Source organism: Cyprinus carpio, chromosome B7 (assembly GCF_018340385.1).
Source record: "Cyprinus carpio isolate SPL01 chromosome B7, ASM1834038v1, whole genome shotgun sequence".
NCBI lineage: Eukaryota > Metazoa > Chordata > Actinopteri > Cypriniformes > Cyprinidae > Cyprinus > Cyprinus carpio.
The window spans coordinates 45,184,668-45,256,562 of NC_056603.1; the positions used below are offsets into that span (position 1 = coordinate 45,184,668).

The window sequence follows — 71,895 nt, forward strand, 5'->3', positions numbered from 1 at the left end:
CATACGTTCAGCGGGAGCGGGCGGGTGCGGGTTTAAGAAAACAGTCCCGTGCAGGGCTCTAGTACAGATCCTTGCAACATGGGGCCGTGCATTATCATGCTGCAACATGAGGTGATGGTCGTGGATGAATGGCACAACAACTCAGGATCTCATCACGGTATCTCTGTGCATTCAAAATGCCATCAATAAAATGCACCTATGTTTGTTGTCCATAACATACATCTGCCCATACCATAACCCCACCGCCACCATGGGCCACTCGATCCACAACGGCGTTAAGTGCCAGGCGCCATCGAATGTGAGCATCTGCCCACTCAAGTCAGTTACGACGACGAACTGCAGTCAGGTCGAGGCCCCGATGAGGACGATTAACATGCAGATGAGCTTCCCTGAGACGGCTTCTGACAATTTGTGCAGAAATTCTTTGGTTATGCAAACCGATTGTTGCAGCAGCTGTCCGGGTGGCTGGTCTCAGACGGTCTTGGAGGTGAAGATGCTGGATGTAGAGGTCCTGGGCTGGTGTGGTTACATGTGGTCTGCGGTTGTGAGGCCAGTTGAATGTACTGCCAAATTCTCTGAAATTCCTTTAGAGACTGCTTATGGTAAATTCAATTCACAGGCAACAGCTCTGGTGGACATTCCTGCAGTCAGCATGCCAATTGCATGCTCCCTCAAAACTTGCGACATCTGTGGCATTGTGCTGTGTGATAAAACTGCACATTTTAGAGTGGCTCTTTTATTGTGGCCAGCCTAAGGCACACCTGTGCAATAATCATGCTGTCTAATCAGCATCTTGATATGCCACTCCTGTGAGGTGGATGGATTATCTCGGCAAAGGAGAAGTGCTAACTAACACAGATTTAGACAGATTTGTGAACGATATTTGAGAGAAATAGGCCTTTTGTGTACATAGAAAAAGTCTTAGATCTTTGAGTTCAGCTCATGAAAAATGGGGGTTTTGTGTAAAGTGTTGTGTTTATAATTTTGTTCAGTGTAGATAGATAGATAGATAGATAGATAGATAGATATTAACAACATGCATTAAACATTACATTATGTCAAGGTTTCCCAAACTGGGGCTCGTGAAGAAATAGCAGGGGTTTAATGAATGAATGGATGGATGAAAAAAATTTTGTTCTAAAAAGTAAAATCTTAATGAATGAATGGATGGATGAAAAAAATAAATCATGCTAAATTGACAGATCAAAATAAAATATTCACTAAAAAAATATCCAGATTACTGTAATCAGTTACTACCAGCTCTGGTTTTTAGCACAGCATTTTTAAAAATGTGGTATTACATGTAATATTTGAGTTTCATCCATGATCTTGGATAGAACTTTTCAGATGGAATCTTTTTACACAGTTCTCTAACACACAAAAATCTAACAGCAATTAATATTAAAGCAAAGGAGTTTGCGAATGTTTGCTTTTTAGATGTGTTTGTGATATTTTGAATGCAGTGCTTCATTTTAAAAGAGATGTGAGGCATTTTGCGTTTTGTGTGCAATTCTCGGATTTGTGTGGAAAGTTTAGAAAAAAGAGGCAACGTTTTTAATATGTAAGCAGTTGAAAAAAATAAAAATAAATAAATAAATAAATGTAATATTTGAGTTTCATCCACCATCTTGGATAGAAAATTCCATTCCAGGTGGAACATTTTATAACAATGCTTTTTTTTTTTTCATTTTAGGCAAAAGTAAGTTATCTTAGGATGTTATATAACCACTTAGCCAAGACTTATGTCAGGTGAAAGTCTATGATAGTCTAGGCCAGTGGTCTCCAACCCTGCTCCCTAGCCAAGACTTATGTCAGGTGAAAGTCTATGATAGTCTAGGCCAGTCCCCACATGAAAATTACTGGTCTAGGCCAGTGGTCACAACCTGACCGTGATGATAGTCTAGGCCAGTGGTCTCCAACCCTGCTCCCTACCGCAGCTAATCAAGGTGTTAATGATAATTACAGACAGGTGTGCTGCAGCAGAGTTGGAACTGAAGTCTGCAGGACGGTTGGAGATCCCTGGTCTACGCAGACAGAATGCTTGGAACAATGCTATTGTTTGCCTTTGTCTCACTGTATGTGATCTTTTATTTTATTTGTTCTTGTGTTTACTTTGGTTTTGTTTATTTTTGTGCATTGCTGAAAACTGTCATCTTGCATGTTCTATCTTTAGAACAACTAGGATTTTGTGAAGAAATTAGTAGATTGACGTGAATGTGAATTGACCATCACGCTGCATGACTATGCCAGTTTAACTTTGCCAAACAGCAGCATCGCAGCACCATTTAAAGACAATCTATTCTACAGCCAGCGACACCAGTGTGACTGTGAAACGCACTAATTTTATGGTGTTTTCAAACATTTGGCACCAGCCCTTGCCTGGAGGCACTCCGAATGATCGATGTCTCCTAAGTGTTTTTTCCAGCATATTAAACAGAGCAGATTATCAGAGTTATAGGTGAAGCTCTCGGCGAGGAGATTAAAGTCTCTCGTAATTAGTTTCCTCTTAAACTCGCACATATTTTCCGGCTTGCGCTGGTTTTGATGTATTGACTCTCCGGGCCGCTAGGCAGAGTGGGGAAAAGCATTCTTGTCTTAATGAAATGTTTAGCATTTTCCATCTTGCTGCTCTCCTAGTGTGCTGTAACGACCCGGAGTCTGATCTCAGCGGGACGCGCCGGTGTGCGACGCCTGATTATATGGCCCTGTTTTCTTCCACTTCCCGGAGAAAGGAAGGAAAGTTGTGTTGCATGCGGTAAAGAAACCTGCTGTTGGCAGACAACTTTGAAACACAGAGAAAAAAAAAAAAAAAAAAAAAAACAGAACTGACAGAATGAATGTTTGTATGAGCAGAACATACATCCTCACTGTCGATCTGTCCATCCATCCATTATTCCACTGTTCATTTGTTTGTCCATCCATCCACCTATCCATCAACTATCCATCCATCCATCCATCCATTCATCATCTATACATCCAACCATCTGCCTGTACATCCACCCCTCCATTTTACTTCTGTCCATTCATCCATTCATCATCCATCCCACCCCTCCATTTTACTTCTGTCCATTCATCCATTCATCATCCATCCATCATCCATCCATCAACATCAATCCATCCATCATCCTTCTATCAACATCCATCCATCCATCATCCTTCCATCAACCATCCATCCATTAACCATCCATCATCAACCATCCATCCACCATCTAACCATCCATAAATCAAACAGCCATCCACCCATCCATCCATTAACCATCCATCATCAACCATCCATCCACCCACCCACCCATCCATCCATCCATCCATCAACCATCTATCCATGCACCCATCATCAACCATCTATCTATCCAGCCATCCATCCATCCATACATCAACCATCAACCATCCATCCATCCATCCATCATCCATTCAACCCATCCATCATCGTCCATCTACCATCCATCAACCATCCATCCATCCATCCATCCATCTACCATCCAACCATCCATCACCAACCAGCCATCCATCCATCATCCTTCTATCAACCATCCATCCATCCATACACCCATCAACCATCCATCCATCCATCAACCATCCATCCGTCCATCCATCAACCATCCAACCATCCATCCATCAACATCCATCCATCCATCATCCATCCATCAACCATCATCCATCCATCCATCAACCATATCCATCCATCAGCCATCAACCATTCCATCCATACACCCATCCATCAACCATCTATCCATCCATCCATCCATCCATCAATCATCCATCCACTCATCCATCAACTATCATCAACCACATCCATCCATCCATCCATCCATCCATCTATCAACCATCAACCATCATCAACCATCCATCCACCCATCATCCAACCATCCATCCACCAACCATTTATCCATCATCCATCCATCCATCCATCCATCCATACATCATCCATCCATCCATCCATATCATTCATCATCCATCAACCATCCATCCACCCATCCATCAACCATCCATCCATTCATTCATCCAGCCATCCATCCATCTATCTTTTTTATTTATTATGTTAATTTTTATATTTTGATTTTTTATATTTTGTTTATTTACTTTTTGTTTATTTAATTTTTTAAATATTAATGGAGCGATTTAATCAGGTCTTTTGAAGAGACACAATCACTTTGACCAGGGTAATTTAGGCTTTTATTCACATATAAACATTGCTGAACACATAAAATATGGAAAACGGAAATTTAAATGCAATTGACATGAGAATAAACCTAAACAGCTGTTCAAGCTTTTTCTTTGTGTTCTTGTGAATCTCAAAATAAATCATAGCCATCCAACTTTAACTTTAAAATAAAATTTTCTTTACAAACTTATCCAAACCTGTATTAAATTATATCAATTTTGACTACAAGTGGTACAGCTTGATTTAGCAGATATGCTGACAGAGTATTTTTGTTTTAGTTGGAATATTTTATATAGTTATTTTTATTATTAATTCATATCAGCTCAGGTTCACTAAATAATGTTAGATAAAACTTAGATTTTTAAGAATTTATCATTGAATATTGGCATGTTGAACATTAACTAAGATTAATAAATGTGTAGGTACTGGCTATGCAGTGTTAGTTGATGTTAACTAATATGGTTAACTAAGGTCCATGAATAAAGTGTTAGAGTTGATTTATAAAGTAAACACAAGCTTGTTTGGAAAGAGGTTTTCTGTTAATGTTGTTCTAGTGTCTCTGGTTAATGAAGATTCCCGCCTCTGAAGAGCTCCTTCGGCCTGTTTCCAGCACAAACACTCGCTCTAATTATAAATGTGACGAATCTGAGCAATTAGCACCAATTACAGAGAATCGGCAGTCAGCAAGCAGAGAGACAGCATCGCGAGGCTCTCCGAACGCCGCCCCCGTATCTGTCTGTCTCTCTCTGTGATTTCTCTGTGATCGTCCGCTCTGATAGTCGGCCTCCAGAATCTGCATTCACTGCTGAGGAAAACCTCGCCGCTCAGACCAGACTCCAGATTGCCTGGCTTGCCGTGCCTGTTTACGCCGCTTTAAACGCTGAATTATGATGTTTTGAAGATGTTTAAATGCATTAAGGCAATGAGCCTGTGCTTGATGCCGTCATGATGGAGTGAGTTCATTCCGCTGTGTGTGTGTGTGTGTGTTAAATGCATTAAGGCAATGAGCCTGTGCGTGTGTGTGTGTGTGTGTGTGTGTGTGTGTGTGTTAAACTCTAAACATTTACCCAGAGGTTCTCAGCACATATTTCAAAGTAAAGAAGCAGGTTTGTTTTTGTGTGTGTGTTATAATATTAATATTTATAATGATGTTATTAGTAATTATTTTAATGTTAATAATAATAAATAAAATAAATAAATAAATAATTTGCACATGCATCTGGAAGAGTCTCTTACATGTAATGCATTTATTTGAGATGTTGAGTCATGATATTGGAAATTAAGACTGTGAGCCAATCATTCGGTTGTGTATGACTTGATGCAATGCCACTTTACTTTTTTTTTTTTTCTATTCCTTTTGATGTGTATAATTTTGTTTCCTTTGTAGATTATGAGCCTTGGTTTCAAATATTTTTGATATTTGACTTGCATCTTTGTGATTTGAGCAAAACTGACATCATCAGAACATTGCTCTGTCAGTTTGAGGAGGGACAGGGTTTCTCAAGGGTTTCTTGAGGGTCTAAATGGGTTAATATTGGGTTTGCTGTCTTTATCTGACTTACATTCTGTCTCTCTGATAGTTATGTGTTAAACAGCCACAGGCTCATTCTGCATTTCAGATAAAGTCGTAGATAGGAGTCTCACAGAGGTCAGGTTTGATCGATCTGTCTTGAGTTTAGTCGTCAAACGTCTGGTTTGTCCAACTCACCATGTGTTCTTTCTTGTATATTTATACAGCAGCTGGGCTAAAGTGACCCAGATAGGGTTGTATTCAGTGTTGGTTTGTTTCAATGAACACATTTTGGATGCAAATATTATGTTCTGGAGACATCATTTTGCATACAATGATGGAATATATAGCAATAATTGCCATTGATGGCATTGTCTGGTAGTCCAACAACAATAAACAGTAGAAACAAGAAGTAAGAATAACATCCCATTAGTGAATTAACATTTCTGCCATAAACATGGCTGAAATACTGTCTAACATATATTACTCTTTTCTCTCTTCACCGCAGCTCTCCTCCACTCCACTCATTTTCCTCATCCCTTCTTCTTCTGTGCTCTTTAACAGATGATGAGAGATGCCAGTCAGCTATTTCTTTGGGTGATTTAGGAGTGAGTCTGAGAGTAGATCCATCACTGCCCCCTACAGACACACAACACAACTCGTCCAGAAAGAGGGAAGGAAAACGACAGTAATGATGGACTTCTGAAAATGCATCTTCCTTGCATAGTCAGGCTTTGGACTGTCCACATAAATTCTGGTCACTGCTTATGGATGTTTAGTGTACTTTCTGCTAGACGTGCCTCAAAGAAAACTCACAACCGACCAACAAGCAACCACTGAAAGGATGAAAAGTGTGGCATGTACACATTTATGTCCTCCTTTCACTGCAATACACACCGTAGCTGCTCAGATTTGTACATTAATTTTGTGTCTTAAGACATTTGAAACACCGGAGTGACTGACGTGAATGATCGGATGAACTGTACTCATCATAACAGCAGTTATAAGAGATGAATTAATGTGTTGTATTTATATAGCATGGCATTCAGAAAAAAAAAACATGGGTAGACTTTTAAAAAGCCACTTTCTGTGATTAATCTTGGATTTAGAAAAATGCAATGCTCATCAATAGAATACTATGCGTACTGGCTACTATATTGTTAAATTCCTTTATGCAACAACAAATATTTTGAACACTGTAACAAGACATGGCACGTTTAGCTCAGCGAGTGGCGTACAGTTATAATCTTGGAAATAAATAATGATCATTTGGCTGTTTTAATCCAGTTTTCTGAATTATATAAAAATTCCTAGCTGTAAATCACTGTGCAGTGCATTGCATTTTGGGATTGCATCTCATGCCATGTGCACATGTTGGCAAATGCATGTCCATAACACGCACAGGTGCTGCCATCTAGAGAACAGATGCCAGTAAAACCTCAGCCGCAGTAAATACCAGACACAGACCTATAGTAATAATAATAATTACTGTAAGGTGCTGCCACTGATCACAGTTCACAGTGAAGCAGATCAAACCTCTGACTATAACATGAAGAAAGCTAGAGTCCCACATTTACAACCAGTGAGGAAGTTAGTTCCTTCAGTACGTGAATATATGAAACCATAGAGACTTTTAGTGAACAGAGAGGGGTTGAATTATTTTGGAAGATTTAATTTATTTTAATTTTATATTTAATTGATATAGTGTACACTTACTATATTGTACAAGCTCAAACTGGAAGACTTGCTGGATTTGTTTCATCTTTTGTCTTCTCCAGATGTGAACTGATGGACTGGAGTGCTGTGGATTACTTGTGGATTACCTGTGATGTTTTTATCAGCTGTTTGTACTCTCATTCTGACGGCACCCATTCACTGCAGAGCATCCATTGATGAGACACTGATGCAGTGCTACATTTCTACAAACCTGATGAAGAAACACACTCATCCTGATCTCAGATGAACTGAGGGTGAGCACATTTTCAGCAAATAATGTGATTTTGGATGCAGTGTATGAACTTTGTTTAATATGTGCATATAGTTGTTTACTTGTGAAAATAAACACACACACGAACACTGTAAGTATGATCATTGGGAAAGGCTATGACATTTCTAGAAAGATATTGGAGTTGTAATGAGGCTTTGCTGACGGCAGATGGCGACCTTCTTCAAACGACGAGAATTGAATAAACGTTTAAGATTAACTGTTTGTAAGTCTTGGAACAGAAAAAAAAAAAAAAAAAATAATAATAATAATAATAATATGAATAATCAATACTACATGTACAATAGGAGTGTAAAGCCATGAAAGAAAAGAAAAAAAGATATAACAAAATGTATTTTTTTTTCTCCATTTATATTAGTACTTTTATTTATTTATTTTTTTCGTGACTGCCTGCATTTGAGTTTGCATCGTTTTTAAATAAAATGCAGGTTTGTCAAAACATGTTATATCAATCTTCCACTATCTTGGACAACAGCTCTTTGTGTTGAAATATGGGTGGCTCTCAAAAGCCTTTGCCTCTTCCAGACATGTCTAATAAATGTTGTCTGTCAGCAAAAGATTACAACAAAGACATTAATATGTAAGAACAGTAGGAGGCCTTTTGCACTTGCTTAAAGGACCTAAAAGAAACCAAGGTGGTGCGTTTTTATTTATATATATATATATATATATATATATATATATATATATATATATATGCACACACAAAACTTGGATCCAAAGTATAGTGTAAATGTACATTTTTAATTTAAAGGGGTCATATGATGCTGCTAAAAAGAACATTATTTTGTGTATTTGGTGTAATGAAATGTTTTTATGTGGTTTAAGGTAAAAAAAAAAAAAAAAAAAAAACTTTTTTTCCACATACTGTACATTATCGTTTCTCCTCTATGCCCCGCCTTCTGAAACGTCGATTTTATACACAGCTCATCGGTCTGAAAAGCGAAAAAAAACTTTTTTTCCACATACTGTAATTTATTTCCCATATATGTAAATACATTTAGATATCAGACTATGTAAATATATTAATTTGCAATATAATGTCTATATATTATTTTCTAATATTTGTTAACATATTACATTTCAGTACATGTAAATATATTACATGTATATATATGTAAATATATTTTATATTGTAAATATTTACATATATTTATTTCCCATATATGTAAATACATTAAGATATCAGACTATGTAAATATATTAATTTGCAATATATATCTGTATTAATTTCTAATATTTGTTAACATATTACATTTCAGTATATGTAAAATATATATATATATATATATATATATATATATATATATATATATATTATATATATGAATTTAAACATTCAAATACTGAACAGAAATTGGAGGACTGAAAAATGTACAAATCCCCAGACAATGCAACTTAAAAACTGTGACAGTATAAATTCACTTGCAAAAATGAGCAGTATATTCAGATGACATAACACCTACTATAGAAAAATAAGAATTTTATTTACAAAAGAACAGAATGCACATAAACTGCACAATTAAAACATAAATCAAACCAGCAACTTTACTGGAATTGCTATTATGAATACTAAAGGATGATGCTAAAACCTGAAAAGTAATTCTTGAAGAGAAGTTTTTTTTTTTTAAATTAATTAAATAAAGTCTGTGTTAAAGAAAAAAAAAACAATTTTAGAGTTGTCTAATAGAGAGGGTGAAAGAAGAACATCCAAACCCTGCCCCTGATTTCTTCAAGATTTTTTTATGGATTTATATAATGGTGTTTTTTCGTAAAGTAAAGGCAGTGGCAAAATTAACATGACAATACTTTGATTTTTTTTTTTCTTGCAAATGCAAATTGTATCAAAATTGGTGTTTTTGGAGTGTGTGTGTGGTTTAATTTGTAGAACAAAACATCAAAGTAGTGTCATGTTAATTTTGCCACTGTCTTTACTTTATAAATCCATAAAAAATCTTGAAGGAAGCAGGGGCAGGGTTTGGATGTTCTTCCTTCACCCTCTCTATTAGACAACTCTAAACTCTAACAGGTCTCCTTTTTCTTCAGTTGAAACCTCAGTTCTGCCAACTTGGAATTGATGGCCTGTCCCAGGTGTCCAGCAGTTGCCTTTTCATAACAGCATCTGCAAAACAAAACAAAACAACAAAGAAGATAAAAAACATTTGGATTAGTTGTCACTTGACATGATTCTGGTCAAGTGTTTGTACCCTTAACCCTTAAGGTCACTGCACACTATAGTCAGATATTTCACACATTAAAAAATAAATACGACCTCACGTTGTGTCAATCACGTTTACGCAATGCCTCCGAAACTTGTGTCCGTCATAAAAAATATTGGATCTTAACCACTGAAAGAAGACTAGGACATAAGCTGCGTTTCCACCGCTGGAACTTTACCCAGGAACTAGGGACTTTGGGCTGGTACTCGGTGTGTTTCCACAGCAGGAACCAGGATCTAAATAAAGTTCCGGGTAGAAAAATGCCCCTCAGAAAGTCCCTGCTCACGAGGTAGTACTTTTTTCAAAGGTCCGGAACTTTCAGGGCCGGGACTTGAGCGCTAAACATGCTGATTGGTTGAGTTCACGCAGCATTGTGATTTCAACCACCATTTATTCGGATAATTTTCAAAATATTACTGTTATTGTATCATGAAATGTAGTTTTAAAAGTATTTCAGGTGAGAATGTAGTTGTTAAAAACTCAAATCTGTGGTTTATTTATAAAGACAGCGCCTATTTAAAAATCTATTTCGCTGATTTCGGAGACGGTCAGCTCCACGCTATCAGCAGGAGCGCAGAGCGTATGTATCTGCCTAGAGCACTTTCACCTCGGCTAGTCCTTCTGATATGTTCCGCTGGCTCGGATGTCTCTTTAGTGGTTAAACTTAAAATATAATTAGTTTTGTGTAAATCTAAAAGGTAATCTTTGGTCTTCATTCAATTGTGCGACTGACTGCTGTGACAGTTGACGTAGGACGCTGCTGACGTGTTTTCTTTGTTATTGGGCGCACCAGAAAACACGTCAGCAGCGTCGTACGTCAACAGTCACAGCAGTCAGTCGCACTCACAACAGACCCGGAAGAGAAGACAATCCTGAATAAAGTCATAATTTTTGTTATTTTTGGACCAAAATGTATTTTTGATGCTTCAACAAATTCTAACGGACCTTCTGATGTCACATGGACTACTTTGAAGATGTTTTTATTACCTTTCTGGACGTGGACAGTATACCGTACATACATTCTCAATGGAGGGTCAGAAAGCTCTCGGACTAAATCTAAAATATCTTAAACTGTGTTCCGAAGATGAACGGAGGTCTCATGGGTTTGGAACGACATGAGGGTGAGTCATTAATGACATAATTTTCTTTTTTTGCTGAACTAACCCTTTAAAATGAAAATAAAAAGGAAATTGATATAATATTTCATTTCATTGTATTGTAGGCTGTATATATACACATTTCCCTGAACGAAGTACATTTATGCGGCTATTATTATGTTTAAATGAAAACGAAAGGAGGCAGTGGTATTTGATATCATAGCCTATTTCGTCTTATTGTAAATTATACAGTGAGGAAAATTGCAGTAGGCAAGGCGAGCTGACTGATGTTAAGTACGCTGTTGTTTGCAGAATTACCAGACTTGCATCGTTTCGTCCACGGGAGATCACACTCCCGAGTCGAACTCGCAAGGTCTGAACTACCGAGGATGCAAGTCCAAAATTTGCGTACTCTGTATTGCGGTACTTTAGACCGCGGTGGAAACGCTGAAAGCAAGGTCTGTGGGGGAAAATAGTTCCTGGGCAAAAAAGTTCCTGGTACAATTGTTCCAGGTAATTTCGTTGGAAACGCGGCAATAGATATAACTTTATGGATATACAGCAAATGTGGGGGAAATTATGATTCACACTGGTGCACTTTTGAATAGATGTATTATAGCAAACCAAGTTTAATAAATCTTACACCTAACATACAGCATTATGGTCATTTCACACTGCCACCAATTTTGTTTTGTTTGGTCAGTGCGTTCACCCTGTTGGAGTATGGCAAGTGTGAAAAGTTCATTTGCAAAAACTGATTAATGCCATTTTTAAAAAAAATGTGCATTATTCTCCACGTATAGCGCGATCTGAACCCTAAATATGTTTGGTCAAAAAATCTGGTATTGTCCACTTTCAAGGCACAATATAATTCAATATAATTCAAATATTAACAATGGTGGTTATAAATGTAATGTGAAGCTTTTACATTCACAATGCTCATTTTGATCTTGGTGGTGAAGTGTGCAGAAAATTCTGCTGGACTGAAATTTAGTCTTTGGTGAACAGTTTTCAAGAGTGCAAATAAGATTTTCAGTTTTAAAGCACCTTTCAGGCTTGTGTGAGGTTTCCACAAGCAACAAAGTTTACTTGAACAAACACTTTACTACATTTAAAGTTTAGAAAATCGTACTTATAATTCCCACCTGCACCATCGATCTGGCACGGCAGATGACCTTTACAGACTGTTTCACTTTGAAGTGAGGCACAGTCACAGTACTCGGTTCTGTCTTACCAGTATTAATTTTCATTTCAAAGCCCTTTTTTATTATCATCTGTGTCTCATTTTGAATTATGTTGTACCTCTCTGGTTGTAGTGTCCGCAGTGCAGTGTTAAACAGGATGGCCTTGTAAGACATACAGGAACTCAAAAAAATATTTGATATTTATTTGATATATATTTTTAATATCTGATAAAACTTCTGAATGTTTGAGGTTTTTCTTACTAGTCAGATGGTTCATAGTGCCTGGGAGAAGTTCTTCAACAAGAGGTCCACACCAACTCTGCTGCACAGTCATCAGCATGGAAGAATATAGGAAAATAAACAATGTGTCAGAGAGAGCCACAATACGTAGTATACAAATGTTCAGATTTATTAGAAATAAACTACAGCAGAGGTGAAATGCAGAAAAGAAAAAAAGAGAAGAATAATGTACAGAACATACAAAAAAAAATCTTAAGAAAACAGAAATTACGTTTTTAGGTTTTAAAGATGCTTGATGATATAGGTGAAATATATTGTGTATATATATATATATATAATAAACGGGTATATATCGTTTAGATTTGTAATGTTTTTTAATGGAGTCTCTTATGCTCATCAAGGTTGTAATTTAGTTGATCAAAAATACACAAAAATAGTAAATATTGTGAAATATTATTGCAATTTCTAATATTGGTTTCCTTTCTTATTATACTTTTAAATATCATTTTTTTATTAATATACTTCTGTGATGCAGCACTGTATTTTTCAGCATCATTACTCAGAACATCATTCTAATATGCTGAGTTTATTATCAGTGTTGATAATATTATCAACTGTTGTGCTGCTTAATATTTTTGGAACCTGTGTTCCATAAATAAAATAAAAGTTTAAAAACAACAGAAGTTATTCAAAATAAAAATTTTGACAATATTCTAACAGTATCACTTTTTATCCATTTAACACCTTAATCCTTGCTGAATAAAAGTTTTCTAAAAGTTTCGTTTAAAAAAAAAAAAAAAGAAATGTCCTGACCAAACAGTAGTGTATATTTAACGCGCGCACACACACACACACACCACACACACACACACACACACACACAAAATATATTTTGAATAAATACTGTTATTTATACTTTTTATTTATCAAAGAATCCTTAAATATCACAGGTCCCGAAAAATATTAAGCAGCACAACTGTTTCCAACACTGATAATAAATCAGCATCATTTAATGATTTCTGAAGGATCATAATGATTGCTGAAAATTTAGCATGGCTTTACAGGAATCAATTATATTTTTTAAGGATATTAAATATAAAACTGTTATGTTTAATTGCAATGATAGGCTATTTCACAAAATTACAGTTTTTTTTCTTTATCAAATTTTTAATTATCTGTTCACATCTTATTTTTTATTATCTGTGTGTTGTTGTTGTCTCTGTGTTCTGGAAGCTTGTCACACTTAAATAACAAATTCCTTGTATGTGCAAACATACTTGACAATAAAGCTCTTTCTTTCTGACATTTGATTTGCGTGTTGTGTATAGTTATACAGTAGGCCTACTACAGTTACAAATGGAAATGCTTATGTTTTTCAATTAAGGATAACTTTAGACTTATGGACTGCTTTGGGTGCTTGACACTTCATTGGTCGGTTTGTTGTTTAAGAATGATATTCAAAGGTTAAGAGTACGCTGTAAGTTATTTAAATATAAATTGTTTCATCTAGGTATTTAACAACATTACCTACATTAAAGAAAGACGACTTTCCTTATTGATTCTGTCTTCCCTCAGGTAAAATGCACGTTTTCTTGCATGGCTGGATGTTGGAATCACGTTGTTTGCATTCTCCTCAAACTGATTAGCTGAAGTCGAAACGCGGACATTAAAAAACCTAACTCTGTTAGCGCAACGCGGATGTTAAAAAACCTACTCGGTTAGCGCGAGACGCGCTCGCTGTGAAGCGGGAGGGAGGAGGATTCAGATTGGTCTAAAAGCCTCCCTCGAATGGCTATGCTCACAAATCAAACACTTGTCAAAAAAATAAAAATAGATTCTCAGCTCAGAGTTTGGTATTCGTATGGTCTAGGTGGTCATACGGCATATGCCTTAAATACGGGACAAACTGCGTTCAATACAGCTTTCATAATGCTTATTTGTTGCCTTAAATACAGGACGATTCCATATTATACAGAACGGTTAAACTTAATTAGCTTTTTTTTAATTCATCCATTAACAAATGCCAGCAAAACATTTACAAAGCTATAAAAAAAAAAAACTCATCTACACATAATATGTGATTAAAATCCAAAACATTCATAAACAAGAGCTCAAATCTATAGCTAGCTTACCTCTATAGTTAGCCTGTTAGCTCCACGGTTGTGATGCTAACGGACTTATTCCCATGACACTGAACCATTTCTGTAAAGTAAATATTCAAACAGAAGCGTGTCAATTACATGTAAGATAGTGTCAGGAAAAGTTGTATGCATTATTTGTGTAATTTTAGGGGACTAAACTTACCTGAAAGCAGTAAAAACAACAGTGAGAGACGGAGAGATTTGCTACTTGTCAGCTGAGTTGCCGCCCCGTTTCCATGGTAACTCCCTCCACTCCAGTTTAAATGCGCCTCGTCAGCTGAGCTGCCGCGCCCATCAAACACATTACAAAGCGTTTACATAGTACATAAAATTTATAAACTTGTTGCTGACACTTGATAACATATTAAGTTGATAGTAGGCCTAAATAGAATTAGAATATAGGATCTATATAATATAATATAATATAATATAATATAATATAATATAATAATAGCTTTAAAAAAATGGTAAACATAGTGTAGAAACAAAATGCATTGCTGCACTGCAAAAACACATTGATTAAAAAGTTATTTGAGGCATGAATATAATGTAACACCACAACAACGCAACATATGTATGTTTAAAATATAATACATTACATTTTAAAATTTTTTTTAAATTTATTTAAATGTGTTTGAATTTTTTGTGTTTATGTTACCTTTCCGTATGCGTCTTCTTTCTTTGCGTGAACATCTGGTCGGCCTTATGCAAATCTTCCCACATAGTGATGTAGAGATGTGGGGGCGTGTTAGAATGAGCAGTTTCAGGGGGGCGTGGACGAGTGTTAACTTTTATAAAGACTATCTCTTTGGATTTGAGACTTTATTCTTCGCAACTTTACAGATCTGCTTTATTCACCAAGAGCTTGTAACACTCCAAAGAGAAAAGACAATTTTAAATCGCATCATATGACCCCTTTAATGCTTAAAGAAAAAACAACAAAAAAAAATGTTTAATACAAAAGAGCAAATTTATATAAGCAATATCAATGTTTCCACTAACTCTGAAATGGTTTATTCGGTTTTCTCTGTGGAAGCTTGTTACCAAAAACTTTAATTCTGAAACTTTACTGAAACAAAACAATGAATGCCGTTTAACAGCCCCAAAGCATAAACCCAACAAAGCAATTAGTAATTTCAAAATAATAATAATAATAATAATAATAATAATAATAAAACACATCAGCTCAAGATTTGAAGTAAAGACTCTTTCAAACGAGAAGATGGGTGGCCCTTAAAAGAGCCTTTGGGGTATTTCACAGCCTCCAGACTGTTCTACTTGGAGCTGGTGTACTTAGTGACGGCCTTGGTACCCTCAGACACGGCGTGTTTGGCCAGCTCCCCGGGCAGCAGCAGACGTACGGCGGTCTGGATCTCTCGGGAAGTGATGGTGGAGCGCTTGTTGTAGTGAGCGAGACGAGACGACTCACCGGCGATGCGCTCGAAGATATCGTTGACGAAAGAGTTCATGATGCCCATCGCCTTCGAAGAGATCCCGGTGTCAGGATGAACCTGCTTCAGCACTTTGTACACGTAGATGGCGTAACTCTCCTTCCTGGACTTTCTGCGCTTCTTTCCTCCTTTCGAGGCGGTCTTAGTGACGGCTTTCTTGGAGCCTTTCTTCGGTGCGGACTTCGCTGGTTCAGGCATTATGCTGCTGACGAGTCAATGATCAGAAAGAGCCGGACAGGGGCACTTATTCACTCGCCTATGCTAATGTACACAGAGACGTGGAACCTTCTGATTGCCTGCTTCCACAGAACACACCCATAAACTCGACTGTGATTGGACAAGGCGAAGAATCAGTAGCGGAACGAGGGCCAATCACAGACTGTAAAATGTTAGCCCCGCCCATCGTTCCAGGTTTGAACGACATCGACCCACATGACCACACTTCTTTTGTTATAATTCCCGCTTTTTTTTGAATGTCATATTCCATACACGAAAAATAATATATAATATATATATATATATATATATATATATATATATTTTTTGTTAGTCATATTCCATACACAAAAATAATATATATATATATCTCATCTGTCAACACATAGAGTATTTTTTTAAAACCTTATTGAACCATTCAGAGAATTTCCTCTGCTGTTCCACAAATTTCTATTCTGCTCTAATTTAAGTACCACTGCCATCTGACTACATTTTCTCTTTATTGAATTACTTCAATTCAAAGAAACGGCTAAATAAGCGAATCAAAGCATACATTGTCATTTTCTCTGTTTTTAGAAAACGCATAACGTTATACAAACTCCAACTTCTTCTCAAAAAACTCCAGGATTTTGAGAACTCCAACTTCGAGAATCACTATCAAAATCAGAACAACAGCTTTAATGCCAGTTATGTTTTCAGATATGAAGAATTTGTTCTGGTAACGTTAACATTATTTTAAGTATTTTTAAAAATAAGAACCCGTTTTCGGCTCAAAATTATGAAAAGATGTAGATTCTCGGTGCAAGGTACACACCAACATTAAACTGGTTTCACTTTTCAAAATAGACGAACAATATTAAGTGTCAGTTTTCACATAAAACAGTAAGATTATCTCTTTATGTGTGAGTGTGGGTGGCTCTTAAAAGAGCCGTTGGGTTTGTTCTCCTGATTTGAAGGCGTTTATCCTCCAAAGCCGTACAAGGTGCGTCCCTGTCGTTTGAGCGCGTACACAACGTCCATAGCGGTGACGGTCTTTCTCTTGGCGTGCTCGGTGTAGGTGACGGCGTCGCGGATCACGTTCTCCAGGAACACCTTCAGTACCCCGCGGGTCTCCTCGTAGATCAAGCCGGAGATGCGCTTGACTCCGCCGCGGCGAGCGAGACGACGAATGGCGGGTTTGGTGATTCCCTGGATGTTATCACGCAAAACTTTACGATGACGCTTAGCGCCTCCTTTCCCGAGTCCTTTACCGCCTTTACCTCTTCCAGACATGATCAAGATGAGCTCTGATTCAGTCGAGTGACGAAATCAAATATGAGAAAACTGTACCAGGGCATTTTATAGTTGCTTACAGGACCTAACTGAAACCAGCAACGCGTCACAACCCCTCCCCCAGTTCGAGCCCGAACCACAACCCCGATATAACTTTCTTCTTTTCTTTTTAATGGCGGTTAAAAACCCACTTAAAAGGCACGTTTCCGCCACCTACTGGACTGGAGTGTGGAGCATGAAGTACGTTGGTGACATATTTATATATACAGTATATATAGAAAAAAGGAGTATTACACAAGGATACAATTATTTATATACTTAATTATGAAATCTTCAAATTATGTTTATTAAACCTATTACTTTCAAATAATTAATAATTGCATTATAGACTTTATACTGTGCTGAGCATACTCTAGTATTGTCTTAACTGTTAAACATTCAATAAACAAACTTAATTCTTCCAATAATCACATTCTTTCTCTTTCATATGCTTCACAGTGTAATAGGATCTGTTCCACAGTCTCTGGAATACCACAATTATTACAATTACCTGATTCATGTTTACCAATAATAAATAATGATTGATTAAGAGCTGCGTGACCAATACAGAGTCTATATATTATTGAATGTTGTGTAGATGCTGACCCTTTACATGCCTGTCCACATCTTTGGCCATCTCCTAATCACTTCCCTCTGGTTATTCCTTTCATTTCTGCTTTACTAAGTGATATGTTTATATATATATCGGTTTGTTTTAATGCCTTCTTGGCCATTGGACCAGCTTTTTCATTTCGCTCTATCCCAACATGTGCCGGTACCCATAAAAATGAAATACTTGATCTATATTGCTGAACTTTGAACATGGTTTGTAGGATATGATTTAAAATGTCTTGTCTAGACATAGACTTGCCATTTAATAAACTTAAGACAGAGCAAGACTCTGAGCAAATAACTTCTTAATGGCTGTATATCCTCGACCCACTGAAGAGCTACCCTGATGTAACATGTCTGCCTTGTTTTTTTGTTCTTATTAAAACCCATGTTTTAAAAGATTAATTTGACAAAGATTTATACGATCATACAAACATATGTACATGCACACGCTTTGATTTTCACATCACGCGCACCAAAATAAAAGAGCAACAGATATCATGTTAAACATTAAATACGCGGTTCTCCCATAAACACCTATTATAACGAAATTATCTCTATTGACATATTAAACGTCACATTTAGCAGATTAAAAACATCATATCAAAATAATTAAATATGTATGTGCATTTCTTCCTATCTGTTTTACTCGAGGTTAGAGTGGAAACTGTCTCGTTCAGTGTAGTGTTGGTGGCTCTTAAAAGAGCCGTTGGGGTGTGATGCGTGTGCACAGTAGCAACGGGTTTAAGCACGCTCTCCGCTGATGCGGCGCGCCAGCTGGATGTCTTTGGGCATGATGGTGACTCTCTTGGCGTGGATGGCGCACAGGTTGGTGTCCTCGAACAGACCGACCAGATAAGCCTCGCTGGCCTCCTGCAGGGCCATGACGGCGGAGCTCTGGAAGAGCAGGGTCCGTCTTGAAGTCCTGAGCGATCTCTCGCACCAGACGCTGGAAAGGCAGTTTGCGGATCAGCAGCTCGGTGGACTTCTGATAGCGGCGGATCTCTCGGAGAGCCACGGTCCCGGGCCTGTAACGGTGGGGCTTCTTGACGCCGCCGGTGGCTGGGGCGCTCTTCCGGGCGGCTTTAGTAGCGAGCTGCTTCCTCGGGGCTTTACCACCGGTGGATTTACGAGCCGTCTGCTTGGTTCTTGCCATCACTGAGCTCAACTTCTTTTTCCGTTCAGTACGTAGAAATGCGTTTTCTTTCTTCTGTGTCTGCTTTTAAAGCATCAAATGGCCACGAGCTAATGATGTCATGAAGCAGCAGAGGCTTGTGATTGGCTGATGTGTGACGTCTGCCCATGACTGCTAGCCAATGACTGCGCAGCTTCTGTTTTCAAACTGGGCCGTTTGTGTTTCCCGCTCAAAGTGCTTTGTTCTGTTTATTCTGTTTATTAGTTTATGCATTATTCATTCATACAACTTTATTTTCACAATCAACGTCCATTAGCAAAACACACAATAATAAATAGTGCAGTAACATTAAAAAAGGCAGTCATACCAATGTTTTCTCATTGGTGACTGATAGCGCACCGCTGCAGGCCTAGGATCTAACAACAGCATTATAATAGCATGCTGTGAATCATCCAATCAGCAAATACATTTTTACATTAAATATCTCATTAAAGCCTGAAAGCCTCACAGAGATCACTTGCACTACATCTTGTGTTTTCAGCAGGATCCTCATACAGTCATTGTAAGCATCCTGAAGCTTACATACTCTCTCTCTCTTTAAACTCAATCCAAAGGGAGCAGTATAAAACCATGTACTATATGCTCTAATAAGGATTATCTTTACCTGATCCAAACACAAATATAATTTTCTCAGCAACATATTTGCTTGAGAACAAGGGTCACAGAAGCGGGGGTCCACCCAGGCACCTGTTACTTTTGAGGTCTGGTACAAATATGACATAATACATAGACTATAGACTTGTCTGTGTGCACGAGAAGATACAGACTGATGCTGTGGCAGTCACAATCAAAATGAGTAAGTGACCTTTGGGACGGTTGTTACGCTTCAAATACAGATCGTGTTAAATTATGCCGTTAAGAGACGAGCAGTGACTGTTAAAATGTACCTGATGTCCCAATCATTCACTGAAGAGGATCGTTCAAACACTTTGGATGAAAACAAGTCTTCGTCATTTTTCACACTATTTTACATTAATTCATTTAAATTAATGAATTTTGCAACTAATTGATAACATTGTAGACATTTTATAAACAGACCCATTTATAACATTAATAAAACATTTAGTCAGAAACAAGTAATTTAGTGTACATATAATTTCGTTTGGTTGACTGGTGTTTTGTTTTCAGAATTGAAGCCCAAAGCCCAGATGCATATACATTAAGAACAACAATCTTATCTGTACAGCAAAACACCAGACAACTTCAATCTCAATGAGAAATAAAGTCCAACTTTTACACCACATCAAACACACTCTGCACAGGTTTTACACTAACACTCTATTTAAGAACTTTATGTATTTTTTTAAGGATTTAAGTACTTGTGTAAAATTAACTTCAGCTGTGTATAATATTTGTAGTTACTCACATTATCAGTAAAATTATTTGGTTTATCTTTTTATTTTAAAGCTTGAATGGCTGGTCAATATTAAATAAACTGAATGAAAAGTGCTCTCCATCAGATCGAGTGGGTGGCTCTTAAAAGAGCCTTTGTGTTTGAGGAGCAGAGCGGACTCGGTTTACTTGGTTTTGGCGGGTTTCTCGCTCTTCTTGGGCAGCAGCACGGCCTGGATGTTGGGCAGCACGCCGCCCTGAGCGATGGTCACTCGGCCCAGGAGTTTGTTGAGCTCCTCGTCGTTGCGCACCGCCAGCTGCAGGTGACGGGGAATGATGCGGGTCTTCTTGTTGTCTCTTGCGGCGTTTCCAGCCAACTCCAGGATCTCAGCGGTCAGATACTCGAGTACAGCCGCCAGATAGACGGGAGCTCCGGCACCGACGCGCTCTGCGTAGTTCCCTTTGCGGAGAAGTCTGTGAACACGACCGACGGGGAACTGCAGCCCTGCTCTGGAGGAGCGAGTCTTGGCCTTCGCCCTCGCCTTGCCGCCGGTTTTACCTCGTCCACTCATCTTCGACTGTAAACTATGTCTTCGTTTACAAAGGGAAATAGTAACCTTCTGAACTCCGCTATGCTGCTTTTAAACGAGTGTGCCAGTCGCCCATTGGTTTAGAGCCTGGTAAGATTTTAAACCAATCACTGAACTTCCCTCCAACATCCACCGCCGAAGCCACGCCTCCACAGCTGGCGCGCGGATTGTGCTGCATTTTAATTAAACACATTACAGAAAAAATAATAATAATCAAGAAATTGTGATGGGGTGTTGACTAACTTTATATACAACATCAGTAAATATTGTTTGTAACCTAATTAAATAGATTGCTGATCCATTAACGCTGTTCAACAAAAAAGTTAATTTAGTACTTGCACTACTGTCTGTTCATCCAGAATACTGAATGATTCATTTGTACACTGGAATATTTTCTATGCACTTATTTACTGTCCATTGCACTCATAAATTATGTTCATATGCTCATAGTTCTGCTTATAGTGTACATACATAATCCATCTGTATAGTATGTTCAGAGTACACCTATCTGTATATCATGCTGATAGTATTTAAAAATCTGTAAATTATGTCATATTGTACTGTACATTGCAGTACATTTGTAACATATTGTAGACACTGTATATTCTGTATTTACTGAACTTCTGGTTAGATGCTAACTGCATTTTGCATCATATTAGTAAATGTGACTTCTTTTTTTTTTAGATGCGTTCAGCACGTCTCAGATACAGTCTTATAATAATAAACTTCCACTAAGAACCAAATTTAAGGACTTTCTTTTGCTCTTTCTTTAGAGTTTGTGGGTGGCTCTGAAAAGAGCCGTTGGGGAAGAAAACAGAAGATTTTTATTTTTTCTTGGGAGCTGCCTTCTTAGGCTTGGCAGCTTTAGGCTTTGCCGTCTTGGGTTTGGCAGTCTTGGCCTTTTTGGGGCTCTTGGCTGCTTTCTTGGGCGCTGCTGGCTTCTTCGCCTTCTTGGGGCTCTTGGTCGCTTTCTTGGGGCTCTTTGTCGCCTTCTTAGCGGCGGCGGCGGGTTTCTTGGCCTTCTTGGGTGATTTCTTAGCGGCGGGCTTCTTTGCCGCTGCGCTCTTGGGCTTCTTGGCAGCAGCGGGCTTCTTGGCTTTAGGAGCCGCCGTCTGGCCGGTTTCTTCTTGGGCTCGGCTTGCTTCTTGCTGATCTTGAAGGAGCCGGAGGCGCCTGTTCCTTTGACCTGCAGCAGGACTCCTTTAGTCACCAGGCTCTTGATGGCGAGCTTGACGCGGGAGTTGTTCTTCTCCACGTCGTAGCCGCCGGCGGCGATAGCTTTCTTCAGGGCGGCGAGGGACACGCCGCTCCTCTCCTTGGACGCGGACACGGCTTTGACGATCAGCTCACCGACGCCGGGACCTGTTTTCTTGGCTTTGGCGGCGGACTTCTTCTTGGGCGCTTTGGCCGGCGGAGCGGCAACAGCTGGAGCGGTTTCTGCCATTTCTCTGAGCGGAGTTACAGTCTTTCAAACACTGAGTTCAATGAGTGTCGCTCGAGCAGCGCTGCGCTCTTAAACCACACATGAGAACCTTATAGACTCAACCCGCCCGCTCGGTGTCTGCGCGCCTCCGCGAGCCGCTCGCGCTTGTGTTTTCTTCTCCTACATTTAAGAGCAAAACTCGAGTGTTAAAACAGTTTTGACGCAGTAGAAACAAAGTGAACAGCAAGCAGAGGTTCTTGTCTTTCTGTGGAGACTAAAAAACACGCGGCGAGGAAATGTTTGTTGTTTTGCTCCGCGCAGATCAAACTCGAGGCGAGCATCAGACACGGAACAAAGCCGCGTGTAAATCTAAAGCCTTGTTTAAGTGTAAAAGTTTATAACAGATTAAAATCATCCTCTGTGTGTTTCAGAAACAGTTTGAGAGTGGATTTAATGAAATGAGCATCAGTGAAGCGCGTGTGCAGTGTTGTGTACAGCTGTAGTTTTGGGCGGCTTGAAGCACAAACACCCGGAGGCTTCTGAGCATCGCTCACATCCAACCCTAACATATAAAGAACCAGTTACTTTATTATTATTACTATTATTTTAGCATTCTTATTAAAGAAATAATCAAATAATTCAAAATCAGAACAAACTAATTTAACAGGAGATGAATTAAGATTTTATTTTGTACATATGTGAAATGTTGCTAATAAAATAAATAAATTCTAGATCTTTATTGCTTTTGTTTCCATAATAGAACATAACTTTGTTTTATTTTTTTTTTATTTTTTTTAAGTAAATCAATAATCAATATTCATTAAATTAACTATAAACTCTGCCAAATCCATCCAAAACCTGTTAACGGACTTTAAAGTCAAAAAATAAGTGAGTCGGGATCTTTCTCACTTTTACAAAAACAGCATACATCATCAATATCAGTGAATATTGATATTAAAGATTAAGAAGGGTAAATGGGATGTAGAATTTTGAAGTGCATTTATTTTATTTTATTATGAATACAGTATTTAAAAGGAATTAACCAAGTGCTTCTACAGTCAATATTCAAAAATTAATTAATAAAAAAAAAATCCCTCAATGAGATACTTATTTTGGTTTTTGGAAAATAACACGTATGTTTGTTATTGGATTTTTTCTCATATAGCTCAACACCTTCTAAAATTAATTTAATTGCCTAAACTGTACAGGGAAACTGTACATAGACAAGAATTGTTCATAAGTGACGTGACGACGACGACGAGTGACGACGTGACATACAGCCAAGTATGGTAACCCATACTCAGAATTCGTGCTCTGCATTTAACCCATCCAAAGTGCACATCACACAGCAGTGAACACACACACACACCGTGAGCACACACCTGGAGCAGTGTGTATCATTTATGCTGCAGCGTCCGGGGAGCAGTTGGGGTTCGGTGCCTTGCTCAAGGACACCTCAGTCGTGGTATTGCCGGCCCGAGAATCAAACCCACAACCTTAGTGTTAGGAGTCAAACTCTCTAACCATTAGGCCACAACTTCTAACCCCCATAAGTTAGAAGATTTCCCAAAAATAAGAGGGATTAATGTCTCTTTTTAAACCAATTTGTTTTGACGTATAAGCCAAGGATGGTGACCCATACTCAGAATTCGTGCTCTGCATTTTTACACACACCAGCGTGAACACAAACACACACACACCATGAACACGTATGATGCTTTTGTGGGCTTTCCCATCAATGCCAAACAAGTCTATGACAAGTGGAACTAATCCAGCCAATCACAGTGCAGATAAACACTCATATCATTCATCTTTATGAGCAGAAACGAAAGGCAAAACATTTATCAACTCAACTAACACAGTAATTCCATACTGTGATTTGGCAGTATGCTCCTGTAGAATTACTGATTTAGCTGTTAATGCCATCAGATTACTGTAATCTAGCTGTATTTTGCTGTAGAATTACAGTGTGTGAACTGAAATATTAATGCAAATCAATAGCCAGTAAATCCTTTTAATTAACTATACAATTTATTGTTAATTAAAAACTTTTAATTTAAAATTAATTTTTAATTTAGTATAAAATACTGCAATTTTGATATGTGTCACAGCAAAGGGTCTGAATACTTAGGACAATGTGATATTTCAGTTTTTCTTTTTTAATAAATGTGCAAAGATGTCAACAATTCTGTGTTTTTCTGTCAATATGGGGTGCTGTGTGTACATTAATGAGGAACAAAAAAAAAAGAACTTAAATGATTTTAGCAAATGGCTGCAATATAACAAAGAGTGAAACATTTAAGGGGGTCTGAATACTTTCCGTACCCACTGTAAATACAAAACAATTAATTTTAAACATTTATTTTGCAGTTTAATAAATCCTGTCTAAACTTTCCAGCAAAGAGTTTAAGATGATCATGCTTCTCTCTATTGAATCAGGACACACTATAGAACATATTCAGGGGATCATACTACATGACCACATCTAGCTTACTTATCACAAAGCCAGAGTTTGGTTTGTCCATTCTGGTGTTGGAACATTGCTTACACACTAGATTGACATCCATTCAAAGTCAATGAGTTTCCTGATCAGTGTACAGACTTGCAGGTTGATATGTCCTCTCTGCCTCTCTGAGTTTGTGCCTGTCTCTGGATTGATGCCCATGAAGTACCTATAAAACAAAAGGCAGAGAGGAAATCTGTTGAAAAATGAAAAAGGTTTCAGTTCCCTGTTGCTGTTGCAGTAGAGACCAAAAAGGGTGACAGAACAAGGTGATATTAACCCTAACCATTTAAATAACAGCAGCTAAAAAAAAAACATTTCATCACAAAATCACAGTCAAGACCAGTCCTGCGACAAAGTAGAGGTGTGTGATTTATCCAGGCAGAGCATTTGCACACAGCAGTGTTCATCATTTTATATGTACTGTTTGTAGAGGAAGGAGGATGCTTCCTCTCTGGTCTCCAGCACAGACACAAATGTTGAGTCTGAAACACACCACTTGTTTGAGGGGAAGAAGCGGGGTCTTCATCGCTAGGCCGCTGTGGTCCTGCGCAGCTCGCAAAATCACAACATATCCAAACATTCCTTGTTTAACCCACCAATTAAAAAACAAGCCCTCAAGTACAATATTATGTAGAAATTACCTTTGATAAATTCCAGAGTGCAAGAATCATCTTCAGCATACTTCAAGAATGGAAGTCAGACCAGTGATGAAATCAGCTTGTCCCTGTCACGGTTGAGGAATTCATTGACGATCCCTTGCACTGTGTGTGTGTGTGTGTGTGTGTGTGTGTGTGTGTGTGTGTGTGTGTGTGTGTGTGGGCGTGGTCGCTGATGATCCTCTGGGAAATCAGCGACAGGTGTTGTGCATTACCACTGTCTATTTATACTCACCTCATGCGGCTTGTGTTTGTCGGATCGTTGTTGTATGGAGGTACCTGTTGTGTTCCTGTCTCTTCGGCCGCTCGTGTCCTGGTTTGTCTCCAGCTGGAGGCGCCGTTGCAGTGTTGTCTTCACTATTCACCAACACTGGATTCACCACTTCACGTCTGACCATTGGATTGAGTTGTCCATGCAAGCCTGCGCTGCCTAGTCATCATCATCATCGGAGATACCATCACATTCGGAAGTACCGGTGTACTGCATGTCTGAGAACTGTGTCTGCTTCCCTTTTGTCACCCTGAGACTGGTGCTATTCATCCCTAATAAAAGGATCTGTTTGACTTGCTATTGTCTCCTCTATCCTTACGTCACAGTCCCTCCAATATCAGCATCCACCCTCGACTTCATTGTGTCACCGGAAACAAAAACAGATATACTGTTACCTACTGTTCACAAGATTTATTTACTTATTTAAGAAATTAGAGTGAAATTAGGCATACTCTAACTGCTGAGTTTTAGATGACTACTTTTAAAAGAAAATAATTGCAATCCACCTTATTTTTCTGCGCAGACATAAACAGTTTTCTGTGAATGTGCGAGACTTCCGGTTCATTGTCCGCTGTAGGGAAATAACGAGAAGAATAACAAGTAAATGTAAAAACTTTTTGCACTACAAACCAGTGTGTTAAGGAAGATAATACGTTAAAATATGGTAAAACAACACCAATTTGCAAGTTTAAGCAGCAAAACATGCTGCTAACAGCTAAAAATAGCTCACACTATATAAAGCAGTGCTTGTACGTCATCCATTCAGAATCTTGACTGAAGCACATTGGCATTCTAAGATCCCTTTTGATTCGGTCACTCTACATTGCTATGGGGAACGTATAAAATCCCGCCGTGTCACAGCGATGGAACCTGGCTCGACTAAGTATGTCAAGTTTCACATACGGAACCGTAATGAGAGCGGCAATGATATTGACACTCAAGTGAAACACAGCTCAGGTGTACACATAGACAGTAAAAGAAATGGACACAGCGACCCCATTGGAACTCAATTGAGACAAGTGAAGCCCATTTTTAGCGATTTTTAGCACTTCCGTTTCTGACGCGCAGACTCAAACTAAGCTTGATGACGTCAGCAACCTGTCTGACAGATGTAAACCTTCTAGTAGCTGTGCGTGCAAACTGCCATCGTTAATCTTGCAGAGACGGCGAGCTTGAGCGGGGAGTTCTTTGGCGTGAGTGAGCAGGAGTAAGTATTCTGATTAATTATTTTGTATAGTATTTTAAAATGTACGCCAGTACGCCATATCTCTCTTGACGTCTCCCCGATTGCCTGCGAGCTTCTCCTACTGTCTGTACGGTAATTTCTCTACTGTGCGACAGAGAGTCGAGTGGTTATGACGCAATCGTTAGCCTATTTTTACAAAAACTGTTTCTACGGGGCCATCTTGACCTGACTGCGCTTTGGCCAAGGCTGTCTTGGTCTCACCGCAGGCTTATGTTGGCGCAGAACAGCAGCGGAAGATGCGGTTTTCCCGCATGCTGCACTGAGGATGAACGGGAACGAGCAGGAAGGTTTGCACTGGCGTGTTTTGGGGGGAAGTGGGTAATGTTTTTTGTTTGTTTGTGAGGTTAGATGAAGCGCTCCGTGAAGGTCTCTACCACTGCTCCGAAGAGACCTGAAGGATTCACGGGAGCGTCCGTTTTTTTTTTTTTTTTTTTTTTATTTATTAATTTTTTTCCTCAAGTCCTTTGAACACTTCAGGGTCCGGCCCATCCTCATCCAGAGACTTGAGCAGCTTGGCCTGATACACCTGAAGTATCGCCATCACGTGCAGTGCTTCAAGCTGCTTGGCCCGCCGTGGAGAAAGCCTTGCCGGCGAAGTTTTGCAGTGGCGTGGCAAGGTTTAGAGGGGAGAGGCACATTGTTCATTCTCCAGTTTGCCGTGGCTGAAGGACAGAGATGGGCGGCAACGGCTTCTTCCACAGGTGGGAGTTTTAACATAGCCCACTTGGTCAGTGCTGGGTTTTGTGCACTCGACTGGTGAGCAGCATGTCCTTTCGGCCGCGATCCGACTGGAGGTACCACTCATCCAGACGGCCTCTGGCCGGCTCCAAACCGAGCTCATCAACTGCCTTGGACAGGACGCTAAGTAGCTCAACATCACTATAACGGAGGTCCCCCGCGACGCTGCCGTGGGGCTCAGTGTAATCCAGCGGGCTGTTAGACCACTCAAAATGCCACCGAAATGGCAACATCCTCCTCTTCAGCGCCCTGCATGGACACCACATACTGAGTACTAATGGGGGAGAGGCGGGAGAACAGCAGTCTATTGAGCTCCCTGGAAGGGGACCTGCAGCAGGGGGATGAGGAGCGCGTGGGCACTGAGCCGGCGCAGGCTCGTCACCTGACCCTGACAGATGCCCGCATCAGAAGCTCGCGGCACTTTCCTCCTTGGCTCGGAGAGGCTGCAGAGGAAGAGCGCGGCAGGGCTTGTTGGGCGAGTTCATCGCCTTGGATGATGGGCACACGGAGCTTGAGAGTCCGGAGGCTCATATCTCTGCAGTGGGGGCAGTCCGACCCCCCAAGCGCCACTTTTGCAATGGCGCGACCCATCAGAGAGTCATCCTTGTTTACGATGCTCACCTGAACACAGCAGGGGAAGAGAAGGTGTGTCCGCTGCAGCATGTAGATCACGGTGAGTAGTCTCGTTGATAGGTTTTCTTACTTCTCGTAGAAGGTTGGCTGAAGAAAAGAGGAGTTCTGAATGGATGACGTACAAGCACTGCTTTATGTAGATTAGGGGGTCCCTCATATTTCGCGAGCTTGAACGCCATTGGCCAGTTTCACTGGCGTGATTCAATAAGGCTTCAGTAGTATTTGGAGAAAGGGTAAATCAATAGCAATGTAGAGTGACCAAATTGAAAGGGAACTGCCATTTGTGACTAGGCGTAATTGCAATGTAGATATCTGGATTTAACAATTTGACTAGTCAAAATAAGTTTATAGATATCTACAGTGCGCTAGGGATGGGCGTTTTCCGCAAATATCACATTCGAATATTTGAGCTCACAAAAAACTACTATTCGAATATTCGTTTATTTAAATTAAGTTTAATGAGACAGACGTTATTTTTCAGTAACATTTATTGTTTCCGTCATTTTTGAACAAGCTTATACACAATAAGCTTAAACATCTTACGCTACATCGTGTTTTGTAGCTGAAAACCTTTAAACAATGTGTGCAAACAAACAAAAAAGTACAGAGCAAAAGCAAAAAAAAATAAAAAAATAAAGCCGCCTGCAGCAATTAGGCTATTGTACAGAACGTAGCCTAGGCTACATTTAACTTTGAAACTTTTAAACTGTCAGCAAATCTTTTTTGGTTTCTTTCTTGTTAAGGAACACAAGCATGTCAACATGATCGGGGGAAAAGTCGGCTCCTTAGTCTGTTTAACAATAGGTTTAGGGGCCGTGTAAGTAATTTTCCAAATTCATACGGAATGTGCAACTCGTAAACTCCGCCGAGAATTTGGGCAACAGAAGCTGCGGAGAAAACGCGCTCTGACGGCACAGAAGTTGCCGGGACACACAAGTAACGGTGTGCTAAGCGACTAAGTTTTGTGAAGCGCTTCGTGTTTTCGTTCCACCACTGAATGGGATCCTCATCTGGTGGAATACATGGCTCCAGCAAGAACTGTTCCCACTCGTCTCAACTGGATTCTCTGTAATCATCGCCGAAGAACTGGCTCAGCCTTTTCCGACGAGCGGGCATTGCCGCATCCTCTTCATCCGCGCCACTCGCATCAAGGAAAATGCTCTGATAATGTTCAAAAAGGGTTTTTCTTACTTCTTCTCTCATGTTTTCATCGAGGAACCTGAGATCTTTGTGCCGAGGGTCTAGGGCGGACGCGAGAAGAGGAGTTTTCCCTGCATTCTCCAAGCTAGCGGGGTTTATTCGTTGCTTGAGAGATGAAGCAACATTGTTCTTGAATTCGGTCACTTTCTGTGATTCTCCATGGCATAATTTGAAGATGTAGACAAAAATTAATGAATGAATTAATAAGAACTGCGGTCTTCTTCAGTATATAATTTACTTTGTAAGTGATCTTTTAAATAAATCAGTCACTTATCAAATTAATGTAGCTACATGTTATTCGTTTTAATTTATTTGCTTATATAAAAAAAGAGAGAGAAAAAAAGAGAAAATAATTTAGGAAAAAGAAAAAAAAAACAGTTATCAAAATCAAAGGAATCTGAACAAATTATTAACTTATATTCATTCATTCGTTAGAACTAGACGAACCTGCATAGAAGGCTTTGCACAAGTGGATACACCATGGAGATAGACACGTAGTTTTCGCCACCCAGTGCTTCACTTGCCGTTTTGAGAGACTGGAGAACAGGTAACATCTCCTCAATTGTCTGCCAGTGATCATCGATTAACTCCATGGTGTTAGGAGCCGCCAGTTTTAGTTACATTCCTGTCAGAGAGCACGGGCGGTGATGGCCCAGCGCTGTTCATGTAAACATGCGAGCATATCAGCAGCCGAATTCCAGCGTGTTTTGCAGTATTGCACAAGTTTGTGCAAAGGCAGTTCTAACTGTCTTTGTTTTTGCTTGAGTGCATTTGAGGGCGATCGTGCTGTGATGGAAATGTCCTACAAAGTCTGCTACATGCACCAATTAGTCTATTCATGTTTGCAGCTTTAAATCCATCATTGATGGCCAATTGAAGTGTGTGCGCGAAACAAGGTACAGACTCCCAGTTCACGTCTCTGTTTGCGGCTATCATATTACTTGCGTTTATCGTGCTAGCACGCGACCACTTTGCCGTCCAGGCCCCATTGCTCTACAGATCTTCAAATAGTCTGCCAGGTTGGCAGCCGAGTGTCGCTCTTCCATTGCTCGGGTTTGCAGGACGTAACTGTTCACCTTAGTGTCAGCAATAAAATGGCACGTTATAGTGACATAGGACTCTGTGGTTAATGCTGTCCAACTGTCAGATGTAATGGCCATGAAGTCTACTGTCGCCAAAGTAGATTTGAGTTTGGAAACCGAACTCTCATGTTGAAGCTCTATTCTCGCTGTTAGGGTTCTCCGTGAAGGAATGTCATAATCTGGTTCAAGAAACTGCAAGACTTCCTTAAAACCTTCCCCCTCGACAAAAACTTAAAGGAAGCTATATCTCTTGAGATCATTTTTGCTATGAGCTGAGTAGTCTTCTCGGCTCGCTCGGGGGTACATCTCCGCCTACTTGAAGTCGCGAACGTGGTGATGGGCAGCTGTGTCTTCATTGATTTTAAACTGTTAATACAGAATTAATTTTAAAGTATGGAAATAAAAATGTAGCTGAAGCATGTGTAAAAGTGGTAGTCTATACAGAGAGGACTTAAATAGGCTTTTATCCTGTTTTATATCATAATGTTGAGACGTGTGTGCTGTGGATTAAAGGCTTTATTTACAAACGAACACTTATAAGCTTCATGTCAGCTGTTGCAACATTTGATATAATGTTAAAAGAATCAGTGTCTATTTACACTAAGTGCAAATAGCCCACCTTATTTATGCTATCCGCCCACCAACGTGTGATTAGCACAGTCAAGAGTGAAAAGTGACGCTAAATCAGCCTAAGTTTAAGTGTAGTAGCAGTTAAAGTGTGTGCTTTTTGATGCGACCGACTCGAGTTCACATCCGCCTTTTGACGAACATTTTTTCTCCCTTTTCAAATCTTATATCGTATCAGAAAGGCATTTAATGTCAATAAAAATGAAGGAAATAATTAAAACATTGAAAATAAATATTGTTTAGGGTTAGGGTAGGTGTAGGGAGGGCTTTATTGTCCTGATAAGGTGGCATCCATTTAAAAAGTTCAATATTCAATATGTTGTTATTGTGTACTGTTTTATAATGAACTACAATACTGAGGTGCAGATAATTACCACTGTTTGAAATAAGCAGTATAAATACCAGAAAATCTTGCTATTTTAACATAAGCTATTTGTTATAAGTGTAAATAGCGTATTGTTAAAAATACTATTTTTCACTTAGTGTAAATAGGATCCATTGCTATTTGCACTTAATGTTAATATCATATATTGCTAAGAAAACATGCTATTTACACTTAGTGCAAATATCCGCTGCCTTAAATAATACATTTGGCGCTCATCACTGAACACAGCAGAATATCATCATCATGGATCTCTTGCTATGGAAGCTTGTTTTCCGCCACTAAATAAAGAAATAATTAACTGATAAATAAATAAACAGCAACTTTTATCTCAATCATATCTCATCTCAATTTATAACTCGCATTGTTTATATCGCAATTCTGAGAGAAAAGTCAGAATGGATGGTAAGATAAAAAGCTGCAAATTACCTTTATTTTTCATTCCATGGTGGAAACAAAGCTGTCATAATGACACAAGTGAACCTGAATTCAATTCATGTAACGTAAACTACTTATAAATGTCATCAAGGTCAGTTAAACTTTCATTAAAATGTAATCTTTTTAAAATCAGCCTTCAACCTGATAAGGCATTGTTCTTGTCCGTCATGCACTTGTTTGTACTATTGTTGCTGTTTTTGTTTGTTTGTTTGTTTGTTTGTTTGTTTGTTTTTTGTATAATTCCATTGTTTTACATTACTCTGCATTTGGTCTGTTTTGCAACATGATTCAGTTAAAACACAGCGCTATACACAGATGCACGCTGGAGACCTTTACCACACAAGGCTGATCCAGATTTATTTAATAATTAATGAAGCATTCATCCAGTAGCTTTTCTCTCCGTAACAACAAAAGCAGACTTTTATTATGTTGTTAGCAGTTAGAGGAGTAGGCGGGGAGGAGCTGAGTAAATTTATTCTCATTCGACTAGGAGCAACTGCAATTCAGATATCTTAAACTCTAATTGTGACAAGTCAAAAATGAATTGGAGATATCTCTAATTACATTTGTGGATGTATGATGCATCAATTGAAGATATTTATAAAGTAATTACAGATATCTTAAATGGAGTTTTGACTAGTCATAAAGTGTTTAGAGATATCTCTAATCCGATTTCTTACTAGTGCAATTATAACTGCAGATATCTCTAATTGTCTAATAATTGTCATTGTGACTAGTCAAAATAATAATTATGACTATCCGAATTACAATTGTGACTATCCTAATTATATTTATGGATAGTCAAACCAATTTTAAAATGCTAAAACAGCTTGCTGCTCTCGAAATGCTATTGTGGATGTATTTGATACTTTGATGTCACCTAACACAGTCAGAGATATATTAATAAATATCCTGACACATCCGAGCTAATGGCAGTGAACGGGACCAAGGAGTATGAAGCTGAAGAAAGTATCTCCATCCACATTCATCCATCATGAACCTACTCCACACGGCTCCGCGGGGTTAATAAAGGCCTTCTTATTCGAAATGATGCGTTTGTGTAAAAAAAATCCATATTTAACAATCTATGAAGTAAAATATCTAGCTTCTGCATTCAACTTACAAAATAAGTGTAAAACTCTCGCAGTTCAAAAAGCTTACGCTACGTCCTACACCTTCCTTATTTAACTCATGGAAGAAGCCTAACTAACGTGATGCCAGTTCCGTTTTTTTTTTTTTTTCATAACTTGAATACGTAAGGCTGTCTGGCAGAAGCTACATATTTTACTTCATAACTTGTTTAAATATGGATTTTTTTTTTTTTACACAAATGCATCGCTTTGCTTCAGAAGGCCTTTATTAACCCCACAGGAGCCGTGTGGAGTACGTTTATGATGGATGGATGTGGATAGAAGCAGTTTCATCAGCTTCATACTCGTTGGTATCATTATAAAATTTGGATTCATGAGGATATTAATTAATATATCTCCAACTGTGTTTATTTTCATTTGAAAGTGAATTAATACTTTAAAGGTTATTCACATTGTGATGTGTCTGGTTGCCAAAACAGAAAGCAATGTCAAGCAATTTTAAACTTACCTAAGGAAAGACATTTAGTGAATATATAACTGATATGATATGAAACATTTTTATCAAGATCATTTTTGTCCACTTCAATCAGCCCTATGAAACACAAATGAGTGTAAACTCCATGAATGAAATGAGCACAGCACAACTGCAAATAAAATAACTGCACTGCTGTTTCAGTGTGCCTTTCATTAATCAGGTACTGTTTTACTTGTTTAAAGAAATGTTGTTATAATAATAATAATAATAATAATACAAATTCTTTGAGTTATTCAAAGCATATTTGTTAAATGAAAACTGTGAAAGGAACAGAATTACATTTTAAAACAGACTTCTCATTTTTTCACAAACATTTTTTTTATTTCTGGCCTTTTCCACCATTTTAAGATTTTTCTAAATACAGATTCAGACACAAATAATTCTGAGATTACTTCAGATAATGGCTCCATTGCACACCCTATTATTACTCTTACCTTAACGATTCTGCCAGTCATATTGTGCAAACTCCCGAATGAAAGATGAAACCTGTGGGTTTAAGGCTGGGGTTTCCCGCTCTTTCTGCTCACCTGGAACTCAGAACTGCATTTAGAATTTTCAGGATTTATCCTGACAAGAGACCTGTAAATACAAAAAATAAAAAGATTTGTGAGCACAATATGTCAAGCTCTAAACATTCATTTATACAAAAACCCATTGGTGTTACTAATGGAAATTAATTTGTAAAAAAAAAGTGTATGCATGAAGTGAAATTTGTTGGAGCCTAAACATCTGATTTTATTTTTTATTTTTTCAAGATGGAGTCTCATGAACCTCATACACATCCCTCCCGACTGGTGTTAAAGGGTTAGTTCACCCAAAAAAAAAATAAAATAATGTAGTTTATTACTCACCGTCATTTCGTTCTAGACCCGTAAAGACCTTCGTTCATCTTCAGAAACACAAATTAAGATATTTTCGATGAAATCCGATGGCTCAGTGAGGCCTCTATAGACAGCAACGTCACTGAACACTGAACTTGAATCTTTTGTTTCGAATCAGTGATTCGGAGCGCCACAGTCACGTGATTTCAGCGATTCAAATCACTGATTCAGAACAAAAGATTTGAAGGAGTTTTTTGAAATCACCCATCACTAAATATTGTTGAGAAGTCAATATTGTATTTTTTAGGCGCACAAAGTTTTCTCGTCGCTCTATAATATTGAGATTGAACCACTGAACTCACAAGAACTGTTTTAAATATGTTTTTAATACCTTTATGGATCTTGAGAAGTTCAATGACATTGCTGTCTATAGAGCCCTCACTGAGCCATCAGATTTAATCAAAAATATCTTAATATGTGTTCCGAAGATGATATTATAGAACGGGGTGGCGAGCAGAGTTCAGCTCCAAATGAAAGCTCGGCTGTCTGTAGCTCTCTAGTGACTCTTCAGAACTTGAGCTTGTTCAGGTGTGTTTGATTAGGGCTGAAGCTAAACTCTACAGGACCGACGTTCACTACCCTGTTATAGAACATCAACGCCGCGGGCAGTTCTTCTAAACATTAACGCTATTACTGACATTTTGGTTTGAATAAAAAATAAAGATTTTTCACTTACAAGATATTTATGGCAAAGTTTACAGACAGCGTCGCGAGGCGAAGGCGTTCAGAGAACTGAAAGAGTTCTTCACAAAATGGCAATTTGTGGTGGTTTTTCGCGGTCATTTCTTATTACTGTATTTAAATTTAAAGTAACATGTCGCAGACTACATTGAAAGAGTACTGTACACAGCTTATGCACTAGTAAAATGTTGAGTATAAACCTTGAATATCGAAATCGCGGTCAGTTATTCTAAACTAACATTAAATCTATAGAATTAGCTAGAATGTCTGTATGCACGAACATATTAATATTTATTACTCACCAGATGAAGCACGTTTCCAGGTCGCAGAGAAGACACGATGTTTCCGACATTACGGGAAAAACTCTTTCAAATGCGTTCTCTTGTACCCCCCACTGACAGAAATTACGAGTGTTAATGCATGGCACCCAGTCCTGAATTGTTTTTATGTAGGAATAGCAGTTTTAACTGTGAAATTCTGTGTGGTTTTTTTCACTGTCAGTTTGCACTGCTGTATTTTGATTTACAGACTGATAATTTCCCAGAATGCATTGAAAATCTACAGTAACATACTGTCAACCGTGTACACAGTACTCAACTGTTGAGAATACAATATAATACTGTGAAAACAACCAAATCTACAGTAAACACACTGTACACAGCTTATACAGCAAGAAAACTGTTGAGATCAACAGTATAATACCGTGTAAACAACATAAATAATTTACAGTGTAGTATATGTGCTATTTTCCAAAAACAAAAAAAAGGATCTCTGACTGTAGAAGCACTTGGTTAATTCCTTTTAAATACTGTATGAATAATAAAATAAAATGAATGTACTTCAAAATTCTACATCCCATTTACCCTTCTTAATCTTTAATATCAATATTCACTGATGTTAATGATGTATGCTGTTTTTGTAAAAGTGAGAAAGATCCCGACTCATTTATTTTTTGACTTTAAAGTCCGTTAACAGGTTTTGGATGGATTTGGCAGAGTTTATAGTTAATTTAATGAATATTGATTATTGATTTACTTTAAAAAAAAAAATAAAAAAAATAAAAAAAAGTTATGTTCTATTATGGAAACAAAAGCAATAAAGATCTAGAATTTATTTATTGTATTAGCAAAATTTCATATATGTACAAAATAAAATCTTAATTCATCTCCTGTTAAATTAGTTTGTTCTGATTTTGAATTATTTGATTATTTCTTAAATAAGAATGCTAAAATAATAGTAATAATAATAAAGTAACTGGTTCTTTATATGTTAGGGTTGGATGTGAGCGATGCTCAGAAGCCTCCGGGTGTTTGTGCTTCAAGCCGCCCAAAACTACAGCTGTATACAACACTGCACACGCGCTTCACTGATGCTCATTTCATTAAATCCACTCTCAAACTGTTTCTGAAACACACAGAGGATGATTTTAATCTGTTATAGACTTTTACACTTAATTAAGGCTTTAGATTTACACGCGGCTTTGTTCCGTGTCTGATGCTCGCCTCGAGTTTGATCTGCGCGGAGCAAAACAAACATTTCCTCGCCGCGTGTTTTAGTCTCCACAGAAAGACAAGAACCTCTGCTTGCTGTTCACTTTGTTTCTACTGCGTCAAACTGTTTTAACTCTCTAGTTTTGCTCTTAAATGTAGGAGAAGAAAACACAAGCGCGAGCGGCTCGCTGAGGCGCGCAGACACCGAGCTGGGCGGGTTGAGTCTATAAAGGTTCTCATGTGTGGTTTAAGAGCGCAGCGCTGCTCGAGCGACACTCATTGAACTCAGTGTTTGAAAGACTGTAACTCGGCTCAGAGAAATGGCAGAAACCGCTCCAGCTGTTGCCGCTCCGGATTATGGAGGGAACAGGAAGAGGTCCGGCTGCTGAGTCAAGAAAGCAGGTCCCGGCGTCGGTGAGCTGATCGTCAAAGCCGTGTCCGCGTCCAAGGAGAGGAGCGGCGTGTCCCTCGCCGCCCTGAAGAAAGCTCTCGCCGCCGGCGGCTACGACGTGGAGAAGAACAACTCCCGCGTCAAGCTCGCCATCAAGAGCCTGGTGACTAAAGGAGTCCTGCTGCAGGTCAAAGGAACAGGCGCCTCCGGCTCCTTCAAGATCAGCAAGAAGCAAGCCGAGACCAAGAAGAAACCGGCCAAGAAGGCGGCTCCTAAAGCCAAGAAGCCCGCTGCTGCCAAGAAGCCCAAGAGCGCAGCGGCAAAGAAGCCCGCCGCCAAGAAATCACCCAAGAAGGCCAAGAAACCCGCCGCCGCCGCCAAGAAGGCAACCAAGAGCCCCAAGAAGGTGGCGAAGAGCCCTAAGAAGGTGGCGAAGAGCCCTAAGAAGGCGAAGGGAAGAAGCCAAGCAGCGCCCAAGAAAGCAGCCAAGAGCCCCAAAAAGGCCAAGACTGCCAAACCCAAGACTGCAAAGCCTAAAGCTGCCAAGCCTAAGAAGGCAGCTCCCAAGAAGAAATAAACATCTTCTGTTTTCTTCCCCAACGGCTCTTTTCAGAGCCACCCACAAACTCTAAAGAAAGAGCAAAAGAAATTCCTTAAATTTGGTTCTTAGTGGAAGTTTATTATTATAAGACTGTATCTGAGTTATGTTTTACATGCTGAACGCATCTAGAAAAAAAAAGAAGTCACATTTACTAATATGATGCAAAATGCAGTTAGCATCTAACCAGAAGTGCAGTAAGTACAGAATATACAGTGTCTACAATATGTTACAAATGTACTGTAATGTAAAATACAATATGACATAATTTACAGATTTTTAAATACTATCAGCATGATATACAGATAGGTGTACTATGAACATACTATACAGATGGATTATGTATGTACAGTATAAGCAGAACTATGATCATATGAACATAATTTATGAGTGCAATGGACAGTAAATAAGTTCATAGAAAATATTCCAGTGTACAAATGAATCATTCAGTATTCTGGATGAACAGACAGTAGTGCAAGTACTAAATTAACTTTTTTGTTGAACAGCGTTAATGGAGCAGCAATCTATTTAATTAGGTTACAAACAATATTTACTGATGTTGTATATCAACTTATTCAACACCCCATCACAATATCTTTATTATTATTATTATTATTTTTTTTTCTGTAATGTGTTTAATTAAAATGCAGCACAATCCGCGCGCCAGCTGTGGAGGCGTGTCTTCGGCGGTGGCTGTTGGAGGGAAGTTCAGTGATTGGTTTAAAATCTTACCAGGCTCTAAACCAATGGGCGACTGGCACACTCGTTTAAAACCAGCATAGCGGAGTTCAGAAAGTTACTATTTCTCTTTCGTAAACGAAGACATAGTTTACAGTCGAAGATGAGTGGAAGAGGCAAAACCGGCGGCAAGGCGAGAGCGAAGGCCAAGACTCGCTCCTCCAGAGCAGGGCTGCAGTTCCCCGTCGGTCGTGTTCACAGACTTCTCCGCAAAGGGAACTACGCAGAGCGCGTCGGTGCCGGAGCTCCCGTCTATCTGGCGGCTGTGCTCGAGTATCTGACGGCTGAGATCCTGGAGTTGGCTGGAAAACGCCGCAAGAGACAACAAGAAGACCCGCATCATTCCCCGTCACCTGCAGCTGGCGGTGCGCAACGACGAGGAGCTCAACAAACTTCTGGGCCGAGTGACCATCGCTCAGGGCGGCGTGCCTGCCCAACATCCAGGCCGTGGCTGTGCTGCCCAAGAAGAGCGAGAAACCCGCCAAAGCCAAGTAAACCGAGTACCGCTCTGCTCCTCAAACACAAAGGCTCTTTTAAGAGCCACCTACTTGATCTGATGGAGAGCACTTTTCATTCAGTTTCTTTAATATTGACCAGTCATTCAAGCTTTAAAATAAAAAAAGATAAACCAAATAATTTTACTGACAATGTAACTACAAATACTATACACAGCTGAAGCTAATTTTACACAAATACTTAAATCCTTAAAAAAATAATAATAATAAAGCTCTTAAATGAAGTGTTAGTGTGACACCTGTGCAGAGTGTGTTTGATGTGGTGTAAAAGTTGGACTTCATCTCTCATTGAGATTGAAGTTGTCTGGTGTTTTGCTGTACAGATAAGTTTGTTGTTCTTAATGTATATGCATCTGCTTTGGGCTTCAATTCTGAAAACAAAACACCAGTCAACCAAACAAAATTATATGTACGCTAAATTACTTGTTTCTGACTAAATGTTTTATTAGTTATAAATGGGTCTCTTTATAAAATGTCTACAATGTTATCAATTAGTTGTAAAATTCATTAATTTAAATTCATTAAATAGTGTGAAAAATGATGAAGACTTGTTTTCATCCAAAGGGTTTGAACGATCCTCTTTAATGTGAATGATTCGGACATCAGGTACATTTTAACAGTCACTGCTCGTCTCTTAACGGCATAATTTAACACAATCTGTATTTGAAGCATAACATCCGTCCCAAAGGTCACTTACTCATTTTGATTGTGACTGCCACAGCATCAGTCTGTATCTTCTCGTGCACACATACAAGTCTATACTCTATGTATTGTGTCATATTTGTACCAGCCCTTCAAAAGTAACCAGGTGCCTGGGTGGACCCCCGCTTCTGTGAACCTTGTTCATCAAGCAAATATGTTGCTGAGAAAATTATAATTTGTGTTTGAATCAGGTAAAGATAAGCCTTATTATAGCATAATAGTACATGGTTTATACTGCTCCCTTTGGATTGAGTTTAAAGAGATCTCTTTAAACTCAATCCAAAAGGGCAGCAGTATTAAAACCATGTAATATATGCTATAATAAGGATTATCTTTACCTGATCCAAACACAAATATAATTTTCTCAGCAACATATTTGCTTTGAGAACAAGGGTCACAGCAAGCGGGGGTCCACCCAGGCACATGTTACTTTTGAGGTCTGGTACAAATATGAACAATACCTGAGTATAGACTTGTATGTGTGCACGAGAAGATACCAGACTGATGCTGTGGCAGTCACAATCAAAATGAGGGTAAAGTGACCTTTGGGACGGATGTTATGCTTCAAATACAGATTGTGTTAAATTATGCCGTTAAGAGACGAGCAGTGACTGTTAAAATGTACCTGATGTCCGAATCATTCACTGAAGAGGATCGTTCAAACACTTTGGATGAAAACAAGTCTTCATCATTTTTCACACTATTTAATGAATTTAAATTAATGAATTTTACAACTAATTGATAACATTGTAGACATTTTATAAAGAGACCCATTTATAAACTAATCAAAACATTTAGTCAGAAACAAGTCAATTTAGCGTTACATATAATTTTGTTTGGTTGACTGGTGTTTGTTTTCAGAATTGAAGCCCCAAAGCAGATGCATATACATTAAGAAACAACAAACTTATCTGTACAGCAAAACACCAGACAACTTCAATCTCAAGGGAGAGGATGAAGTCCAAATTTTACACCACATCACAAACCACACTCTGCACAGGTGTCACACTAACACTTCATTTAAGAAGCTTTTTATTAATTTTTTTTAAGGATTTAAGTATTTGTGTAAAATTAGCTTCAGCTGTGTATAGTATTTGTAGTTATTACATTGTCAGTAAAAATTATTTGTTTATGCTTTTTTTATTTTAAAGCTTGAATGACTGGTCAATATTAAAGAAACTGAATGAAAAGTGCTCTCCATCAGATCAAGTAGGTGGCTCTTAAAAGAGCCTTTGTGTTTGAGGAGCAGAGCGGACTCGGTTTACTTGGCTTTGGCGGGTTTCTCGCTCTTCTTGGGCAGCAGCACGGCCTGGATGTTGGGCAGCACGCCGCCCTGAGCGATGGTCACTCGGCCCAGAAATTTGTTGGAGTCCTCGTCGTTGGCGCACCGCCAGCTGCAGGTGACGGGGGGGAATGATGCGGGTCTTCTTGTTGTCTCTTGCGGCGTTTACAGCCAACTCCAGGATCTCAGCAGTCAGATTACTCGAGCACAGCCGCCAGATAGACGGGGAGCTCCGGCACCGACGCGCTCTGCGTAGTTCCCTTTGCGGAGAAGTCTGTGAACACGACCGACGGGGAAACGCAGCCCTGCTCTGGAGGAGCGAGTCTTGGCCTTCGCTCTCGCCTTGCCGCCGGTTTTGCCTCTTCCACTCATCTTCGACTGTAAACTATGTCTTCGTTTCCGAAAGTAGAAATAGTAACTTTCTGAACTCCGCTATGCTGGTTTTAAAACGAGTGTGCGCCAGTCGCCCATGGTTTAGAGCCTGGTAAGATTTTAAACCAATCACTGAACTTCCCTCCAAACAGCCACCGCCGAAAGACCAGCCGGCCTCCACAGCTGGCGCGCGGATTGTGCTGCATTTTAATTAAAACACATTACAGAAAAAAAAAATACTAATAATACATAATAAAGATATTGTGATGGGGTGTTGAATAAGTTGATATACAAACATCAGTAAATATTGTTTGTAACCTAAATTAAATAGATTGCTGCTCCATTAACGCTGTTCAACAAAAAAAGTTAATTTAGTACTTGCACTACTGTCTGTTCATCCAGAATACTGAATGATTCATTTGTTACACTGGAATATTTTCTATGCACTTATTTACTGTCCATTGCACTCATAAAATATGTTCATATGCTCATAGTTCTGCTTATAGTGTACATACATACATCCATCTGTATAGTATGTTCAGAGTACACCTATCTGTGATATCATGCTGATAGTATTTAAAAAAATCTGTAAAATTATGTCATATTGTATATTTACATTACAGTACATTTGTAACATATTGTAGACACTGTATATTCTGTACTTACTGCACATTCTGGTTAGATGCTAACTGCATTTTGCATCAATATTAGTAAATGTGACTTCTTTTTTCAGTTTCTAGATGCGTTTCAGCATGTAAAACATATAAACTCAGTACAGTCATTATAATAATAAACTTCCCACTAGAACCAAATTTAAGGAATTTCTTTTGCTCTTTCTTTAGAGTTTGTGGGTGGCTCTGAAAAGAGCCGTTGGGGAAGAAAAACAGAAGATGTTTATTCTCTTGGGAGCTGCCTTCTTAGGCTTGGCAGCTTTAGGCTTTGCAGTCTTGGGTTTGGCAGTCTTGGCCTTTTTGGGGCTCTTGGCTGCTTTCTTGGGCGCTGCTGGCTTCTTCGCCTTCTTAGGGCTCTTCGCCACCTTCTTAGGGCTCTTCGCCACCTTCTTGGGGCTCTTGGTTGCCTTCTTGGCGGCGGCGGCGGGTTTCTTGGCCTTCTGGGGTGATTTTCTTGGCGGCGGGCTTCTTTGCCGCTGCGCTCTTGGGCTTCTTGGCAGCAGCGGGATTCTTGGCTTTAGGAGCCGCTTCTTGGCCGGTTTCTTCTTGGTCTCGGCTTGCTTCTTGCTGATCTGAAGGAGCCGGAGGCGCTGTTCCTTGACCTGCAGCAGGACCTCTTTAGTCACCAGGCTCTTGATGGCGATCTTGACGCGGGAGTTGTTCTTCTCCACGTCGTAGCCGCTGGCAGCGATCGCTTTCTTCAGCGCGGCGAGGGACACGCCGCTCCTCTCCTTGGACGCGGACACCGCTTTGACGATCAGCTCGCCGACGCCTGGACCTGCTTTCTTGGCTTGGCGGCGGACTTCTTCTTGGGCGCTTTGGCCGGCGGAGCGGCAACAGCTGGAGCGGTTTCTGCCATTTCTCTGAGCCGAGTTACAGTCTTTCAAACACTGAGTTCAATGAGTGTCGCTCGAGCAGCGCTGCGCTCTTAAACCACACATGAGAACCTTATAGACTCAACCCGCCAGCTCGGTGTCTGCGCGCCTCAGCGAGCCGCTCGAGCTTGTGTTTTCTCTCCTACATTTAAGAGCAAAACTAGAGAGTTAAAACAGTTTGACGCAGTAGAAACAAAGTGAACAGCAAGCAGAGGTTCTTGTCTTTCTGTGGAGACTAAAACACGCGGCGAGGAAAATGTTTGTTTTGCTCCGCGCAGATCAAACTCGAGGCGAGCATCAGACACGGAACAAAGCCGCGTGTAAATCTAAAGCCTTAATTAAGTGTAAAAAGTCTATAAACAGATTAAAAATCATCCTCTGTGTGTTTCAGAAACAGTTTGAGAGTGGATTTAATGAAATGAGCATCAGTGAAGCGCGTGTGCAGTGTTGTGTACAGCTGTTGTTTTGGGCGGCTTGAAGCACAAACACCCCGGAGGCTTTTGAGCATCGCTCACATCCAACCCTAACATATAAAGAACCAGTTACTTTATTATTATTACTATTATTTTTAGCATTCTTATTTAAGAAATAATCAAATAATTCAAAATCAGAACAAACTAAATTTAACAGGAGATGAATTAAGATTTTATTTTGTAACATATATGAAATTTTGCTAATACAATAAATAAAAAATTCTAGATCTTTATTGCTTTTGTTTCCATAATAGAACATAACTTTTTTTTATTTTTTTTTTTTTTTTTTTTTTAAAGTAAATCAATAATCAATATTCATTAAATTAACTATAAACTCTGCCAAATCCATCCAAAACCCTGTTAACGGGACTTTAAAGTCAAAAAATAAATGAGTCGGGATCTTTCTCACTTTTACAAAAACAGCATACATCATCAACATCAGTGAATATTGATATTAAAGATTAAGAAGGGTAAATGGGATGTAGAATTTTGAAGTGCATTCATTTTATTTTATTATGAATACAGTATTTAAAAGGAATTAACCAAGTGCTTCTCCAGTCAGAGATCCTTTTTTTTTGTTTTTGGAAAATAGCACATATACTACACTGTAAATTATTTATGTTGTTTACACGGTATTATACTGTTGATCTCAACAGTTTCTTGCTGTATAAGCTGTGTACAGTGTGTTACTGTAGATTTGGTTGTTTTCACAGTATTATATTGTATTCTCAACAGCTCAGTACTGTGTACACGGTTGACAGTGTGTTACTGTAGATTTTCAATGCATCTGGGAAATTATCAGTCTGTAAATCAAAAAATACAGCAGTGCAAACTGACAGTGAAAAAAACCACACAGAATTTCACAGTTAAAACTGCTATTCCTACATAAAAACAATTCAGGACCTGGGTGCCATGCATTAACACTCTTAATTTCTGTCAGTGGGGGGTGCAAGAGAACGCATTTGAAAGAGTTTTTCCCGTAATGTCGGAAACATCGTGTCTTCTCTGCGACCTGGAAACGTGCTTCATCTGGTGAGTAATAAATATTAATATGTTCGTGCATACAGACATTCTAGCTTAATTCTATAGATTAGTGTTAGTTTAGAATAACTGACCGCGATTTCGATATTCAAGGTTTATACTCAACATTTTACTAGTGCATAAGCTGTGTACAGTACTCTTTTCAATGTAGTCTGCGACATGTTACTTTAAATTTAAATACAGTAATAAGAAATGACCGCGAAAAAACCACCACAAATTGCCATTTTGTGAAGAACTCTTTCAGTTCTCTGAACGCCTTCGCCTCGCGACGCTGTCTGTAAACTTTGCCATAAATATCTTGTAAGTGAAAAATCTTTATTTTTTATTCAAACCAAAATGTCAGTAATAGCGTTAATGTTTAGAAGAACTGCCCGCGGCGTTGATGTTCTATAACAGGGTAGTGAACGTCGGTCCTGTAGAGTTTAGCTTCAGCCCTAATCAAACACACCTGAACAAGCTCAAGTTCTGAAGGGTCACTAGAGAGCTACAGACAGACGAGCTTTCATTAGGAGCTGAACTCTGCTCGCCACCCCGTTCTATAATATCATCTTCGGAACACATATTAAGATATTTTTGATTAAATTGATGGCTCAGTGAGGGCTCTATAGACAGCAATGCCATTGAACTTCTCAAGATCCATTAAAGGTATTAAAAACATATTTAAAACAGTTCATGTGAGTTCAGTGGTTCAATCTCAATATTATAGAGCGACGAGAAAACTTTGTGCGCCTAAAAAATACAATATTGACTTCTCAACAATATTTAGTGATGGGTGATTTCAAAAAACTCCTTCAAATCTTTTTGTTCTGAATCAGTGATTTGAATCGCTGAAATCACGTTGACTGTGGCGCTCCGAATCACTGATTCGAAACAAAAGATTCAAGTTCAGTGTTCAGTGACGTTGCTGTCTATAGAGGCCTCACTGAGCCATCGGATTTCATCGAAAATATCTTAATTTGTGTTCTGAAGATGAACGAAGGTCTTACGGGTCTAGAACGAAATGACGGTGAGTAATAAACTACATTATTTTATTTTTTGGGTGAACTAACCCTTTAACACCAGTCGGGAGGGATGTTATGAGGTTCATGAGACTCCATCTTGAAAAAAATAAAAAATAAAATCAGATGTTTAGGCTCCAACAAATTTCACTTCATGCATACACTTTTTTTTTACAAATTAATTTCCATTAGTAACACCAATGGGCTTTTGTATAAATGAATGTTTAGAGCTTGACATATTGTGATCACAAATCTTTTTATTTTTTGTATTTACAGGTTTCTTGTCAGGATGAGTTCCAGGTGAGCAGAAAGAGCGGGAAACCACAGCCTTAAACCCACAGGTTTCATCTTTCTTTCGGGAGTTTGCACAATATGACTGGCAGAATCGTTAAGGTAAGAGTAATAATAGGGTGTGCAATGGAGCCATTATCTGTAGTAATCTCAGAATTATTGTGTCTGAATCTGTATTTAGAAAAATCTTAAAATGGTGGAAAAGGCCAGAAATAAAAAAAATGTTTGTGAAAAAATGAGAAGTCTGTTTTAAAATGTAATTCTGTTCCCTTCACAGTTTTCATTTAACAAATATGCTTTGAATAACTCACAGAATTTGTATTATTATTATTATTATTATTATAACAACATTTCTTTAAACAAGTAAAACAGTACCTGATTAATGAAAGGCACACTGAAACAGCAGTGCAGTTATTCTATTTGCAGTTGTGCTGTGCTCATTTCATTCATGGAGTTTACACTCATTTGTGTTTCATAGGGCTGATTGAAGTGGACAAAAATGATCTTGATAAAATGTTTCATATCATATCAGTTTATATATTCACTAAATGTCTTTCCTGAGGTAAGTTTAAAATTGCTTGACATTATTGCTTTCTGTTTTGGCAACCAGACACATCACAATGTGAATAACCTTTAAAGTATTAATTCACTTTCAAATGAAAATAAACACAGTTGGAGATGTATTAATTAATATCCTCATGAATCCAAATTTTATAATGATACTTATGAGTATGAAGCTGATGAAACTGCTTCTATCCACATCCATCCATCATAAACGTACTCCACACGGCTCCTGTGGGGTTAATAAAGGCCTTCTGAAGCAAAGTGATGCATTTGTGTAAAAAAAAATCCATATTTAAACAAGTTATGAAGTAAAATATGTTGCTTCTGCCAGACAGCCTTACGTATTCAAGTTATGAAAAAAAAAAAAACGGAACTGGCATCACGTTAGTTAGGCTTCTTCCATGAGTTAAATAAGGAAGGTGTAGGACGTAGCGTAAGCTTTTTGAACTGCGAGAGTTTTACACTTATTTTGTAAGTTGAATGCAGAAGCTAGATATTTTACTTCATAGATTGTTAAATATGGATTTTTTTTACACAAACGCATCATTTCGAATAAGAAGGCCTTTATTAACCCCGCGGAGCCGTGTGGAGTAGGTTCATGATGGATGAATGTGGATGGAGATACTTTCTTCAGCTTCATACTCCTTGGTCCCGTTCACATTATAAAGCTCGGATGCGTCAGGATATTTATTAATATATCTCTGACTGTGTTAGGTGACATCAAAGTATCAAAGACATCCACAATAGCGTTTCGAGAGCAGCAAGCTGTTTTAGCATTTTAAAATTGGTTTGACTATCCATAAATATAATTAGGATAGTCACAATTGTAATTCGGATAGTCATAATTATAATTTGACTAGTCACAATGACAATTATTAGACAATTAGAGATATCTGCAGTTATAATTGCACTAGTAAGAAATCGGATTAGAGATATCTCTAAACACTTTATGACTAGTCAATACTCCATTTAAGATATCTGTAATTACTTTATAAATATCTTCAATTGATGCATCATACATCCACAAATGTAATTAGAGATATCTCCAATTCATTTTTGACTTGTCACAATTATAGTTTAAGATATCTGAATTGCAGTTGCTCCTAGTCGAAATGAGAATAAATTTACTCAGCTCCTCCGCGCCTACTCCTCTAACTGCTAACAACATAATAAAAGTCTGCTTTTGTTGTTACGGAGAGAAAAGCTACTGGATGAAGTGCTTCATTAATTATTAAATAAATCTGGATGCAGCCTTGTGTGGTAAAAGGTCTCCAGCGTGCATCTGTGTATAGCGCTGTGTTTTAACTGAATCATGTTGCAAAACAGACCAAATGCAGAGTAATGTAAAACAATGGAATTATACAAAAACAAACAAACAAACAAACAAAAAAAAAAAAAAAAAAAACAGCAACAATAGTACAAACAAGTGCATGACGGACAAGAACAATGGCTGATTTTAAAAAGATTACATTTTAATGAAAGTTTAACTGACCTTGATGACATTTATAAGTAGTTTACGTTACATGAATTGAATTCAGGTTCACTTGTGTCATTATGACAGCTTGTTTCCACCATGGAATGAAAAATAAAGGTAATTTGCAGCTTTTTATCTTACCATCCATTCTGACTTTTCTCTCAGAATTGCGAGATATAAACAATGCGAGTTATAAATTGAGATGAGATATGATTGAGATAAAAGTTGCTGTTTATTTATTTATCAGTTAATTATTTCTTTATTTAGTGGCGGAAACAAGCTTCCATAGCAAGAGATCCATGATGATGATATTCTGCTGTGTTCAGTGATGAGCGCCAAATGTATTATTTAAGGCAGCGGATATTTGCACTAAGTGTAAATAGCATGTTTTCTTAGCAATATATTATATTAACATTAAGTGCAAATAGCAATGGATCCTATTTACACTAAGTGAAAATAGTATTTTTAACAATACGCTATTTACACTTATAACAAATAGCTTATGTTAAAATAGCAAGATTTTCTGGTATTTATACTGCTTATTTCAAACAGTGGTAATTATCTGCACCTCAGTATTGTAGTTCATTATAAAACAGTACGCAATAACAACGTATTGAATATTGAACTTTTTAAATGGATGCCACCTTATTAGGACAATAAAGCCCTCCCTACACCTACCCTAACCCTAAACAATATTTATTTTCAATGTTTTAATTATTTCCTTCATTTTTATTGACATTAAATGCCTTTCTGATACAATATAAGATTTGAAAAGGGAGAAAAAAATGTTCGTCAAAAGGCAGATGTGAACTCGAGTCGGTCGCATCAAAAAGCACACACTTTAACTGCTACTACACTTAAACTTAGGCTGATTTAGCGTCATGTTTCAGTCTTGACTGTCCTAATCACACGTTGGTGGGCAGATAGCATAAACAAGACGGGCTATTTGCACTTAGTGTAAATAGACACTGATTCTTTTAACATTATATCAAATGTTGCAACGGCTGACATGAGGCTTATACGTGTTCGTTTGTAAATAAAGCCTTTAATCCACAGCACACACGTCTCAACATTATGATATAAAACAGGATAAAAGCCTATTTAAGTCCTCTCTGTATAGACTACCACTTTTACACATGCTCCAGCTACATTTTTATTTCCATACTTTAAAAATTAATTCTGTATTAAACAGTTTAAAATCAATGAAGACACAGCTGCCCATCACCACGTTCGCGACTTCAAGTAGGCGGAGATGTACCCCCGAGCGAGCCGAGAAGACTACTCAGCTCATAGCAAAAATGATCTCAAGAGATATGCTTCCTTTAAGTTTTGTCGAGGGGGAAGGTTTTAAGGAAGTCTTGCAGTTTCTTGAACCAGATTATGACATTCCTTCATGGAGAACCATAACGGCGAGAATAGAGCTTCAACATGAGAGTTTGGTTTCCAAACTCAAATCTACTTTGGCGACAGTAGACTTCATGGCCATTACATCTGACAGTTGGACAGCATTAACCACAGAGTCCTATGTCACTATAACGTGCCATTTTATTGCTGACACTAAGGTGAACAGTTACGTCCTGCAACCCGAGCAATGGAAGAGCGACACTCGGCTGCCAACCTGGCAGACTATTTGAAGATCTGTAGAGCAATGGGGCCTGGACGGCAAAGTGGTCGCGTGCTAGCACGATAACGCAAGTAATATGATAGCCGCAAACAGAGACGTGAACTGGGAGTCTGTACCTTGTTTCGCGCACACACTTCAATTGGCCATCAATGATGGATTTAAAGCTGCAAGCATGAATAGACTAATTGGTGCATGTAGCAGACTTGTAGGACATTTCCATCACAGCACGATCGCCTCAAATGCACTCAAGCAAAAACAAAGACAGTTAGAACTGCCTTTGCACAAACTTGTGCAATACTGCAAAACACGCTGGAATTCGGCTGCTGATATGCTCGCATGTTTACATGAACAGCGCTGGGCCATCACCGCCGTGCTCTCTGACAGGAATGTAACTAAACTGGCGGCTCCTAACACCATGGAGTTAATCGATGATCACTGGCAGACAATTGAGGAGATGTTACCTGTTCTCCAGTCTCTCAAAACGGCAAGTGAAGCACTGGGTGGCGAAAACTACGTGTCTGTCTCCATGGTGTATCCACTTGTGAAAAGCCTTCTATGCAGGTTCGTCTAGTTCTTACGAATGAATGAATATAAGTTAATAATTTGTTCAGATTCCTTTGATGTTTTTTTTTTCTTTTTCCTAAATTATTTTCTCTTTTTTTCTCTCTCTTTTTTTATATAAGCAAATAAATTCAAACGAATAACATGTAGCTACATTAATTTGATAAGTGACTGATTTATTTAAAAGATCACTTACAAAGTAAATTATATACTGAAGAAGACCGCAGTTCTTATTCATTCATTCATTCATTTTTGTCTACATCTTCAAATATGTTATGGAGAATCACAGAAAGTGACTGAATTCAAGAACACTGTTGCTGCATCTCTCAAGCAACGAATAAACCCCGCTAACTTGGAGAATGCAGGGAAAACTCATCTTCTCGCGTCCGCCCTAGACCCTCGGCACAAACATCTCAGGTTCCTCGATGAAAACATGAGAGAAGAAGTAAGAAAAACCCTTTTTGAACATTATCAGAGCATTTTCCTTGATGCGAGTGGCGCGGTATGAAGAGGATGCGGCAATGCCCGCTCGTCGGAAAAGGCTGAGCCAGTTCTTCGGCGATGATTACAGAGAATCCAGTTGAGACGAGTGGGAACAGTTCTTGCTGGAGCCATGTATTCCACCAGATGAGGATCCCATTCAGTGGTGGAACGAAAACACGAAGCGCTTCACAAAACTTAGTCGCTTAGCACACCGTTACTTGTGTGTCCCGGCAACTTCTGTGCCGTCAGAGCGCGTTTTCTCCGCAGCCGGCCTTATTGTTAACAGACTAAGGAGCCGACTTTCCCCCGATCATGTTGACATGCTTGTGTTCCTTAACAAGAAAGAAACCAAAAAAGATTTGCTGACAGTTTAAAAGTTTCAAAGTTAAATGTAGCCTAGGCTACGTTCTGTACAATAGCCTAATTGCTGCAGGCGGCTTTATTTTTTTATTTTTTTTTGCTTTTGCTCTGTACTTTTTTGTTTGTTTGCACACATTGTTAAAGGTTTTCAGCTACAAAACACGATGTAGCGTAATGTTTAAGCTTATTGTGTATAAGCTTGTTCAAAAATGACGGAAACAATAAATGTTACTGAAAAATAACGTCTGTCTCATTAAACTTAATTTAAATAAACGAATATTCGAATATTCGTTTTTTGTGAGCTCAATATTCGAATGTGATATTTGCGGAAAATGCCCATCCCTAGCGCACTGTAGATATCTATAAACTTATTTTGACTAGTCAAATTGTTAAATCCAGATATCTACATTGCAATTACGCCTAGTCACAAATGCAGTTCCCTTTCAATTTGGTCACTCTACATTGCTATGGGATTTACCCTTTTCTCCAAATACTACTGAAGCCTTATTGAATCACGCCAGTGAAACTGGCCAATGGCGTTCAAGCTCGCGAAATATGAGGGACCCCCTAATCTACATAAAGCAGTGCTTGTACGTCATCCATTCAGAATCTTTTTCTTCAGCCAACCTTCTACGAGAAGTAAGAAACCTATCAACGAGACTACTCACCGTGATCTACATGCTGCAGCGGACACACCTTCTCTTCCCCTGCTGTGTTCAGGTGAGCATCGTAAACAAGGATGACTCTCTGATGGGTCGCGCCATTGCAAAAGTGGCGCTTGGGGGGTCGGACTGCCCCCACTGCAGAGATATGAGCCTCCGGACTCTCAAGCTCCCGTGTGCCCATCATCCAAGGCGATGAACTCGCCCAACAAGCCCTGCCGCGCTCTTCCTCTGCAGCCTCTCCGAGCCAAGGAGGAAAGTGCCGCGAGCTTCTGATGCGGATCTGTCAGGGTCAGGTGACGAGCCTGCGCCGGCTCAGTGCCCACGCGCTCCTCATCCCCCTGCTGCAGGTCCCCTTCCAGGGAGCTCAATAGACTGCTGTTCTCCGCCTCTCCCCCATTACTCAGTATGTGGTGTCCATGCAGGGCGCTGAAGAGGAGGATGTTGCCATTTCGGTGGCATTTTGAGTGGTCTAACAGCCCGCTGGATTACACTGAGCCCCACGGCAGCGTCGCGGGGGACCTCCGTTATAGTGTTGTTTAGATGCTTGGCGTTGTGTCCAAGGCAGTTGATGAGCTCGGTTTGGAGCCGGCCAGAGGCCGTCTGGATGAGTGGTACCTCCAGTCGGATCGCGGCCGAAAGGACATGCTGCTCACCAGTCGAGTGCACAAAACCCAGCACTGACCAAGTGGGCTATGTTAAACTCCCACCTGTGGAAGAAGCCGTTGCCGCCCATCTCTGTCCTTCAGCCACGGCAAACTGGAGAATGAACAATGTGCCTCTCCCCTCTAAACCTTGCCACGCCACTGCAAACTTCGCCGGCAAGGCTTTCTCCACGGCGGGCCAAGCAGCTTGAAGCACTGCACGTGATGGCGATACTTCAGGTGTATCAGGTCAAGCTGATCAAGTCTCTGGATGAGGATGGGCCGGACCCTGAAGTGTTCAAAGGACTTGAGGAAAAAATTAAATAAATAAAATAAAAAAAAAATAAAAATGGCCCTTCTGGACACTCTCGTGAATCCCTCAGGTCTCTTCGGAGCAGTGGAAGAGACGTTCACGGAGTGCTTCATCGAAGCGCAGAAACAGTCAAAGGCTATTAGCCACTTCCTGCCAAAACACGCCAGTGCAAACCTTCCTGCTCGTTCCCGTTCATCCTCAGTGCAGCATGCGGGAAAACCGCATCTTCCGCTGCTGTTCTGCGCCAACATAAGCCTGCGGTGAGACCAAGACAGCCTTGGCCAAAGCGCAGTCAGGTCAAGATGGCACCGTAGAAACAGTTTTTGTAAAAATAGGCTAACGATTGCGTCATAACCACTCGACTCTCTGTCGCACAGTAGAGAAATTACCGTACAGACAGGAGGAGAAGCTCGCAGGCAATCGGGGAGACGTCAAGAGATATGGCGTACTGGTGTTATATTTTAAAATACTATACAAAATAATTAATCAGAATACTTACTCCTGCTCACTCAGGCCAAAGAACTCCCCGCTCAAGCTCGCCGTCTCTGCAAGATTAACCATGGCAGTTTGCACGCACAGCTACTAGAAGGTTTACATATGTCAGACAGGTTGCTGACGTCATCAAGCTTAGTTTGAGTCTGCGCGTCAGAAACGGAAGTGCTAAAATCGCTAAAAATGGGCTTCACTTGTCTCAATTGAGTTCCAATTGGGTCGCTGTGTCCATTTCTTTTACTGTCTATGTGTACACCTGAGCTGTGTTTCACTTGAGTGTTTTTATAATTGCCGCTCTCATTACGGTTCCGTATGTGAAACTTGACATACTTAGTCGAGCCAGGTTCCATCGCTGTGACACGGCGGGATTTTATACGTTCCCATAGCAATGTAGAGTGACCGAATCAAAAGGGATCTTAGAATGCCAAGTGCTTCAGTCAAGATTCTGAATGGATGACGTACAAGCACTGCTTTATATAGTGTGAGCTATTTTTAGCTGTTAGCAGCATGTTTTGCTGCTTAAACTGGCAAATTGGTGTTGTTTTACCATATTTTTGTGTATTATCTTCCTTAACACACTGGTTTGTAGTGCAAAAAGTTTTTACATTTACTTGTTATTCTTCTCGTTATTTCCCTACAGCGGACAATGAACCGGAAGTCTCGCACATTCACAGAAAACTGTTTATGTCTGCGCGGAAAAATAAGGTGGATTGCAATTATTTTCTTTTAAAAGTAGTCATCTAAAACTCAGCAGTTAGAGTATGCCTAATTTCACTCTAATTTCTTAAGTAAATAAATCTTGTGAACAGTAGGTAACAGTATATCTGTTTTTGTTTCCGGTGACACAATGAAGTCGAGGGTGGATGCTGATATTGGAGGGACTGTGACGTAAGGATAGAGGAGACAATAGCAAGTCAAACAGATCCTTTTATTAGGGATGAATAGCACCAGTCTCAGGGTGACAAAAGGGAAGCAGACACAGTTCTCAGACATGCAGTACACCGGTACTTCCGAATGTGATGGTATCTCCGATGATGATGATGACTAGGCAGCGCAGGCTTGCATGGACAACTCAATCCATTGGTCAGACGTGAAGTGGTGAATCCAGTGTTGGTGAATAGTGAAGACAACACTGCAACAGCGAACCTCCAGCTGGAGACAAACCAGGACACGAGCGGCCGAAGAGACAGGAACACAACAGGTACCTCCATACAACAACGATCTGACAAACACAAGCCGCATGAGGTGAGTATAAATAGACAGTGGTAATGCACAACACCTGTCGCTGATTTCCCGGAGGATCATCAGCGACCACGCCCACACACACACACACACACAGTGCAAGGGATCGTCAATGAATTCCTCAACCGTGACAGGGACAAGCTGATTTCATCGCTGGTCTGACTTCCATTCTTGAAGTATGCTGAAGATGATTCTTGCACTCTGGAATTTATCAAAGGTAATTTCTACATAATATTGTACTTGAGGGCTTGTTTTTTTAATTGGTGGGTTAAACAAGGAATGTTTGGATATGTTGTGATTTTGCGAGCTGCGCAGGACCACAGCGGCCTAGCGATGAAGACGGTGTGTTAAGGAAGACAGCGGCCTAGCGATGAAGACTATGAATTTTGTGTCTGTGCTGGAGACCAGAGAGGAAGCATCCTCCTTCCTCTACAAAACAGTACATATAAAATGATGAACACTGCTGTGTGCAAATGCTCTGCCTGGATAAATCACACACCTCTACTTTGTCGCAGGACTGGTCTTGACTGTAATTTTGTGATGAAATGGTTTTTTTTTTAGCTGCTGTTATTTAAATGGTTAGGGTTAATATCACCTTGTTCTGTCACCTTTTTGGTCTCTACTGCAACAGCAACAGGGAACTGAAACCTTTTTCATTTTTCAACAGATTTCCTCTCTGCCTTTTTGTTTATAGGTACTTCATGGGCATCAATCCAGAGACAGGCACAAACTCAGAGAGGCAGAGAGGACATATCAACCTGCAAGTCTGTACACTGATCAGGAAACTCATTGACTTTGAATGGATGTCAATCTAGTGTGTAAGCAATGTTCCAACACCAGAATGGACAAACCAAACTCTGGCTTTGTGATAAGTAAGCTAGATGTGGTCATGTAGTAAGATGATCCCTGAATATGTTCTATAGTGTGTCCTGATTCAATGGAGAGAAGCATGATCATCTTAAACTCTTTGCTGGAAAGTTTAGACAGGATTTATTAAACTGCAAAATAAATGTTTAAAATTAATTGTTTTGTATTTACAGTGGGTACGGAAAGTATTCAGACCCCCTTAAATTTTTCACTCTTTGTTATATTGCAGCCATTTGCTAAAATCATTTAAGTTCTTTTTTTTTTTGTTCCTCATTAATGTACACACAGCACCCCATATTGACAGAAAAACACAGAATTGTTGACATCTTTGCACATTTATTAAAAAAAGAAAAACTGAAATATCACATTGTCCTAAGTATTCAGACCCTTTGCTGTGACACATATCAAAATTGCAGTATTTTATACTAAATTAAAAATTAATTTTAAATTAAAAGTTTTTAATTAACAATAAATTGTATAGTTAATTAAAAGGATTTTACTGGCTATTGATTTGCATTAATATTTCAGTTCACACTGTAATTCTACAGCAAAATACAGCTAGATTACAGTAATCTGATGGCATTAACAGCTAAATCAGTAATTCTACAGGAGCATACTGCCAAATCACAGTATGGAATTACTGTGTTAGTTGAGTTGATAAATGTTTTGCCTTTCGTTTCTGCTTATTATGATGGATTTTATGGGTGTTTATGTGATTTGTGATTGGCTGGATTAGTTCCACTTGTCATAGACTTGTTTGGCATTGATGGGAAAGCCCACAAAAGCATCATACGTGTTCATGGTGTGTGTGTGTTCACGGTGTGTGTGTTCACTGCTGTGTGTGTGCACTTTGGATGGGTTAAATGCAGAGCACGAATTCTGAGTATGGGTCACCATACTTGGCTGTATGTCACGTCACTTATTTTTAACAAATTGGTTTAAAAGAGACATTAATCCTCTTATAAAAATGTTTGACAATTTTGGAAATCTTCTAACTTATGGGGGTTAGAAGTTGTGGCCTAATGGTTAGAGAGTTTGACTCCTAACACTAAGGTTGTGGGTTTGATTCTCGGGCCGGCAATACCACGACTGAGGTGTCCTTGAGCAAGGCACCGAACCCCCAACTGCTCCCCGGGTGCTGCAGCATAAATGATACCCACTGCTCCGGGTGTGTGTTCACGGTGTGTGTGTGTTCACTGCTGTGTGTGTGCACTTTGGATGGGTTAAATGCAGAGCACGAATTCTGAGTATGGGTTACCATACTTGGCTGTATGTCACGTCGTCACTCGTCGTCGTCGTCACGTCACTTATGAACAATTCTTGTCTATGTACAGTTTCCCTGTACAGTTTAGGCAATTAAATTAATTTTAGAAGGTGTTGAGCTATATGAGAAAAAATCCAATAACAAACATACGTGTTATTTTCCAAAAACAAAATAAGTATCTCATTGAGGGATTTTTTTTTTATTAATTAATTTTTGAATATTGACTGTAGAAGCACTTGGCTAATTCCTTTTTAATACTGTATGAATAATAAAATAAAATAAATGCACTTCAAAATTCTACATCCCATTTACCCTTCTTAATCTTTAATATCAATATTCACTGATGTTGATGATGTATGCTGTTTTTGTAAAAGTGAGAAAGATCCCGACTCATTTATTTTTTTACTTTAAAGTCCGTTAACAGGTTTTGGATGGATTTGGCAGAGTTTTATAGTTAATTTAATGAATATTGATTATTGATTTACTTAAAAAAAATAAAAAAAAAATAAAACAAAGTTATGTTCTATTATGGAAACAAAAGCAATAAAGATCTAGAATTTATTTATTTTATTAGCAAAATTTCACATAAAATAAAATCTTAATTCATCTCCTTTTAAATTAGTTTGTTCTGATTTTGAATTATTTGATTATTTCTTTAATAAGAATGCTAAAATAATAGTAATAATAATAAAGTAACTGGTTCTTTATATGTTAGGGTTGGATGTGAGCGATGCTCAGAAGCCTCCGGGTGTTTGTGCTTCAAGCCGCCCAAAACTACAGCTGTATGATACACTGCACACGCGCTTCACTGATGCTCATTTCATTAAATCCACTCTCAAACTGTTTCTGAAACACACAGAGGATGATTTTAATCTGTTATAAACTTTTACACTTAAACAAGGCTTTAGATTTACACGCGGCTTTGTTCCGTGACTGATGCTCGCCTCGAGTTTGATCTGCGCGGAGCAAAACAAACATTTCCTCGCCGCGTGTTTTAGTCTCCACAGAAAGACAAGAACCTCTGCTTCCTGTTCACTTTGTTTCTACTGCGTCAAACTGTTTTAACACTCGAGTTTTGCTCTTAAATGTAGGAGAAGAAAACACAAGCGCGAGCGGCTCGCGGAGGCGCGCAGACACCGAGCGGGCGGGTTGAGTCTATAAGGTTCTCATGTGTGGTTTAAGAGCGCAGCGCTGCTCGAGCGACACTCATTGAACTCAGTGTTTGAAAGACTGTAACTCGGCTCAGAGAAATGGCAGAAACCGCTCCAGCTGTTGCCGCTCCGCCGGCCAAAGCGCCCAAGAAGAAGTCCGCCGCCAAAGCCAAGAAAGCAGGTCCCGGTGTCGGTGAGCTGATCGTCAAAGCCGTGTCCGCGTCCAAGGAGAGGAGCGGCGTGTCCCTCGCCGCCCTGAAGAAAGCTCTCGCCGCCGGCGGCTACGACGTGGAGAAGAACAACTCCCGCGTCAAGCTCGCCATCAAGAGCCTGGTGACTAAAGGAGTCCTGCTGCAGGTCAAAGGAACAGGCGCCTCCGGCTCGTTCAAGATCAGCAAGAAGCAAGCCGAGACCAAGAAGAAACCGGCCAAGAAGGCGGCTCCTAAAGCCAAGAAGCCCGCTGCTGCCAAGAAGCCCAAGAGCGCAGCGGCAAAGAAGCCCGCCGCTAAGAAATCACCCAAGAAGGCCAAGAAACCCGCCGCCGCCGCTAAGAAGGCGACCAAAAGCCCCAAGAAGGCGACCAAGAGCCCGAAGAAGGCGAAGAAGCCAGCAGCGCCCAAGAAAGCAGCCAAGAGCCCCAAAAAGGCCAAGACTGCCAAACCCAAGACGGCAAAGCCTAAAGCTGCCAAGCCTAAGAAGGCAGCTCCCAAGAAGAAATAAACATCTTCTGTTTTCTTCCCCAACGGCTCTTTTCAGAGCCACCCACAAACTCTAAAGAAAGAGCAAAAGAAATTCCTTAAATTTGGTTCTTAGTGGAAGTTTATTATTATAAGACTGTATCTGAGACATGCTGAACGCATCTAGAAAAAAAGGAGTCACATTTACTAATATGATGCAAAATGCAGTTAGCGTCTAACCAGAAGTGCAGTAAGTACAGAATATACAGTGTCTACAATATGTTACAAATGTACTGCAATGTACAGTACAATATGACACAATTTACAGATTTTTAAATACTATCAGCATGATATACAGATAGGTGTACTATGAACATACAGATGGATTATGTATGTACACTATAAGCAGAACTATGAGCATATGAACATAATTTATGAGTGCAATGGACAGTAAATAAGTGCATAGAAAATATTCCAGTGTACAAATGAATCATTCAGTATTCTGGATGAACAGACAGTAGTGCAAGTGAAAGTGAACTTTTTTGTTGAACAGCGTTAATGGATCAGCAATCTATTTAATTAGGTTACAAACAATATTTACTGATGTTGTATATAAACTTAGTCAACACCCCATCACAATTTCTTTATTATTATTATTATTATTTTTTTTTCTGTAATGTGTTTAATTAAAATGCAGCACAATCCGCGCGCCAGCTGTGGAGGCGTGGCTTCGGCGGTGGATGGTTGGAGGGAAGTTCAGTGATTGGTTTAAAATCTTACCAGGCTCTAAACCAATGGGCGACTGGCACACTCGTTTAAAAGCAGCATAGCGGAGTTCAGAAGGTTATTATTTCCCTTTGTAAACGAAGACATAGTTTACGGTCGAAGATGAGTGGACGAGGTAAAACCGGCGGCAAGGCGAGGGCGAAGGCCAAGACTCGGTCCTCCAGAGCAGGACTGCAGTTCCCTGTAGGTCGTGTTCACAGACTTCTCCGCAAAGGGAACTACGCAGAGCGCGTCGGTGCCGGAGCTCCCGTCTATCTGGCGGCTGTGCTCGAGTATCTGACCGCTGAGATCCTGGAGTTGGCTGGAAACGCCGCAAGAGACAACAAGAAGACCCGCATCATTCCCCGTCACCTGCAGCTGGCGGTGCGCAACGACGAGGAGCTCAACAAACTCCTGGGCCGAGTGACCATCGCTCAGGGCGGCGTGCTGCCCAACATCCAGGCCGTGCTGCTGCCCAAGAAGAGCGAGAAACCCGCCAAAACCAAGTAAACCGAGTCCGCTCTGCTCCTCAAACACAAAGGCTCTTTTAAGAGCCACCCACTCGATCTGATGGAGAGCACTTTTTGTTCAGTTTCTTTAGTATTGACCAGCCATTCAAGGTTTAAAATAAAAAGATTTACCAAATAATTTTACTGACAATGTGGGTAACTACAAATATAATACACAGCTGAAGCTAATTTTACGCAAGTACTTAAGTCCTTAAAAAAAAAAAATAAAGCTCTTAAGCAACAAAGTTAGTGTGAAACCTGTGCAGAGTGTGTTTGATGTGGTGTAAAAGTTGGACTTTATTTCTCATTGAGATTGAAGTTGTCTGGTGTTTTGCTGTACAGATAAGATTGTTGTTCTTAATGTATATGCATCTGGGCTTTGGGCTTCAATTCTGAAAACAAACACCAGTCAACCAAACGAAATTATATGTACACTAAATTACTTGTTTCTGACTAAATGTTTTATTAATGTTATAAATGGGTCTGTTTATAAAATGTCTACAATGTTATCAATTAGTTGCAAAATTCATTAATTTAAATAGTGTGAAAAATGATGAAGACTTGTTTTCATCCAAAGTGTTTGAACGATCCTCTTCAGTGAATGATTCGGACATCAGGTACATTTTAACAGTCACTGCTCGTCTCTTAACGGCATATTTTAACACAATCTCTATTTGAAGCGTAACATCCGTCCCAAAGGTCACTTACTCATTTTGATTGTGATTGCCACAGCATCAGTCTGTATCTTCTCGTGCACACATACAAGTCTATACTCTATGTATTGTGTCATATTTGTACCAGACCTCAAAAGTAACAGGTGCCTGGGTGGACCCCCGCTTCTGTGACCCTTGTTCTCAAGCAAATATGTTGCTGAGAAAATTATATTTGTGTTTGGATCAGGTAAAGATAATAATTTTTAGAGCATATAGTACATGGTTTTATACTGCTCCCTTTGGATTGAGTTTAAAGAGAGAGAGAGTATGTAAGCTTCAGAATGCTTACAATGACTGTATGAGGATCCTGCTGAAAACACAAGATGGAGCAGTGCAAGTGATCTCTGTGAGGCTTTCAGGCTTTAATGAGATATTTAATGTAAAAATGTATTTGCTGATTGGATGATTCACAGCATGCTATTATAATGCTGTTGTTAAATCCTAGGCCTGCAGCGGTGCGCTATCAGTCACCAATGAGTATGACTGCCTTTTTTAATGTTACTGCACTATTTATTATTGTGTGTTTTGCTAATGGACGTTGATTGTGAAAATAAAGTTGTATGAATGAATAATGCATAAAGTAATAAACAGAACAAAGCATTTTGAGCGGGAAACACAAACAGCCCCGTTTGAAAACAGACGCTGCGCAGTCATTGGCTAGCAGTCATGGGCAGACGTCACATATCAGCCAATCACAAGCCTCTGCTCCTTCATGACATCATTAACTCGTGGCCATTTGATGGTTTAAAAGCAGACACAGAAGAAAGAAAACGCATTTCTATGTACTGAACGGAGAAAGAAGTTGATCTCAGCGATGGCAAGAACCAAGCAGACGGCTCGTAAATCCACCGGTGGTAAAGCCCCGAGGAAGCAGCTCGCTACTAAAGCCGCCCGCAAGAGCGCCCCAGCCACCGGCGGCGTCAAGAAGCCCCACCGTTACAGGCCCGGGACCGTGGCTCTCCGAGAGATCCGCCGTTATCAGAAGTCCACCGAGCTGCTGATCCGCAAACTGCCTTTCCAGCGTCTGGTGCGAGAGATCGCTCAGGATTTCAAGACGGACCTGCGCTTCCAGAGCTCCGCCGTCATGGCCCTGCAGGAGGCCAGCGAGGCTTATCTGGTCGGTCTGTTCGAGGACACCAACCTGTGCGCCATCCACGCCAAGAGAGTCACCATCATGCCCAAGGACATCCAGCTGGCGCGCCGCATCCGCGGAGAGCGCGCTTAAACCCGCCGCTGCGTCACACCCCAAAGGCTCTTTTAAGAGCCACCCACACTACACTGAACGAGACAGTTTCCACTCTAACCTCGAGTATAACCGATAGGACGAAATGCCGTTCGAATCCTAACCTCGTTTATATTAATCTTAGTTCCCCGTTGCTACAAAACAGATGAAACAATAGATGGGCCGGTGTTAATCACTCAGTTTCGCAATGACAATTGAAGTAAAAGAATGTTCTACTCTGGGGGAAAAAAAAAGAAAACGTTTCTTTCCTCCAACATATGATGACCTCGGCCAAAATATTTATTTTTCATTGGCTCAAGTAAAAAAAAAAAAAATACATGGATATCTTTATGCATTTCTCTAAATTCATAACCCAATTTTTTTTTTGTTAACTGGATGATTTTTTTTTTTTAGTGTAACGTTACTTCTAATATGTGTACATAAAAATTAAGTTCATTTACTGTTTTGTTTTTAACTAATAAACCGCGTCCTAGTAGCGGTGATTTTGTTATAATATGTGTGTATTTGTAGCTGAAGTGATTAATGTGGTTTCTGTAGCTCTCCCCGCGCATCTGAACAACTATGATGATGATCTATAATCAAAGCGTCTGTCAAATGCAAACATGTAAATATTATCTTATGAGTCTTTGTCAAATTAATCATAAAACATGGATTTTAATACAACACAAAGCACAGACATTGTTAGATCAGGGTTTGGGATTAAACCACACGTTTCCTGCTCGAACTAGAGGGGGATGGGTGAGTCATGTGACACGGAGGTGGTTTCAGTTAGGTCCTGTAAGCAAATGTAAAAGACCTCCCTGGTACAGTTTTCTCATATTCATTTTCGTCACTTGACTGAATCAGAGCTCATCTTGATCATGTCTGGAAGAGGTAAAGGCGGTAAAGGACTCGGGAAAGGAGGCGCTAAGCGTCATCGTAAAGTTCTGCGTGATAACATTCAGGGAATCACCAAACCCGCCATTCGTCGTCTGGCTCGCCGCGGCGGAGTCAAGCGCATCTCCGGTCTGATCTACGAGGAGACCCGCGGGGTGCTGAAGGTGTTCCTGGAGAACGTGATCCGCGACGCCGTTACCTACACCGAGCACGCCAAGAGAAAGACCGTCACCGCTATGGACGTTGTGTACGCGCTCAAACGACAGGGACGCACCTTGTACGGCTTCGGAGGATAAACGTCTTCAAATCAGGACAACAAACCCAATGGCTCTTTTAAGAGCCACCCACACTCTCACAAAGAGTTAATCTTGCTGTTTTAGGTGAAAATTGACACCTAATATTGTTCGTCTGTTTTGAAAAATGAAACTAGCTTAATGTGTCTGTGTGTGGCTTGCACCGAATATACATCTTTTCATAATTTTGAGCCGAAAACGGGTTCTTATTTTTAAAAGTATTTAAACAAATAAACGAAAATGTTAACGTTTCCAGAACAAATTATTCATATCTGAAAACATAACTGGCATTAAAGCTCTTGTTCTGATTTTGATCGGGATTCTCAAAATCCTGGAGTTTTTGAGAAGAAGTTGGAGTTTGTGTAACATGCGTTTTCTTCACAGTGAGAGAATGTATGTTTTGATTCGCTTATTTAGCCGTTTCTTTGAATTGAAGTAATTTAATAAAGAGAAAATGTAGTCAGATGGCAGGTACTTAAATTAGAGCAGAATAGAAATTTGTGGAACAGCAGACGAAAATGAAGTGTCTAATCATTATTGCTTTTCTCCAAATTCTCTGAATGGTTCAATAAGGTTTTAAAAAAAAAATACTCTATATGTTGACAGATGAGACATATATATATATATATATATATATATATATATATATATATATATATATTCTTTTTCGTGTATGGAATATGACTAACAAAAAAAGCAGGAATTATAACAAAAGGAGTGTGGTCATGTGGGTCGATGTCGTTCAAACCTGAAACGATGGGCGGGGCTAACATTTTACCGTCTGTGATTGGCCCTCGTTCCGCTAGTGATTCTTCTCTTTGTCCAATCACAGTCGAGTTTATGGGTGTGTTCTGTGGAAGCAGGCAATCAGAGGGTTCCACGTCTCTGTCTACATTAGCATAGGCGAGTGAATAAGTGCCCCTGTCCGGCTCTTTCTGATCATTGACTCGTCAGCAGCATAATGCCTGAACCAGCGAAGTCCGCGCCGAAGAAAGGCTCTAAGAAGGCTGTCACTAAGACCGCCGCGAAAGGAGGAAAGAAGCGCCAGGAAGTCCAGGAAGGAGAGCTACGCCATCTACGTGTACAAAGTGCTGAAGCAGGTTCATCCTGACACCGGGATCTCTTCGAAGGCGATGGGCATCATGAACTCTTTTCGTCAACGATATCTTCGAGCGCATCGCCGGTGAAGCGTCTCGTCTCGCTCACTACAACAAGCGCTCCACCATCACTTCCCGAGAGATCCAGACCGCCGTGCGTCTGCTGCTGCCCGGGTAGCTGGCCCAAACACGCCGTGTCTGAGGGCACCAAGGCCGTCACCAAGTACACCAGCTCCAAGTAGAACAGTCGGAGGCTGTTAAACACCCCAAAGGCTCTTTTAAGAGCCGCCCATCTTCTCCTTTAAAGAGCTTTTATAAGTTTTAATCAGACTAGTTTCTATATAAAATAATACAACATTAGTACTTGTTTGGAATATTTGTTATAACTTCCGGTTTTACAACGGTGTTTGTTTTTGCAGTGTAACGCAGCCTTGGTGTTTGCTCAGAAGTTAAATCACGATTTTCTAGTAATAGTTCTGTTAATGAATACATTTAAAAATAATAATTACAACCTGACTGAACGGTAAATTAGATCTGTCTACATACGTTTTAATCATATAAAATTATAAAAAATTCACAGTCTATAAATAAGTGGTTGATATTACTTTAGTGTAAAACATTTTGTAAACAATGATTTTGAAGTTAAAGTTTAAACTGTTTAAAACAGCCATAGCAATGAGTAATGTCAGTTCTTACAACTTTTTATTTTTATTTTATTTTTGTGTTTGCTATACAGTGCTTGTTTAAATGGAATATTTTTTTTTTTTTTTTTTTTTTTTTTTTGTCAGAAATAGTTCTTTTAATTTATTGCATAAAAAGGTGGTGATTTCATTGAGGATAATAGAACTGATAAATTAACTTGGGTCTTCAAGTCTTGGGTCAGCAATACCACGACCGAGGTGTCCTTGAGCAAGGCACTGAACCCCCAACTGCTCCCCGGGCGCCACAGCATAAATGATACCCACTGCTCCGGGTGTGTGTTCACGGTGTGTGTGTGTGTGTGTTTGTTTTTGTGACATATCAGGACACAACTTTGTATAATGTCATGGGTATGTCACAGGTATTACAAGGAGAGGGTGACTTATGAGGACATAACCCATGTCCCCATTTTTCAAAACGCTTATAAACCATACAGTATTAGTTTTTTTTTTAAGAAAGTAAAAATGCACAAAGTTTCTTGTAAGGGGTAGGGTTAGGTGTAGGGTTGGTGTAGGGCGATAGAATATACAGTTCGTACAGTATAAAAACCATTACGCCTATGGGATGTCCCCACTTTTCACAAAAACAAACATGTGTGTGTGTGTGTTCACACTGTGTGTGTGCAGTTTGGATGGGTTAAATGCAGAGCATGAATTCTGAGTATGGGTCACCATACTTGGCCAACTTGATCTCAAAGAAATGTGTGAAATGAACACGACCCCTTAACCCCGATATATGTGGTGGTAGCACGGAATGTGTTGAAATTACGTGTGGGCACCACGGAAACAACACACATACAAAGTCAACGAGGCTTATTTGTCGTAGTGGACACAGATTCCCTGGATCAACAACGTCACACAGTGGGCAGCGGTAAATGTTTTTTTCTAGTTTATGAAACGTCCTCCTTTTATAATTTATTATTGTGAATTTGTTCCTATTTTTTGTTGTCTAAATAACAGTAAATTGTTTGTGATATAAACTATCAATTTATAGATGGAGTAGGTTTAAAGAATGGCCCAAGGCTGTGTTAAATAGATTGTTCCCTTTATGTTATTAAACCCTTTACGATATTTTATTATTTTCAAATGTATTTTCTGTCATAGCAGCGAATATTATTAATAATTATTCTTATGAATCAGAAAACTTTCAGTGGTTACCACAGCAATGATACATCACGTTACGCACCGTAACGCACGCTTCTTACCCATAATCTCTTTTACCACTCATTTTCAGTTGACTACAGTAAGTATCTCAACCCAATGGGTGTTTGTTTGTTAAAAAGCACGTAAAACCTTTGCTGTTATTTCTTTAGTGGTAGCCGATCTGTGTTGCGTTCATCCCTGGAGATTAGGTTGATTTTGTTAATGTTGCATTATCATTTACATTATCATTTACACGGCTACCCCACCGCTATGCCAAATGACAGCTGTCCCCGGCACAGTTGGATTGTGGCACTGCTAACCACAGCTACCAAAATCAGTTTAAACTCATGTATTTGTTCATGTGTGTGAAGACAACAATGTTGTTGCAGTGGTTAAAGTGGTGTGCATATCTTAGTCATTATTTTCAAATAAAGTTTTAGGGGAATTACCGGAATCAGGGATGGACTGGAATAAAAAAGTGGACCTGGAGTCTTTCCAGAGGATTTGACTGCTCAGTGCGACTTAATGTCAATGAAAGTTTGGACCTGGAGTCTTTATTGATGATTTGTTTGATAGGTGGGTATAGATAGAATATCCTGTAACACTATGGTGCCATACTTTTGTAAGACTTTGCCATTTTAGAAGGCACTGAAATCATAATGAGATAATTGAGAGTAATTGTTATATACTTGTGTGTGATCATAATCATGAGTATGGACCTTTTAAGGACAAGTGAATGGATATTTTTGTTTTTTAGAAACAAGACTCCAAGAGTTAAGGGACACCATAACTGCAGTCCAGGTTCCGGAGGGAACAGACAGAATGGTTTCTGCTTGGGAACAAAGGCAGTTTCTCACAGATGTGAGAATGAAAACTGCTAGGCCTAGACTGAACAAAAACGTAATTCATGAGGTTACATCAATAAAGAGAAAAACAGTTCAGTCATTTTCTAATGCAAAAAGATGTGTATTGTTCCACCACCCAGTATATATACATCTCCTAGATCAGTGGTTCCCAACATTCCCAACAGACCCCTATTTTAACACTGAAAAATCTTAACGACCCCCATGACCCCCCCCCCCCATTCAAATACACCAGTATAGACATCAGCTTAATGTGACTGTCAGTTGTTTAAGTTTTTTAATAACACCAGAATGCAAACAATTAACTGCAACTTGCAACTACTGAGTTTTTCCAACAACAGATTCCATTTATTTTCCTAAACCCGTTGAGCAAATAACAGCACATTTTAATCTGTTAGCGTAAATATCAAATCTATCCATTTCACTTATTACCTTAAACGTGTAGACAACATGCAAGGGTTCACAATGACCGACTTTTGTTTTCAGCCTGTGCTTTTTAACTGATGAACAAACAGAAGCAAATTAAAATTTACTAACATGAATATCACTTATTCAGAGAATTAATGTATTTTTTGTTTTGCATTCTAAAAACTAAAAACATTCACCAATTAAAACACAACAATAACCACTGCATAATAAATATTTTACATATTGTAAGTTATGTTTTTTCATGCCTTTTCTCTTGTTCCTGGTTGAATTAAAGCCCTTATTTAATTGTTTTAATGTGACTATTTAATGTGAAGTCTGGGCCTGCATATCCAGGGCTAGAGATTGTATATTAGGCATGATTTTCGTGACAGCCATACGAAAGTCATGGTGCACCATCCAGCTTGTTGCGTGCCTTCGTTTTGATGGTTACCAGAGAACTAAAAGCAGTCTCGGACAGGTATGTTGTGGCGAATGGCAGGATGAGTCTGGTTGTAGCATGGTGCGCAAGCTTGGGTGCGACGTTAGGTCCTTTCACCAGCCAGAACCGTTTGTACCCGTGTTCATTGAAGAATCTCCTCAGAAGAGAATTAGACTTGATATCCAAGAGCTCGTCCTCCGCTTGTAAATACTCCACGTCCTCCTCCTGCGCAGTGAATGGATCCATTACCCATGCGCATTTAGCGACATGTTCATCAACATCCGAAAACCGTGACGTCATCTCTTTCTGTAGCCGTTCCATGTGAAGTATGAACTCCTTGCTCAAGGATTCAGGGCAAATTTCCCCCGGTCTGTTTAAGAAGTGATGGGAAAATGGTGTAGGTCTCGTTTCATCAGCTTATTCCTCCTAAAGTCCACTTTATGCACAAATGTGTCAATAATTTCCTTGCATTCCAGCACATTTGCATCCGCGCTCTGCATGCGCTTGTTTGTTTCATTATAGAGGCTGAAAATATCCGCCAAGTATGACGTTCTGATGAGAAATGCATCTGTCATTTCGTCAAACAGCTTCTGATTGTTCATTTTCAGGAACTCTTTTATTTTTTCTTTTAGTTCAATAAAAACGAACCAACACTTGGCCTCTTGATAGCCAGCGCACTTCGGTATGAAGGAGGAGTGTCTGATGCACCTCATCTTCACACAGCTCCGCAAAGATTTGCTTGTTTACCGGGCGGGCTTTTATAAAGTTAACGATCTTTACAACTGTCTTCATTGTTTCATTAAGTTCATCAGAGAGGTGTTTGCTGGCCAAGGCTTGACGGTGTATCATACAGTGAAACACAAGACAGTAGGGTGCTTTTTCTTTCAAACGTGCATTGAAGCCCTTGTTTTTTCCCATCATTGAAGCAGCTCCATCAGTGCAGCATGCGACTAAATTATTATAGGGAATCTGATTCTTTGTGAAGTATGTGTCAATCGCGTGGAAAATATCTTCTCCTCGTGTTGTTGTAGACAAATTAGTCGACAAAAGTATGTCCTGCTTTAGTTCGGAGTCATCAACGTACTGCACATATGCAATGAGGACTGCTTCATCCGCCACAGTAGACGTTTCGTCAAGTTGGATGGAAAATGGGTGCATCTTTAACTTTTCAATCAGTGTGTTCTCAACATCATTTGCCATTCTGTCGATTCTGTGCTTTATTGTATTATTAGACAGAGGTACAGTTTTTAGTTTTGAAGCTGCCTGTGCCCCGCACATTATTTTATTTCTGCCATTTTTACACATGCGGGTTTGAGCAGAGTTTCCCCGATGGTGTGTGGCTTTTTTGATTGGGCAATTAAGAGAGCGCACTCGAAGGATGCAACCGTTGCCTGTCTATTTTCATTTCCAGCTCTTGTAAAAACATCTATTATGTTCTGGGGTCTATTTGACATAACAAGTTCTTTTTTCCTCAGGAAAAATTCTGTAGGTTTACCCACCGTCTGTGGGTGTTTGGTGCTCTGATGTCTCATTAGTTTGCAGGGCTTCATGCTTTCATTCGCTAGTCTCTCACCACAGATTACACACTCAATTCTCACCTTGTCCATCGCTTCAATGAAACCAAATTCAAGATAACTGTCTAAATAAGGCCTTGTTTTCTTTTTAGCGCATTCATTTTTATCTTTCTCCTCGCCGCTTTGCCATATTTTCTCTTTGCCTCGGTTTTTTTTTCGAAGTTACGTCTGTATCTTCCCACTCTCGCGATATGTTGCAAAATTCTCGGCGTTAAGGATTTTTTTTTTGGTCATATTTAATTTTTTTACATTTTTTTTTTCAGAATTATTTTAATCAGAATTAATTTATCGTGCTGTTTAAAAAAAAAAAATGATTGGCGACTGGCGACCCCTCGAAAATTATTAGCGACCCCTAGTGGGGGTCGCGACCCCAGGGTTGGGAACCACTGTCCTAGATCAACCACATGAACAAAGTCCACCGAATGTAATTAAGATAGTCCCCATAGTCTTTGCATCACCAGCTGAATTGCGTAGCTCTTACCGCGAAACTGGTCAGTCCCGGACAAACATACCCCAGTCCCCGGTGCCGTGTTGTAATAAAAGGTCCAAACAGTCATGAAACACTCCAACAAAACACAAGTAAATCCTGCCAGCGAGGCATTAGCTGCAAACGAGGATATCCACCTGGAAACCTAGAGGTCCGACGATTGGAAAACTTCCCGGGAAACACCACACCCCCACCCATTGGTTCCTACCCCTTATATACATACAAAAATCATCATTCTGCTGATTCAAATCATCATTCATAAAGAAAATCAGCAGACAGGAAGAACCAACAACAGGAAATTATACATGAGTCCAGCACAGCATTATAGGAAATGGAGTCAAAAGAACATCATGGTATTAGTAATCAAGATATACAACTTAACCATCTTAATACAATTTCCATTCTTACATAACACACTGACATAAATTCAATATTAATATTTAGCGGTGCTACATAGTTCCCAACCCCAATCTATGATATAGTAGGATTAGGACCATAGTACCTTTTCAAATTAACAACATTAATATTGTCAGCTTTTCCTGGAGAACCCCATCTTATACTGTAATTTACTGGCCCTAATTTATTTTCAACCCTAGCAGGCCCCTCCCATTTAGGCGCAAACTTGGCTGAAAACCTGTTAGGAGCACTAGAGATAGGATGAGAATGGAACCAAACCAGATCACCGGGCCTAAACTGTGCATCTTTATGCCGGGTATTATAATATCTGGCTTGTCTGGCACGTTGCATTCCCACTCTACATGCTACCTCATCTGCCAATCTTCTTTGTCTGTCTAGCAGTGAATAGGCAGCTTGGTTCGGAGACGGTGGCTTATATAACAGTCTCTCAAGTGGTCCTTTCAAGGATCTTCCAAGCATCAGTTGTGCTGGGGTCACTCCAGTCGATTCATGATGTGCTGAATTAATAGCGAATCTTAGCTCTGGTAACCACTGATCCCAATTTGAATGCTTATCTCCAACAAATGACGCAATCATAGTCTTCAAGGTCTTATTTACTCTCTCGGTCAAATTTGTTTGGGGATGATAGCTGGTTGTCAATTTCTGCCCCACTCCCCACTCTTTACACAGTTCAACCAAAAGGTTCGAAGTGAACTGCGGCCCCCTGTCAGATATAAGATATCGAGGTACCCCCCACCTAGTAAAGACCTCTTCCTTGAGTATTTTCCCTATCTTCGGTGTCGTACTATCTTTTAAGGGAAAGAGTTCAACCCATTTTGTATAGTAATCAACAATCACCAGCAGGACAGTGTTTCTTTTCTTACTTAAAGGAAGAGGACCCATGAGATCTATTCCCAGCGTATGGCTGGGTTCTGTAACTTCTGTTGACTGCATCAGCCCGGATGGTTTGGAACATTCTCCCTTGTATCTTTGACAGATGTTGCATGTCTTGACATGTTCACAAACATCTTTACGAATGGTAGGCCACCATGCCACCTCCAGGACCCTCATAAGTGTTTTTAACCTGCCCAGATGTCCCCCCAAGGGGTTGTCATGGAAGTACTGCAAGAACGACTTCACCAAGGCTTGTGGGACCACAACTTGGAATTTATACCCCTCCTGTTTGAGAGGTACTCGTCGATACAGGATGCCTTGATGTTCTTCCATTCTTATCCTCCCTGGTTTCTGTAGCAGATCATGATTATTATTTTTCAATGATGGTATATCAGGGTCAATAGCCTGGGCTTTAGCTATCTCAGACAGATTGTGGGGCAAGTCAGTAGTGACTTTGGATCTTGTCATGACCATGCATTGTTTTCCACCTTCCGAGTGGGGCTGATATACTCTTGAAAGAGCATCTGGTACCTGGTTGAGGCAACCCCGGTGATAGAAGACCTTGAAACTAAAAGCTTGCAGTCGAAGAATCCACCTTGTCAACCTTGAGGATGTCTTCGGGTAATTAAAGGCCCAAGTCAAGGCAGCATGGTCTGTATAAACTTCAAAATCCACTCCTTCCAAGTAGTGCCTCCTCTTATCTACTGCCCAGACTACCGCCAAACACTCTTTCTCAGAGGTTGAATAATTAGTTTCAGCACCCTTTAGCATTCTTGAAGCATAGGCAATCACTTTCTCCCCCTCTTCAGTACACTGTGTAAGGACAGCGCCCAGCCCCACATCACTTGCATCAGTATGAACCTGGAATCGGAGTGACAGATTAGGCTGAGATAGCACAGGAGGGTTTGTGACAGCTCTTTTTAGTTGTTCAAAACTGTCTTGACATTCCTGTGTCCAATTCCAGCTCACCCCCTTCCTCTTCATATTATTCAAAGGTGCCGCAATATCCGCAAACTGAGGTATAAAC

The 71,895-nt window shown here is 39.6% G+C and overlaps 6 protein-coding genes and 7 pseudogenes across 6 annotated transcripts; 6 read left to right on the top strand and 7 right to left on the bottom strand.

Moving 5' to 3' along the window:
- Positions 1–15,817: 15,817 nt before the first annotated feature.
- LOC109104072 (histone H2B-like) lies at positions 15,818–16,222 on the bottom strand. Its single transcript, XM_019117434.2, has one exon. The coding sequence runs from the start codon at positions 16,205–16,207 to the stop codon at positions 15,833–15,835; it is 375 nt and encodes a 124-aa protein (XP_018972979.2). The 5' UTR covers positions 16,208–16,222; the 3' UTR covers positions 15,818–15,832.
- A 661-nt stretch (positions 16,223–16,883) lies between these two features.
- LOC109094250 (histone H4) lies at positions 16,884–17,550 on the bottom strand. Its single transcript, XM_019107941.2, has one exon. It carries the CDS (start codon positions 17,495–17,497, stop codon positions 17,186–17,188), a length of 312 nt encoding a protein of 103 aa, XP_018963486.1. The 5' UTR covers positions 17,498–17,550; the 3' UTR covers positions 16,884–17,185.
- A 1,341-nt stretch (positions 17,551–18,891) lies between these two features.
- On the bottom strand, positions 18,892–19,335 carry LOC122138058 (annotated as a pseudogene).
- Positions 19,336–20,841: 1,506 nt separating this feature from the next.
- Positions 20,842–21,295, bottom strand: LOC122138063 (histone H2A-like). The gene has a single exon (XM_042728866.1). It carries the CDS (start codon positions 21,245–21,247, stop codon positions 20,861–20,863), a length of 387 nt encoding a protein of 128 aa, XP_042584800.1. The 5' UTR covers positions 21,248–21,295; the 3' UTR covers positions 20,842–20,860.
- Positions 21,296–22,037: 742 nt separating this feature from the next.
- On the bottom strand, positions 22,038–22,874 carry LOC122138055 (annotated as a pseudogene).
- Positions 22,875–37,441: 14,567 nt separating this feature from the next.
- Positions 37,442–38,128, top strand: LOC122138066 (annotated as a pseudogene).
- A 798-nt stretch (positions 38,129–38,926) lies between these two features.
- On the top strand, positions 38,927–39,382 carry LOC122138059 (annotated as a pseudogene).
- A 1,850-nt stretch (positions 39,383–41,232) lies between these two features.
- LOC122138060 lies at positions 41,233–41,768 on the bottom strand (annotated as a pseudogene).
- Positions 41,769–42,581: 813 nt separating this feature from the next.
- LOC122137841 lies at positions 42,582–43,419 on the bottom strand (annotated as a pseudogene).
- A 14,302-nt stretch (positions 43,420–57,721) lies between these two features.
- LOC122138054 (histone H1-like) lies at positions 57,722–58,564 on the top strand. The gene has a single exon (XM_042728857.1). The coding sequence runs from the start codon at positions 57,893–57,895 to the stop codon at positions 58,511–58,513; it is 621 nt and encodes a 206-aa protein (XP_042584791.1). The 5' UTR covers positions 57,722–57,892; the 3' UTR covers positions 58,514–58,564.
- A 779-nt stretch (positions 58,565–59,343) lies between these two features.
- LOC122138062 (histone H2A-like) lies at positions 59,344–59,764 on the top strand. The gene has a single exon (XM_042728864.1). The coding sequence runs from the start codon at positions 59,359–59,361 to the stop codon at positions 59,743–59,745; it is 387 nt and encodes a 128-aa protein (XP_042584798.1). The 5' UTR covers positions 59,344–59,358; the 3' UTR covers positions 59,746–59,764.
- Positions 59,765–61,218: 1,454 nt separating this feature from the next.
- LOC109060823 (histone H3-like) lies at positions 61,219–62,886 on the top strand. Its single transcript, XM_042728869.1, has 2 exons — positions 61,219–61,604; positions 62,549–62,886. Exons 1-2 carry the CDS (start codon positions 61,272–61,274, stop codon positions 62,870–62,872), a joined length of 657 nt encoding a protein of 218 aa, XP_042584803.1. The 5' UTR covers positions 61,219–61,271; the 3' UTR covers positions 62,873–62,886.
- Positions 62,887–63,831: 945 nt separating this feature from the next.
- LOC109107751 lies at positions 63,832–64,964 on the top strand (annotated as a pseudogene).
- Positions 64,965–71,895: the final 6,931 nt, after the last annotated feature.

Coding starts and splice junctions, on each gene's coding strand:
- LOC122138054 (XM_042728857.1), top strand. CDS start 57,893: ATGGCAGAAACCGCTCCAGCTGTTGCCGCTCCGCCGGCCAAAGCGCCC.
- LOC109104072 (XM_019117434.2), bottom strand. CDS start 16,207: ATGCCTGAACCAGCGAAGTCCGCACCGAAGAAAGGCTCCAAGAAAGCC.
- LOC122138063 (XM_042728866.1), bottom strand. CDS start 21,247: ATGAGTGGACGAGGTAAAACCGGCGGCAAGGCGAGGGCGAAGGCCAAG.
- LOC109060823 (XM_042728869.1), top strand. CDS start 61,272: ATGGCAAGAACCAAGCAGACGGCTCGTAAATCCACCGGTGGTAAAGCC. Junction 61,605..62,548: donor TCGAGGACACCAACCTGTGC/GCCATCCACGCC, acceptor ACTGAATCAGAG/CTCATCTTGATCATGTCTGG.
- LOC122138062 (XM_042728864.1), top strand. CDS start 59,359: ATGAGTGGACGAGGTAAAACCGGCGGCAAGGCGAGGGCGAAGGCCAAG.
- LOC109094250 (XM_019107941.2), bottom strand. CDS start 17,497: ATGTCTGGAAGAGGTAAAGGCGGTAAAGGACTCGGGAAAGGAGGCGCT.